At 35.1% G+C, this 72,089-nt stretch overlaps 2 protein-coding genes, 2 long non-coding RNA genes and 1 pseudogene across 5 annotated transcripts; 3 read left to right on the forward strand and 2 right to left on the reverse strand.

Moving 5' to 3' along the window:
- Nucleotides 1-6,330: 6,330 nt before the first annotated feature.
- LOC114184603 (uncharacterized) lies at nt 6,331-6,737 on the reverse strand. The gene is made up of 2 exons (XM_028071921.1): nt 6,672-6,737; nt 6,331-6,573 (listed from the first exon to the last, which is right to left on the reverse strand). The coding sequence occupies exons 1-2, from the start codon at nt 6,735-6,737 to the stop codon at nt 6,331-6,333; spliced, it is 309 nt and encodes a 102-aa protein (XP_027927722.1).
- An 18,574-nt stretch (nt 6,738-25,311) lies between these two features.
- Nucleotides 25,312-28,853, reverse strand: LOC114185885 (11-oxo-beta-amyrin 30-oxidase-like). Its single transcript, XM_028073826.2, has 5 exons — nt 28,468-28,853; nt 27,529-27,746; nt 27,117-27,358; nt 26,343-26,730; nt 25,312-26,025 (listed from the first exon to the last, which is right to left on the reverse strand). Exons 1-5 carry the CDS (start codon nt 28,760-28,762, stop codon nt 25,600-25,602), a joined length of 1,569 nt encoding a protein of 522 aa, XP_027929627.1. The 5' UTR covers nt 28,763-28,853; the 3' UTR covers nt 25,312-25,599.
- Nucleotides 28,854-28,992: 139 nt separating this feature from the next.
- Nucleotides 28,993-31,130, forward strand: LOC146886406 (uncharacterized). The gene is made up of 3 exons (XR_014995374.1): nt 28,993-29,387; nt 29,489-29,577; nt 30,861-31,130. It is a non-coding gene; the product is annotated as an uncharacterized LOC146886406 (long non-coding RNA).
- A 1,551-nt stretch (nt 31,131-32,681) lies between these two features.
- On the forward strand, nt 32,682-34,728 carry LOC114185507 (uncharacterized). Of its 2 annotated transcripts, none has more exons than XR_003604822.2 (2): nt 32,682-33,581; nt 34,386-34,728. It is a non-coding gene; the product is annotated as an uncharacterized LOC114185507 (long non-coding RNA). The 2 variants fall into 2 exon arrangements; XR_003604823.2 differs by having other exon boundaries at nt 32,682-33,468.
- A 12,680-nt stretch (nt 34,729-47,408) lies between these two features.
- Nucleotides 47,409-53,938, forward strand: LOC146886407 (uncharacterized; annotated as a pseudogene).
- Nucleotides 53,939-72,089: the final 18,151 nt, after the last annotated feature.

The following is a 72,089-nucleotide window of genomic DNA, read 5'->3' on the forward strand; positions in this document are numbered from 1 at the left end:
AAATGCCAGATTCAGACACTATTCATGCATTATTCACTACACTAGATGACATTATTCATGCGCGCCGCGACTAGGGATGTCAAAAAAATTCGTACTCGCGGATAAAACCTACAACGGGTAGGAAATGGATATTAAAAATGGATACCCGCTACCCGCGGGTATGGGTATTTTTGATACCCGCATGTTAACGGGCGGGTACGGGTATCATAGTATCCGTACCCGTGGATACCCATACCCGCTAAACTTTACCTTATATATATATATATATATATATATATATATATATATATATATATATATATATATATATATTAGTAAACAACATTATGAGTCTTCATCCAATAATGGTGGTCAGATTCTTACCTCACAAATGAGTAAATTACTTTCATATACTGTGGAGGTATTGATGTGTCTCTAAGACTAGTTATGGACCAACATGAAAGGTAATGAAATTAACACTTTTACTTAGATATTTTAATTAAGTGATTGTTAGAAATTTTTACTGAACTCCTTATGTTTTAAGGCTCTTCTAGATTAAAATTGGACAACATGAAACTTTATACAATGTTGCAAGAGGTGGACATTGATGAAGTTAGTAATTTTTTTAATATTTTATTAAAAACTAAACTACAATATAAATTGATAGTGATTTTTTATTTGTTTGTTTTTCAAGAATCAATCGGAGAAAGGAGACTTGTTGATCTAAGCACTAATTATGGTTAAATATTTATTTTTTTTAAATATTTATGTAAATACCCGCGGATACCCGTGGATACCCGCGAATATGAAAAAAATAGACGGGTACCCGCATAACGGATTCCCAACGGATATGGGTATGGGTACGAGGCAAATATTTATCCAGCGGGTAGGGTACGGGGGAGCTACTACCCGTACCCTACCCGCCCGGTTGACATCCCTAGCCGCGACACTATTCACTACACTACACAGGAACACACAGGAATGGAAACAGGCACTGAACTTAACAAAACATTAACATCACAATGAACATATACCAACTCAACCACACTTGAACTACACACACACCAAAACACGAAACACAAACACACTGAAAATTTTACTTTGAACGAAACGACTTGTCCCCGGCAACGGCGCCAAATTTGATAGAGGTCGTACCCCACCAAATTAAAACATATTAAATGCAGTATGTGAAAGTGAACCAAGTCGTCTCCCAACGACCAATATTTTCATTCAAAGCTTTAATTTCTAGATGAACACAACAATAACACAAGGGGGTTTGGCAGACAAATTCAGAATGCTAATCAACAGATTAAATTGAATGCAAAGAGTGATTAAAACCGTATTGACATCCTTGATTCAAACACAATTTCACTTATCATAGGCCACCAAATTAACACCTTTGCCTTCTCTCAATCCACTAGATAATAATCCACTAAGCGAAAATTACAATCTAGCTTCATTATGCAATTAAACAATGCACATATCCTTAAATTCGTGACAGTCAAGTTACATAAATTAAGCATGAACATTACTTAACCCAAACACATGCAATCACTCTGTAAATTACACACAAACAGATTCATCACAATGCATTCCGAATTAGAACAAAGAGACATGGCAGATTTCACAAGCAAGCACAACCTCAAAGCTTCATTGCATTTTTCATCAAGGAGTCAATACACGAATTTAGCTACACATGGAAATGAGCAATTAGACACCAAAATTCTGGAATCACAAAAACAGAACCAAAATCCCTAACTTTTGAATTCTGAAAATGTAAATTAAGAGCAAAATGAGAGATTTCAAAGCTCCAATGGAATGTAAAACGGTGCTATGATATATAAATATGAAAACCCCATGAATGAGTATTGTTCCAAGTCAATGAAATCACAAAATGAGCTGCCCGAGCAAGAAAACGAATTCAAAACGTAAAACCCTTAATGGGTGCTGTCAAATATGCATAAAAACGGTAAAAATGAGCCAAAAACGTGAAAAACCGCAAGGGGCACCACCATGGAAGCTTGGAGAACGAAAATGGAGGTTGGAGAAAGGTAGAAGATGATGTTGTGCGGCTGGTGCATGAAGTGAGACCTAATTCTCGTGGTCATTTCACTCTTCCACTCATATTTACAAAGCTACCACTCTGCCACTCAGAATTACAAAAATGCCACTCCTGGGCCTCTAATGTTGGCCCATCCACTCAGATGACGTGGAAATGATGTGGAAATGATGTGGCAATGATGTGGCGACTCTCTTCAATTGAATATTGATGTTCCAAGCTCCAAAATTGCTTCACCCAAATACCTAAAAATAATTAAAAACAAAAATTAGGCCAAATAATGTGAAATTAGTCCAAATTCGGAATAGTGCCCAATAAAGCCCAACATATGAAAAATTAAGCAATAAACAACTGTGAAATGGGTACACAAGGGCTAGTGGAATGAAGGAAAATAATGACTGATCACTACCAAGGAGGATTCACTCCTTAAGGTCGTCATGACATACTTGCTGTTACAATTGAACGACATGAGCACCTTGGACGTGTGCGTGGTGCTGGATTAGGAGTCGGCATACGCCAATTTTTGGTTCCTCCTCTTGTCAGTCTTCATGCAGTCATGGTGCTGATTATGAAGAAAGAATGAAAGAAATGATCACTACGAGGGTGAGAGAAGAACTTATGCGTCAATTTCAGCATTATGGCATTCGTTCGCTAGTGGATCCTCCGCCAGAACTAGACCCATTTGTGCCTCCCACGGGTAAATTTGTTTTCTATAAGTTATGAATCGAATAAATGATATTTAATAAAATAATTGAATAACATTAATAAATCGTTGACTCTAACAAGTCGAAGCGGAAAGGGAGTTGTTCAACTCCACTCGGGGATGACATGGATGACACTCATCCATGTCAGCTATATATTTGGGATAGTACAGAGAAGACACTAGTGGATTGTGGAAAAGTATTTGAGGCACCCATAGTTGTTCATGGCATGGAGTTATCAGAGGATGAGGTTAATGTCACGGTAGAGGAGGTTCTCATGTCGTTTGCTTTTGTTCCTATGCCAACAGATGAGGTATATACTATGGCATAGGCATTCCAATGTTTCCTCGCCTGGCCTAGAGATTTGGTTGTTTTTGACCCCTTGGTACAGACTCTTAAACCTACCAATATACTAAATTTTTAAGTTTACATGTTTATTATATTCAAACTTAAATTATATTCCATTTTAACAAAAATTGCATCAATATAGAAAAAACCTCAACAAAAGATTATTCTCTCTTTGGACGATCCTCTTGGTGCATTGCTCCATGTAACATCTCGACAGGATATTACAGATTTAAATAATAAAATAAGAACAATACTAAATACTCATCATTTAATATAACATCATTTCCCAAGAACGCGGGAAATTTAAAACTTTATTAAATCTATGAATAGTCCAAAATTCCATAATTTATAAAACTCAAAATAATATAAAACATCCATAGTGTTTACAATTATTTCAAATCATAAAATATAAAACTCCCAAGCTATCACTGCTTCGTGGCTAAGCCTTACCAGATCCACCATCAACAACATCATCTGCTCACGTGTACCGTGCACACGATCATCGCCAAACACAAGCATATAGGGTGAGCTTAATAGATAAAACATATAAATAGGCATACACATATATAACACTTATATATTTATATCATACAATCACACCAAAGGAATTTCATCCTCTAATTTCATACCACATGGCCACAACCATGTTAATTTGTGTTTTACGTCTTCTAGTGATTACCTCAAGATGCCTTGTTGTCATACCTTATTGGCCAGAACCGATAGAGCACGTGCGGAAAACCATGCTACAGATCACACATCGTAACGCCAGGTGAAGTTCCCAAATATGAACATGGTTTGCTAAGTCCCAAGACTACCAAACTCGTCAGCAAACTACTGAAGAGGGCAATCTATATGGACCCATCCATACTGGCCACAACCAGCACACTCACACCAACAACACTCGCAACCTTGATCTCAACTCAAGGGTTCCTCGTGTTCATCCGTCATCCCGAGCTTAACACGAGGGATGCCATTCTGAGCTCAACTCGAGGAATGCCACGTGCATAACCACTATCCCAAGCTCAACTCAAGGGATACGTTCCAAGCTTAACTCAAGAACACTAGCAAACTCATCTTCGAAGCATCACTAAAACCTTGTATATCACGCAATCATACAACAAAACACATCACTCTATTACCACTAAATTGCCTGGCACTGCTCACGAGGCACCAGGCGTTGCCGCTTCTAGATCGCCTTGCGGGGGACGCGTACCGCCAGGTGCCAATGCTCTCCTTGTCATACCCCCTAGGTCCTATAACTTAGCTTGTTAATATCAACTATAATGTTTATCCATAAATCCCCAATTTAATAACAATGTATATCATGTTACAACCATCAAAATTTCGAAGTCAAACTTCCCCACTTCAATCCTATTGTTATTTTTAGAGTCCTTAAATTTAGGTTAATGTTACCAAACCTAAGTCTATCCAATGCACTGTTACATGCACAGGTTCTTGAGCACCTGTTACTTGTCTCACCAATCCATTACAACTCCCTTTCTATTTCTATCAACAACTACACTTCCATCAATGCCATTCTACCTACATTTAAGCCTTGATGATTCCAATGCATCACTCTAGACCATATAAGCTTTTAACACCAGTTTTCTAGTTTAGACCACTCCCAATCATACCCAACCTCACGATTATATCACACATGACCCTACATGATTTCCCCAACAACCAAAATGCACCAAAACACCTAATCGTACAATTATGGTACGGCGCCTGGCGGCAAACTGGGAGCCGCCAGGCAGTTCTTGCAGTCTCAGGCACCTAATACTTCGTCTTGCGCCTACGAACTCCACCACCCTCACTATTCTGGTTTTGTTATTGCAACTACAACCCATTGGCTGCGCTTCTGTGCTTAATTCACGGTCCATTCCCAGAAACCCCTCCCCCCGCAACTTATATATTTTCATTAGCATTTGCCACTTACCGTGTGCTAATTAGATCTCCCCCAAAAATCAACCCTAAAATCAAGTTTTGCACTGTTCCATTACATTTAATTATCAATGTTATGTATTTCGACAAAATTTGACATCCAATAATCCTTAAGCAATTAAAAGTAACTTTCCCTTCGATCAAAATCATCCTAGAACTCAGAAAAAAATTATTAAAATCGAACCAACATGGTTCGCGTCGCCTAGCGGGTCAATCACTACAGCCAGGCCCTTCATACAAACCCAGAAAACTAGGTGAAACCATATGTGTCGCCTGGCGGCTGGAAATGTGCTGCCAGGCAGTTCCTTCCCTAGGAACCCAGAAGCACCAAAACATGATGAGCCGCCTGACGGCTATGCATAGCCCGCCAAGCGGTTTCTGGAAATTTTCCAAAAACACAACAGTTCAAGCAGAAACAGAGGACATTCATATATTTAACAATATATAGCATGCGATTCAAACTTAACATATATTAGAACATGTAAAACTCCCCTAACCTAGAATTCCTTTGCTTAACTATTGAAAATATGATTTTCCCTTGATCACCAATGTCCTCCCTTTGGTTTTCTCTACCAACTCAGCTCCTATGCGTTAGTCCACCACACAATTACACTCTAAATTCTCTCCCCCCCAACGTGCAGTACAGTGGTATCCTTCACCCCTCTCTTTTCCCTCTTAATTGACTAATTAACAAGCCTTAATTTTGCTTAATGACTCAAAAACGAAAATGATCATTAACGAGGCTTAATTGTCATTCATTAGTTGTCTTATGATGGTTTTCTAACCCTCATTGGCTGCCCACACAGCTAGGGTTTTCTCTACCCTTTCATATCCAAGCCAAAACGAAATTTAGCAAAAATAAAGTTTAATTTAGGTTCTCCAAGGTTTGAACCCACAAGCATTTCAATGCCAAATCAATGCACAACCATCCAACCAATTCATGTTTAATGATGACTAATATAATTCAATGATTATATTATCCCACCACATAAAAATAATAACAAATAAATAACACACAATTGGCATACATAGAACTTGAACCCAAGTCCTCTCACACAAAAAAGTACTCTCAACCACTTGAGCTAGTACTTTTCCACGTCATACAAGTTAGAATTTAATGCCATAAAGGCTCCCACTACCCGCATTTATTAATTACTTAATTAAATTCCACGGGTCTTACATTCTCCCCACCTTGAAAGTTTTTGTCCTCAAAAAAGAGAACTCACCAGGGAATAAGTGAGGACAAGATTTCCTCATGAGATCCTCTATCTCCCATGTCATCTCTTGGGTTGCCTCGTCCTAGAGATCCTTCACAGTTTGGATCTTCTTCCTTCTGAGTTGTTTGACTTGAGAATCCAAGATTATCACTGGTCCAACTCCGACCGTCAGGTCCTCGCGCACTTGGACATCATCTTGCTCTAGTACATGTGTAGGATCTGCAATGTACTTCCTTAGCTGTGGATAATGGAAGACATTGTGTAGATTCGCGAAGTGAGGTGGCAAGGCAATCTCGTATACGGCAGGTCCAATTCTATGCGTGATCTGGTACAAAACAATGAATCGAGGAGTCAACTTCCTCAATTTGGGTGCTCTCCTAATACCTGTTGTAGGCGTAACTTGAGAAACACGTGGTCACCTACCTCAAACTCAAGCAGCCATCTTCTTTTATCTGCATAGGACTTTTGCCGACTCTGAGTTGCACGCATTCTATCCTGATTATCTTAACCTTTTCAATCGTCAACTATAAAAATTTTGGCCCAAGAATCACAAACTCTCCATCCTGCTGCCAACACAATGGTGTCCGACATCTCTTGCCATATGCCTCGTATGATGCCATCCTGATGCTGGAATTGTAACTATTATTATACGTTAACTCAACCAATGGCAACATATCACTCCACATCCCCAGGTGATCTAGTACACAAGTTCTTAGTAGATCTTCCAGTGACTGAATACTCCTCTCAGACTGACCATCTGTCTAAGGGTGATAAGTTGAGCTCATACTCATTTGAGTGCCCAAAGCTTTCTGCAATGACTGCCAAAACCTCGATGTGAACCTCAGGTCTTTGTCTGATACAATACTCGCAGGCACCCCATACAGTTTTGCCAGTTTGTCCAAAGACATCTTCTAATTAATTGTAGAAAGTGCGCACACTTCGTCAGCCTGTCTACAATAACCCAGATCGAGTCGTGCCCCCTCACAGACCGAGGTAAGTGCGTGACAAAGTCCATGGAAATGCTGTCCCATTTCCATTGAGGAATGTCAATAGGATCCAACGTGCCACCCGGCCTCTGGTGTTCAATCTTCACCTTCTGACAAACTAGGCATGATGCCACATAATCTGCTACATCAGTCTTCATGCCCGTCCACCAGAAGGTTGCTTTCAGATCCTTATACATCTTAGTCATACCTGGTTGTATCTAAGACGACTCTTATGCCCTTCCTCCAAGAGCATCTTCCTCAATACCAGACTCTTGGGTACACAGACCCTCTCTCTGAAACACAGGATATCGTCTTTCCCCATCTTGAAATCTTTTCTCTTCTTTGTGCCTAACTCATCAATGATCTACTACAGTTCCTGATCATTACCTTGTTCTACCCGAACCTCGTCTAGGAACTCATTGGTGATTTGTAGAATGTTACACCGTATATAATCATCTCTCGTAGTTTCTCAGTAAGCTCTAGCTCTTTTATCATCATGGTAGACACATGCACTTTTTTTCTGCTCAAAGCGTCTGCAACGAAATTGGTTTACCAGGATGGTACAAAAGCTCAAAGTCGTAGTCCTTCAAATACTCCATCCACCTGCGCTGCCGCATGTTCTGTTGATGAAGGATTGACTCCAACCAAGGATGGAGGCACATGCTTAAGAAGACTAAGCATGTTTAGAAAGGAAGTTCACTAATCCTTCATCCCTTTCCTTTGTGTTTGTTATTTTTGATTCACTAAGTTGACTTAGTTGAATCAACTTTAGTTGACTTGTTGACCTTTGACTAGGTTTGACTTGTTGACTATAGTTGACTTGACTTAAGCCAACATGCTAATCTATGTTTATTTGCTTTGTAGGTTAATTAGGAGTAAGAAAGCAATGCTAGGTGGCACATGGTGATTGGAGAGCATAAATGATGTGGAGGAGAGAGTAAAACAAAGACATAAAGCATAAAGTGAAAGGCATAAAGCAAGTGTACCTATGTACCTTTGGTCTCCTTTGTTTTTAGCACACTTTGACCACTTTTGGAGACATATGAGACACCTTTTTTGTCTCCTTTTGTGCTAGAACGAAATTAGCCTTGCACACACCATAGGTAGCTCTTTTGTCTCTCATTTTTGTAACCTTATTTGACCTAGTTTCTAGAAGCTAGGGTTAGGTTTTTGTAGAGACATCCTTAGGTATCTTTTATTTACTTAGAGGCCTATAAACTCTTCTATATAAGGGGTGCTCCTAGACATGTAAAAGGGTTGAACATTTTGAAGTAAAAACACTCTTGTTTCTCAACCATTTATGAGAGTGAATACTTTTAAGCCTTATCTTGCATAGCAAGTGGCGGCACACATCCACTCATCTTCAAGGTTGCCATGGCTTCTAGCCTAGCCTTGTAGTGGCATGCTTCTCACATTTTTACCATTTCTTTCCTTTCCATTTTATGTTTTCTTCTTTCTTTAATTGTTCTTGGTTTTCTATGGTTTATGTGCTTTCCATTTCCTTTTTGTTTTGAATTAATCCATCATCTTCTTCTCTTGAGCTTTGTGAAAGGAACCTTCACATCTAGATAGCTTGCTATCTTAATGTCCAGTGGGGATTTCACTTAGCTTTCTTAATCAACTCACACCATATTCAACAATCTTAAAAAGAAACAAGATAATCATTCATCATCTGTTCCCTCCGATCAAACAAGTATTTCAAGCTCTTGTGATCACTGAACATTTGAAACTGCGAACCATACAAGTAATGCCTCTAAGTCTTGAGGGAAAATACTACTACAGCTAGCTCCAAATCATGCGTAGGGTAGTTCTTCTCATGAACTTTTAACTGCTTAGATGCATAGGCTACTAGTCTTTTGTCCTGCATCAAAACACAACCCAGCCCTTGATATGATGCATCACAGTATACCTCAAATGTCTTAGTCGTGTTTGGAATACCCAACATCGGTGTCATCGTCAACCTCTCCTTCATATCCTCGAAGCAAGCTTCACATTCTTCAGTCCAAGAGAAAGGTTGATCCTTTCTAGTGAGTTGTGTTAGTGGACTCACCATCTTGGAGAACCCCTCGATCAAACGCCTGTAGTATCCTGCTAAACCCAGGAAACTCCACACCTCGGTAACCGTTTGTGGCCTCTCCCACCTCACCATTGTCTCAATCGTAGTCGGGTCCACTACTATCCCTTGGGCTGAAATTACATGGTCCAAGAACTGTACCTCATCCAGCCAAAACTCACACTTTGACAGTTTCCCGTACAACTGATGTTCTTTGAGAATTCCCAACACCACTTTTAGATGCTCTGCGTGTTCCTCCCGACTCTCATAATATATCAGTATGTCGTTAATAAATACAACGACAAACTAGTCCAAATACGACTAGAAAATCTTGTTCATATAGTCCATGAATATGGCAGGAGCATTTGTCACCGCAAACAGCATCACCACATACTCATAATGCCCGTAGCGACACTTGAAAGTTGTCTTCTGCACATCCTCTGGTTTGACTAAAATTTGGTGATATCTAGACCTCAAGTCGATTTTTGAGAACATTGCGGCTCCCCTCAACTAATCCAACAAGTCATCAATCCTCGACATTGGGTACTTATTCTTTATGGTCAGCTTATTCAACTGACGGTAGTCAACACACAACCTTGAACTGTTGTCCTTCTTCTTTACCAAGAGTACCGGTTCTGCCCAAGGTGATGCACTAGGTCGGATAAACTTCTTCTCAAGCAGGTCTTCTATCTGTTTCTTCAACTCAGTCAACTTTGTTGGCGCCATCCGATACGGTGCCATGTGTTGCAACCAAAATCGTGATGGGACGACGAACCAAAAATAAAATTTGTAAAATACAGAGTTTGGAGTCACCACCATAATTATTATAGGAAACTATGGAAAACCATAAAATATAAGACAAGGTTTGCAAAAAACAAGATTTGGGGTCTAGAAGCCGGTTACGCGTGGGGAAGGTATTAGCACCCTACAGCGTCCATCCTAAGACGGTACCTTTAATTAAACGTGCAAAAAGAATGTGGTTTTTAAAATATTTAATTTTCCCCAAAAGTAACAACAAAAGGATGTACACAATAAAAGTGGATGTGGATGTCACTGTGACGTGAGCAACCAGATAGATATTAAAAAGTAAACAGAGAAAGCTATTTTTTATTCTTAGATTGATATATATTTTTTAGAAAAAAAAATAACGAAAGTCTAAAATGGGTGTCATGCAACGCGAGCGTTCGAGCAGACACTAAATGAATAGGAATTTTTTCTTATGATTTAAACAAAATAATGAAAATTAAAAAAAATCAAAAGAAAAAGAAACTAATAATGACGTACCTTCTGCCTTTTTTTTCTTTCCTCCTTTTATAATTTTGTGTTTTTCTTCAAGAGAGATAAAAATGAGACGCGTTTGTGTGGGTGGTAATGAGGGAGAAAGAGAGAGTATAGAGAATCTTCTTCTCTTCTTTTTTTTTTACCTCCTTCAATATGTTTTTTCTTTTGAAAGAGAGATGAAAGAGGAGGTTTGTATGTGGGAGTGGTGATGGGAAAGAATTAGAAAAGTGTAGAGAATATCTTTTTTCAGTCCTTTTTCATATGACAGACTACGTATTTACATTAACATATTGCAATCTCAATGTAATCCTAGCCTTAATCGTAATGAACAATATAAGGAAAGAATTAGTCATGATAGCAGCACATTATAGGGATCAAATCATAGCAAATCAGAGCACAAAATCAATCAAGATTATTAATATTGATTCTAATTATATGAAGAGATATTGTTTTTAATTATTAGAATCATATTTATAATTTCTCTATCAGAACAAAGGTGGTAGAAGATATGTTGAGTTGTTGGGCTCATGAAGAGAAGTGTGATAACAAAATAGGCTCTTCCTTTTTTTTTCTTTTTTCATCTCTCTTTTCTTCTTTTTTTTTTCCCTAAAATTAAAGTTTCAAAAATCTTTGAAGAAAATTTTGTTTCACATTTTATTATTTTTATTTTGTTTTATTTTTTTTTAAATAAATTTATTTACCTAGACGAAATTAGGTGTTGACAGCTGCCCCTCTTTACTTAGATTTTAATAGATAGCAGTGGCGGACCTTTATTGGAGCAGGGGTGGGCCATGGCCCCCCCTTAATTTTTTAATTTTGTTTATATTATACATATATATATATATATATATAAATTATTTTTAAATTTTCAAATTATATGTAATATATAGTGAAATAAAAGTTTAATTTAGTATTTTTTATTTATTTTAATATAACATTTAATATTAATAAATAATAAAATATAAAATCAAATATAATAAAAAATAAAAATATTTATTAACATATTTTTTATTTTTTCATTGTATTTTTAAGTTTTTCACAACTTATTATGATCTCACACTCTCACATCTTTTCTTTTTATTTTGAAAAAAAAAAACAGTTAAATACAAATTTGTTATTTTTACTCTCATTTCTCATTTATTTATTTTTTTCATTTATGAAAAAAAAAAAGTAATTTTTTGATATCATCACTTGATAATGAAATATTTGTTTAATAGTTAACATTATTTTTTACCATATGAGTCTTATATTTTTTTTTTTATGATTATGAGACAAAAAAATGATTGTTCTATGTGTTTTTTTATAACTATCTTTTATTTGAAACTTGTTTGTCATTGATTTTTTCATTTAGTGACTCTTAATTTTTCATTTTTTAATTAAATTATGATAAATTATTTTTTAATCTTAAACTTAAAAAAGAAATAGATATATTGATGAAGAATAAAAGAATGAATTTATTTGTTAAAAGTGGTAAAAAGAAAGTTATCCGTGACGATGAAAATAATTCAAATTCAATATTTTATCTTAACGTATCTTGAATCATGATACAAATGATTATATTGTTCAATTAGAGGAACATGTTTTATATTAATTATTTGGAAGGTGTTTATATTTACATTGAAAAATAAATAGTTGACAATTTTAGTTTTAATTCAATTATTGATGAGTTCAAAACTCTGAAAGAACAAGGACAATCCTTTACATATGTGTGATTTCTTTTGTATGTACAATTATAGTAAATTATATATTCATTTTTATTTTTATTGTATTAGTTACACTAATTAAATATATAAATTTTGAATTTTGAATATATTATTTTGGCTCCCCCAAAATTATTGGTCAAGATCCGCCACTACTAGATAATATGGAAATTTGACTATTTCATATTATCGTAATAAAAGATAAGTAAAGATAAAAACACTAATTTTGTTTGGGTTATAAAAGAAGACAAATTTAAAGACAAACTTGACCATACCAAGTAGAGGGTCTCGATTTGACACACTAATTCGTTTAGTTTTTTTATTTTATTTTTTGAAAAAACAAAATTAGACCAATCTCGAGGAGAGGGTCTAGATCTAAAGGATTCGACGACCATTACCATGTAAAGGGCCCCCATCCTAAAAACATATTCTTGTTGTACTTTGACGTTTTGAAAAAGAGATTAGACCAATCCAGAGGAGATGGTTTATATCCAAAGGATTCGACGACCATTACCATGTAGAGGGTCTCGATTCGAAAAAAAATCTTTTTTTAACTTTGACTTTTTGAAAAAGAGATTAGAGCAATCCCGATGAGAGAGTCTATATCTAAAGATTCTGTGACCATTACCACGTAGAGGGTCCCAATCTGACAAAGAAATCAATGACCATTGTCGTGCAGAGGGTCTAGATTTAAAGAGATCGATGACCATTGCCTCGAAGATGGCCTCGATGTGACATAAGAAATCAATGACCATTGCCTTGCGGAGGGTCTTGATGTAAAGAGATCGATGACCATTGCCTCGCGGAGGGCCTCGATGTGACATAAGAAATCAATGAGCATTGCCTCGCAGAGGGTCTTGATGTAAACATAAGAAAATCAATTACCATGGCTTCATAAAGGGTCTTGATGTAAACATAAGAAAATCAATGACCATTGTCTTACAAAGGGTCATGATGTAAACATAAGGGAATCAATGACCTTTGTCTCGCAGAGGGTCCTGATGTATAAAAGGAGAACCTGAATTTTTTCTTGAAGTATGGACAAACACCGCATGAATGCTTAACATTTGTGCGACCTACAAAAAAAATGTCATTGCTGACTTTTTTTCAAATTTCTTTATTTTTTTAGGAAATGATTTTCAATGATTTTGTGGAGTATGATGGATGATTTGATGATGCATGTGTGTACATTGTATGGTATGATGAAACAGATTAAGAAGACTCTTTTTGTATCTTTCATTTTTCCTTTTTTCATAAATCTAAGAAATGTTGGAGGAGTTATGCATATGCACACATTATGAATCATTGATGATGTATGACATGCTATGATTTTCTTTTTAAACGTAGATGATGATGCATGCATGAATGCGTGGATGCTTGGGTGGGACTCATGAGACTCTTATTTACTTTTTTTTCATTTTTCCTTTTTTCATAAATCTAAGAAATGTTGGAGGAGTTATGCATATGCACACGTTATAAATCATTGATGATATATGACGTGCTATGATTTTCTTTTTAAACCTAGACGATGATGCATGCATGGATGCGTGGATGCATGGGTGAAATTTGCTTTATTCAAAAAGATGAATTACTCATGTATGCATGACTTAGTATGATGTACGAATTTTTCTTTTGCATTTTTTTTGAAAACAAATTCGAATTGATTCTCATTTCATTGTTATTTCTAATTCATGGAATCATTCTACTTTGATTTTTTTTACTTTTCCAACTCATTTCTTTGATCTAATCAGCTACTAACAAATCATTTTTTTAATCATTTCTTTTGAAACAGTATTTGAATGACATGCATGAAATTGCCAAGGGCTTGAAAAGGTTTGGATGAGGTGATGAAGATTAACTAGGGAGTTGCCCCAATTTGAATTGGTCTCGGGGCACAAAATGTGTTTGGGCTTTCCCCAGTTATTGATGGTATGAAGAGAATGATGGGGACTTCAAAAATTTGCCCCTAGTATGAGAGCCTAGGATGGTCTTATGGTGAAAAAACGTGTTTGACTTTTCCCAATTGAGGAGATTAAAAAAATGGGGTCTTCACAAATTGCTCCTAATGTGAATAGAGTCTTCGATATAAATAAATGCCCAATTCAGAATGAATGATGGGAATATATGAATTACAAACAAAGTGATTGTCTCAATTTGGGTTTGGGATTGGTAAAGATGGACTATTTTAAGGTTGGTCAAGGTTTAGGCTTAGAGCGGAGGATGTTTTATGAGCAAAAATGGAATTTCATGAAGAAGAAATTGAAAAGGGACAACCCAAATTTAACCAAATTATTTGATTGCCCGTGCTGATTTTGGAGCTTTGAAAACATGTAAACCAAACATAAATTGCCCTAGTGTTTAAAGGAAAATCTTTGAACACACTTTTTCAATCCTTTTTTTTATAATTTCTTTAGAACAAACCTGTTAGCAAATAAAAATTTTCCTCTAAATTAAAACCATTGAAAGATCACAACTAATCTTTGATTTGTGTGAACTTTATTAGGCTTGTATCGTAGCCAAGGCTAGGGGTATGGATGTAAATGATAATAAAGGCCCAAAAAGTGATGTGAGGGTTGTTTTAAACAAGGATCTTTGAATAATGTTTTATTCAGAATTGGTTTGACTTCTTTCTGTTCACCTTTTACTTGCCTTTTTCTTCTATTTTCTTGATATAACCATATCTTTTCTTCTTCTTTTTTTATTTTCATATTGGTGAACTACCATTCGGATGAAACAAATATTATGTCAACCTTTAGTGTGAGGGTGACCCTTGTTTAAGGTAATTTAAAAGAAATTTTTTTTTGGAAGGCTCAAAATGGGTAGCAAAGGGTAATTACTTTTGTTTTTTTTTTGGATAAAGAAACATGGCCACATATCATTTCAAATCAGGGTTATTTTCCTCAACAAAAACTTTAATTTAGAGGAAAATAATTTAGTTCATATGACAGGATATCCCTTGTTTTGTTCTCCTTTTTTTCATTTTTCTTTCTTATTTTTGCCTAGATTGTCCTTCAAAATTTTCAGTCTAACTGATTTTTCTTCATTTTTTATTTTGTGTTCAGAGAATTTGTGGTAATCTTTTTTTACTGTGTGTGTCCCCGTTATGATAATCCTCCATGGAAATGAAAACAAGGTTTATGGTGGAAGAGAGATGGAAAGGAAGATGAATTTGAGCAATTTCATGTATGCAAGACTATATGATGCTTCAAAAGACATGATAACAAACAAATTTTATTTCTTTATTCAATCCACTTATTTGACCAAAGAATGTTTTATTATTTAGAAATATTCTAAGAAATTGGTGACAAGCAAAATGGGAAACAATTTGAATCTATTTTAGTGCATTTTTTTTGTTTTGTTTAAATTATGCATATGCATGTTATGCGTTGAAACTATGAACATGGTACCATGGATGACCACAAAATGGAATGCAATGCATGTTTCTGCCTCGTAGGGCACTTATTCACATGATATGCTAACGAAATGTATGTTCATGGCTAATAATTGTGATTGTTATGAATTTATCATTATATACAAGGAAAGGTGGGGGTAAAGGATGCAAACAGTCTGCCTTTAGTGCCTTAATTTAACATAGGTTTGCCGCTTAAAGTTCTGAGGGAAAGTATATATGCTCACAAGGATAGTTCCTTAATACCTAAATATCAAGGTCACTAGAGCTATGACCCACTTCATGGCATTTCCCACGATAGTTGGTAAAGAACAAGAAGTGAGAGTACCAATGAAGCAAACAAACTCTAGTTGAGGTTCTCACAATGACCACTTGGAAAGTACATCCACAATGGCACTGCTACACAATCCCCTCTAATTCTAAGCAACTCAGACTCGGGTATAGGGCCTCACTCATGTAATGAACAAAATGTGTGTGTGTGAAGGGAGAATACAATGTATACCCAAACTCACACCTGAAAATTATTCCAAATACCAAAATAAAGAAGAATATACACATATAATTATTCTAAATATAAAGAAAGATAAAAACACATACCCAAACAGAAAAAAAATGAGAAAGAAAAAAATGAAGAAAAACCACATCAATTTTGCACATCCAAATAAATGGTCTGACTCTCTAGGGTCCCTAGTGGAGTCACCATCTGTAAAATTTGTAAAATACATAGTTTAGAGTCACCACCATAGTTATTATAGGAAACTATGGAAAACCATAAAGTATAAGACAAGGTCTGCAAAAAACTAGATTTTGGGTCCGGAAGCCGGTTACGCGTGGGGAAGGTATTAGCACCCTACAGTGCCCATCCTAAAACATGCAAAAAGGATGTGGTTTTCAAAATATTTAATTTTCCCCAAAAGTAACAACAAAAGGATGTACAAAATAAACTGATGAGTGCGTATTTTTACCCTCATTTAATGTTTAATTCTGGATATTTAATTGAATTTGTGTGCTTAAAGATTGATTTAATTGGGATTTTTCTATAATTGGGTTTATTGAGCATGAGATACAAAAACATGTTCTTCTTAGTTGCATAAATGTTCTTTGGATATTTTGAGGTGTGTTAGTGCAGTTGCAGCTAAGTTGAGCTCATGGAGGTGTGGAAATAAATTTCTTAAAGCTTCATGACACCTTAAAGATAAATCCGAGAATAAGAAATTATCAAAACACAAAAATCCAAGCCAAGCATTGTATGAAGACGGCAAGAAAAGCTTGAAAAAGTGAAGAAGTTTGGCTAAACCAAGAAGATAGCAACAAAAAAATTGGACCTTGCGGTTTTCTTTATCTTTATGATAGAAGATAATTTGGGAAAAATATATCTTTAGATATTTTATTTGATATTTTTAAATAATTATCTTATTTAATTATATCATAAAATATTAAAAGATAATAACTACCAAATCTTTTTAAATATGACAAGATCTTCTTGAATCTTTTTAGATCCACAACAAACAAATATATCTTGAAAATATTAGATTATTTAGAAGATAATTTGAGGAGATTGCAAAGGGTTGATTTGAAAAATTAATACAAATATTATTTGGTGATAATTTATCGTATATCTTTGATTAATTAATTAATTTAATTATATTAGATATTGATATTATCAACCAACTATATTTGTCAAATAGTTTATATCTCTCCAAATATTTTTAAATATTTTGCTTTATCTTTATTTTAAAAGATATTTTAGAGATTTTAGCAACTGAAAAACCCAATCCAAGTCCAATATAAAGAGAATAAGGGGGAAGGAGAAAGGACGAGCTCGGGACTTCGGAATTTAGGAACCCTTAAGGGGGGCCTAATTTCGTTTCCTTTTTCTCTCTATTCTTCTTTCTATTTTTATTTTGTATTCCATGGATTGCTAAACTTCTTAGGTTGATTCCATTGTAATTTCATTATGGATTCTGAGGTTAGAATGAAATAATTTCTCTGTTCTTTTTATTATTGTTGAGGTTTTCATTTATCTATGTCTTTTATCTTTGAATCACGTAAGAAGTAATGATTTTAAATCTATATGCATGTTGATCATATGAGTCCAAGGGTTTTTAAATTGAATTGAGACTTTACTTTGATTTTATTTAGAAACTTTCATGTGATTAAACGAGTTTTTACCAATAATTGAGACTTTACTTTGATTAAAGGTATTTACTCTAACGAAAATTAATTGAGACTTTACTTTGATTAATTAAGCTTTTCATTTGGTGAGGAGAGAAAAGAATAGACATGATTAGGCATAGTAAAATTTGATTGAGATTGTACTTTGGTTGAATTTACCGTGGATAATCTAAAAGTTCTCACTTTTAATTGAGACTATACTTTGGTTAAAAGTGAGAACGCCAACAAATTAATTGAGACTTTACATTGATTAATTTGTAAATCTACAACAATAATTAACTGAACAATAATCTTTAGATAACCAATGATGAATCTATTTTGAAAAAGCAATGAAATCAATCTATTTTCTTTACAATTGTTTTTATCTCTTTTTATCTTTTCTATTTCTTTCTTTTTTTATTTTTATCTCTCATATTTTTATTATTTTATTTGACAAACTATTTTGTATAGATTTTATAAGAACTAACTTGTTAAAAATCAATTATGTGTTCGTTGGGAGATGACTTAGGGTTAACTTTACCCTTTCTATTTCCTTAACTACTATCTTAGCAATACTGAAGTTGCTGTAGTTTAGTAGTATTAATGGTTTGACAACAAAAGGTTTAATTTTCCCCAAAATTAACAACAAAAGGATGTACAAAATAAACAAAAATATTTTTTTAGCTTTTTTGGGCCAAACAAGGATTAATCCTCGCTCCTACATATCTCCATTTATAATGGAGAATTAGGTTTACGTAGTTCTTTTTGAAAAAGCTATTTGGAAAAATATTTGAAAAATGATTATATTTTTTAAATAATTTTGAAAACTTTTTCATTCAAATTCTTAATATTATTTTATTATTGGTGTCATGCGACGCGAGCGGCCGGACCGACAATGAAAATAAATTCTTTTTTTTAATCTTTGATTTTTTTTATCTTTTTAATCTTTTATAATTTTTAATATTTTTTAAAATTATTTAAAAGTCGATGTGGATGTCACTACGACGTGAGCAACCAGATAAATATTAAAAAGTAAACAGAGAAAGCTATTTTTTATTCTTAGATTGGTATATATGTTTTAGAAAAAAAAGAACGAAAGTCTAAAATGGATGTCATGCAACGCGAGTGGTCGAGCAGACACCAAAGGAATAGGAATTTTTTTTATGATTTAAACAAAATAATGAAAATTAAAAAAGAAATCAAAAGAAAAAGAAACTAACAATGACGTACCTTCTGCCTTTTTTTTTTGCCTCCTTTTATAATATTTTTGTGTTTTTTTTTTCAAGAGAGATAAAAATGAGATGGGTCTATGTGGGTGGTAATGAGAGAGAAAGAGAGAGTATAAAGAATCTTTTTCTCTTTTTTTTTACCTCCTTCAATATGTTTTTTTTCTTTTGAAAGCAAGATGAAAGAGGAGGTGTGTATATGGGAGTGGTGATGGGAAAGAATTAGAAAAGTGTAGAGATATTCTTTTTTTTTTGTCCATTTTCATATGACAGACTACGTATTTATATTCACATATTGCAATCTCAATGTAATCCTAGCCTTAATCGTAATGAACAATATAAGGAAAGAATTGGTCTTGCTAGCAGCACATTATGGGTATCAAATCATAGCAAATCAGAGCAGAAAATCAATCAAGATCATTAATATTGATTTTTATTATATGAAGAGATATTGTTTTTAATTATTAGAATCATATCACTAATTTCTCATCAAAACAAAGGTGGTAGAAGATATGTTGAGTTGTTGGGCTCATGAAGAGAGGTGTGATAACAAAATAGGCTCCTATTTTTTCCTTTTTTTTTTCTTTTTTTCATCTCTCTTTTTTTCTTTTTTTTCCTAAAATTAAAGTTTCAAAAATCTTTGAAGAAAATTTTGTTTCACATTTTTTTTATTTTATTTTATTTTTTTTGAAAATAAATTTATTCACTCGGACGAAATTGGGTGTTGACACCATGGATACTGCGCCAACTCCAGGGATAAGATCAATAGTGAAATCCATATCCCTATTGGGTGGTAGTTCTGGTATTTTGTTTCGAAATACATCTGCATACTCATCCACCACTAGTATGCTTCTAATTTGGTCAGCTGAACTCTTCTTCTCCCCTTGAGCCACAATCATGAAACAAGTAGCTCCAGCTTCTGCCTGATTCATCGCCCTCTGCGTTGAGATCAACTCCAATCCTACTGTCTCTGAGAATACCACACTACGACGTCCGCAATCAATAACAATATGGCTGACCGACAACCAGTCCATCCCCAAAATTACATCCAGACCCTCCATTGGCAAACAAATGAGATTCACCTTGAACCTACGGCCTCCCACCTCCAAAGGGCACCCCACGCACACAAAAGTGGTGGATACCACGCCAGACGCTGGGTCGCAACTATCAGCTCGCACCCCAACTCTCACATCACAAGTCCGAGCCTCCTCACACATTCATTAGACACAAATGAGTGGGTGGCTCCTGAATCAAACAACACCACAACCTCGTGACCAAACAACAAACATGAAAGCTGCACCAGGTTACCTAATTGGGTTGCCTCAGTGATTGTCAAGGCAAATACACGCCCTGGTGCTCTGGGCCGATCTCCAACTGGCTTCTTGGCTGGTGCACCTCCAGCTAGTTTCTTGTTAGAGTAGTGACGTGCATAGTTTCCAATCTGATCACATACAAAGCACTGGCACTTACTAGTGCTAAAGCCTCCTCCATAACTACCAAAGGGTTTTAGGCAGTCCCTCATAATATGTTCTCCACCATAGTTAAAACACTATAGTTTCCTGGCAGAAGACTGTGGTATGTTATATGGTTTCTTTTGCGATCTGGAATCTGAAGTAGTCTTCTGTTGTCGGGCCACTCTATTGGGCCCCATCTCTAGCTGCTCCACTCCCTTAGCCTGCTCCACCAAGGGTGCGAGGAATCTGCGGAGCTCATGTTTCAGTCTGCCTTCATACTTCCTGCACCTCCACTCCTCGGTGACAGCGGACGAATAAAACCTCGCCAGATACTCAAACCTGTCTGTGTATGCCTGCACAGTCAAGTTCCCCTGCTGGAACATGAGGAATTCAACTTTTCTCTCATGTTTGGCAGAGTCGGGGAAGTATTTCTCTAGAAATCTGGTCCTGAAGGAAGTCCTAGTCACTTCTTCACAGGTCTGCATTGTGTCTACCATACGATGAATGACATGAGGGATATCATCAGCTTCAGTAGTGTTCCTCCTCCTTCAGTTAGCCATAGCCTGAGCACGCCACATTTTCAGCTGTTCACACCAAGCAGCTCTAGTTAATACTTATAAAATTAGAGAATTTCACAACAAAGCAAGTAATAGACTCGCAAGTGAAACACGATAAGCTCACTCCCCAAAACCTCAAAAATCATTTTTGAAAACAAAAGCTCTGAGACAAAATGTAACATCCCGACAAGATATTACATATTTAAATAATAAAATAAGAACAATACTAAATACTCGTCATTTAATATAACACCATTTCCCAAGAACGCAGGAAATTTAAAACTTTATTAAATTTATGAATAGTCCAAAATTCCATAATTTATAAAACTCCAAATAATATAAAACATCCATAGTGTTTACAATTATTTCAAATCATAAAATATAAAACTCCCAAGCTATCCCCACTCCGTGGCTAAGCCTCACCACATCCACCTGCAACAACATCATCTGCTCACGTGTATTGCACACACGATCATCGTCCAACACAAGCAGATAGGGTGAGATTAATAGATAAAACATATAAATAGGCATACACATATAAAACACTTATATATTTATATCATACAATCACACCAAAGGAATCCTATCCTTTGATTTCATACCACATGGCCACAACCATGCTAATTTGTGTTCTAGTCTTCTATTGATTACCTCAAGATGCCTTGCTGCCATACCAATCGACCACAACAGATAGAGCACGTGTAGGAAACCATGCTACGGATCACACATCGTAACGACAAGTGGAGTTCCCACATACGAACATGGTTCGCAATGTCCCAAGACTACCAAACTCGTCAGCTAACTACTAAGGAGGGCAATATATCTAGACCCATCTATACTGGCCACAACTAGCACACTCACACCGGCAACACTCGCCAACCCGAGCTTAACTCAAGGGTTCCTCGTGTTCATCCGCCATCCCAAGCTCAACTCGAGGGATGCCATTCCGAGCTCAACTCGAGGAATGCCACGTGCTTAACCCCTATCCCGAGCTCATCTAAAAGGATACGTTCTGAGCTCAACTCAAGGAACACCAGCAAACTCATCTTCGAAGCATCACTAAAACCTTGTAGATCACGCAAGCATACAGCAAAACACATCACTTTGCTGCCACCAGATCACCTGCCGCTTCTAGATCGCCTGGCAGGGGACGCGTACCGCTAGGTGCCAAGCGCCTCTACACCATTGCTTCTACATCTATCGCGTGGCGGGATGCTCGCTGTCGCCAGGTGCCATGCGTGACTGCTACCCTCTGTATCATCACTATTGCCTGGCGGTTTCTGATTTTACCGTCAGGCGCCATATCAGTAATTTCGCAATACAGGTTTTCTGCTCAAGTCCAGGCATAATTGCTATCATAATGCTCACCTTGTCATACCCCCTGGGTCCTATAACTTAGTTGGTTAATATGAACTATGATGTTTATCCATAAATCCCCAATTTAATAAAAGTGTATATCATGTTACAACCATCACAATTTCCAAGTCAAACTTCCCTACTTCAATCTTATTTGTTATTTTTAGAGTCCTTAAATTTAGGTTAATGCTAAACCTGCCATCATTGATATGGAGTCCTCATCACAATCAACTACACTCACTGCTAATATCATATTCCTTATTACACGATCCCATTTGTTCCAAATGCCTTGTTCTATTCTATGGTTACCAAACCTAAGTCTATCCAATTCACTCTTACATGCATAGGTTCTTGAGCACCTGCTACTTGTCTCACAAATCCATTACAACTCCCTTTCTGTTTCTATCAACAATTACACTTCCATCAAGGCCATTCTACCTTCATTTAAGCCCTGATCATTCCAATGCATCACTCTAGACCATATAAGCTTTTAACACTAGTTTTCTAGTTTAGACCACTCCCAATCAGATACCTAACCTCACGATTTTATCACACATGACCCTACATGATTTCCCTAACCACCAAAACACACCAAAACACCTAATCCTGCAACTCTGGTACGGCGCCTGGCGGCAAACTAGGAGCCGTCAGGCGGTTCTTGCGGTCTCAAGCACCTAGTACTTCAGTCTGCGCCTACGAACTCCACCACCCCCCACTATTCTGGTTCTGTTATTGCAATTACGACCCATTGGCTACACTCCTGTGCTTAATTCACGGTCCATTCCTAGACCCCCCCAACTTATATATTTTCATTAGCATTTGCCAATTACCGCGTGCTAATTGGATCACCCCCAACAATCAACCCTAAAATCAGGTTTCACACTATTCCATTACATTTAATTATCAATGTTATGTATTTCGAAAAAATTTGACATCCAATAATCCTTAAGCAATTAAAAGTAACTTTCCCTCCGATCAAAATCATCCCAGAAGTCAGAAAAAATATTAAAATCGAACAAACATGGTTCGCATCGCCTAGCGGGGCAATCACTACTGCCAGGCCCTTCATACAAACCCAGAAAACTGGGTGAAACCATATGTGTCGCTTGGCGGCTGAGAATGTGCCGCCAGGCGGTTCCTTGCCTAGGAACCCAAAAGCACCAAAACATGATGAGCCGCCTGGCGGCTATGCATAGCCCGCCAAGCGGTTTTTGGAAATTTTCCAGAAACACAATAGTTCAAGCAAAAACAGAGGACATTCATATATTTCACAATATATAGTATGCGATTCAGACTTAACATAAATTAGAATGTGTAAAACTCCCCTAACGTGGAATTCCTTTGCTTAACAATTGAAAATATGATTGTTCCCTTGATCACTAATGGCCTCCCTTTGGTTTTCTCTCCCAACTCAGCTCCTATGCGTCAGTCCACCACACAATTACACTCTGAATTCTCTCCCCGCAACGTGCAGTAGAGTGGTATCGTTCACCCCTCTCTTTTCCCTCTTAATTGACTAATTAAAAAGCCTTAATTTTGCTTAATGAATCAAAACCGAAAATGATCATTAACAAGGCTTAATTGTCATTCATTAGTTGTCTTATGATGGTTTTCCAACCCTCCTTAGCTGCCCACTCAGCTAGGGTTTTCTCTACCCTTTCACATCCAATCCAAAACTAAATTTAGCAAAAATAAAGTTTAATTTGGGTTCTCCAAGGTTTGAACCCATAACCATGCCAATGTCAAATCAATGCACAACCATCCAACCAATTCATGTTTCATGCTAACTAATATAATTCAATGATTATATTATCCCACCACATGATCAACATATATTTAAAAATAATAATAAATAAATAACACACAATTGACATACATAGGACTGAAACCCAAGTCCTCTCACACAATAAAGTACTCTCAACCACTTGATACCATAAAGGCTCCTAGTACCCGCATTTATTAAATAAATAAATAAATAAATAATTGATAAATGCGGGTAGTGGGAGCCTTTATGGCATTAAATGTTGATTCATATGATGTGAAAAAATACTAGTTCAAGTGGTTAAGTGTACTTGATTGTGTGAGAGGACTTGGGTTTAAGTCCTATGTGTGCCATTTTTGTGTTATTGATTTATTATTATTTTTATAATATGCTTGAATCCTGTGAATGATAATATAATCATATAATTGTATTAATCATCACAAAACATGAATTGGTTGAGTGGTTGTGCATTGGGATGACTTTGGCTTGGTTAAGGGTTCAAACCTTGGTGAACCCATTAAACTCTAGTTCAAGTGGTTAAGAGTTTGGGTCTATATGGGTCATGAATGGAGGGTGGTGGTGATGGGTGCATGCTTGAGAAAGAATTAGATGAAAGAAAAAATAAAATGCCTTAGAAAGAAGAAGACGAAAAAGATAAGAAAAAATATTTTTTAAATTAAATAATGTCACATGTTTAGGGATGTTAACGAGGCGGGTAGGGTATGGGTAGTAGTCCCAATAAGTATTTACCTCATGTTTTTGACATCCCTACACGTGTCAATGAGGACTAATTTTACAAAACTGGATCAAAGTCTGGAGAGGGATTAAAATCAAAATTATTTATAATTTAGGAACCTAAAACATAATTAACCCTTTATTTTATATATTGATATATCTATAATTATATAGACCTTCTATTTTTTTTAGTTTTACTCTTTTAATTACTACTTTTAAAATTTTAAAATTGAATTAATTTAGAGATTTAAAATATGTATACACGTTCGCGAGACTCTACTAAAAAATAAAGTGTCTGTGTATTATATTATTTTATCATTTAATACATTTTCTTAAGGTGACCCCCAAAAATGACTATATTTATAGAGAAAAAGGTACAGAGTAATGTCATCCATGTAAAACCATCCAATTCATTTCAGTATTGTAATACAACATCCTTCTGTAAAATCTTCCGCTTCATCTCTGTGTTCTAATATCTTGAATCTAGTGAGGAAAAACCTTTTCTAGAAGGTTAATCTTAAAACATAGTACTATTATAATTTATGTGAAAAGATGCCAAGTGTCTTAATGACATACCATGAGGAAAGTAATTTAAGCTTAAGTTTAAAGAGGTATAGCCTCTGTAAATACAAGATTACTACATAAAATTGAATGGTTTTTTGACTCAAAAGGATGGCACTAGAGCTTTTGTAAGATGATATGAGCCCCATGTTTTGGATGAAGAGTAAACAGAGTGACTGGAGCATGTGCATAGGCTGGAGAAATCTCAAACGAGAAACGTTGCAAAAGTAAGGACAAAACCAGCTTTGCTTCTAACAGGGCAAAATTTTGGCCAATGCACACTCTAGGACCCCATCCAAATGGGAAAAATGAAACTTGGCCTTTCGTTGCCTTTGCCACTCCTTCAGCAAATCTTTCTGGTTTGAACTCAGTAGCATCATCACCCCAAATATCACGATCCTGGTGAATCAACAATATTGGTATGGAAACATGCACTCCTGCAGGTAGAGAGAGGTCTCCAAGTTTCACGTCATTCTTGATACCTCGACTGAAATAAACTACAGGTGGATATAACCTCAGAACCTCGTACAAAATCATGGTCACCTAAGGCAAAGAAAGATATATTCATCAAGAGTCCACATCAAAATCAAAAGCAGATGTGATATTTTAAGTGGACTTTAAGTTTAAATCAACCCTATATAATACGGTTTGCACACACTTATGTATTCAACAGACAAAAAATCTTGTTAGAAATAGACTTCAGATGAATCTAATACCTGTGAACTTTAAATTTAATTCAAGTCTACATGATATTAGATATTTACACCCGTATATATACCGTAAATTCGTATTATATGAAATCTCCAACAATATTAATATAGCCATCATGATTAGAGTGAAGAGAAGCAAGTGATACTTACAACTTTGAGGTGACTTAACCCATTATAGTCTGGCTTTTGGTTACCAAAAGCATGCAACACTTCCTGTCTGGCACGTGCCTGCCACTCAGGATGCCTACTCAACAACACCATTGTCCAAACCAGCAAAACAGCTGAAGTTTCCTGCCCTGCTATGTAGAATGCATTACACTCCTCCATTACTTCTTGACTAGTCATTGCAAGGGTTTTACTGTTTCTATTTTCTACCATTTCCGCATGGTTTGATTCCAAAAGGATCCCCAATAAATCATAGTTTGTAACATCACCAAGTTTCATTGCTTTCTCTCGATTGTTAATGATACCTCTAAGTAATCCTCGTATATGGGCATCAATTGCTTTCATCCTCCTATTTCTAGCTGTTGGCAACAACCTGTAAATAGATCATAATATAGCAAATGTAATATGTGTGTTTTATTTTCAAAACTAACACACTTTGTACCTCCATACTTAGTCATTATTTAAGCAAGATCTCTTAGAATTTTAATGTAACCAGCAGACTAAAGTATTCAAAGTAGTGAGGTTTTGACAGGGAAGCAAAATAATCTCATCAAACTAAATATTTATACGTAATTCAACAAATAACAAATTTCGTTACGGTAAATTTTGAATAACTTTGATAAGAAGTAGACTTAAATTTAACTGAATCATATAAAATCAAGAGTTCACTTTACTAATCATTCATTCAATTTTAGCAATGTTTAAGAGCACAAGAATATAGTTGCTTAAATTTGATTCTCTTTATACTAGAGGTCTTACCACGACCCTGGAATGTAAACTTTCCGTGATCTCATAACAAGTCCTGCTTGCTCTTTCAGAAGTTCAAATATTTCTCTGCCTTCTTCATAACTGCTTCCAAATGCTGTTCTAGAAATAATATCACAGGTCAAATTTTGAAGGAAAGGCCATACATCAATTTCACATTTCTCCTCTGAAGACAGCATCACTTCCCATTTGGAAATCATGTCATCGCAACATTCAAAAAATGTTGGCAACATAACCTGCATATTTTCAGTATAAAACTTTTATGTGCAGTAAAATATTCTAACAAAAAGTTTCTGTCTAAAAAAACATACTATTAACGTATGAACAGAACACCATTTTAAGCATTTTTGTTTATCATTGGTTGAAATTTATTAAACATCATAAGACTATGTAGTATATGTATAACCTTCAGTTTCTCTAAATGGAAAGCAGGGTTGATAATCTTTCGATGCATCTTCCATTTCTCTCCTTCTAAATTTGCAAGTCCAGTACCCAACAATTTGAAAAGGGGGCTCAACTTAGGCTTCTCAAAATCTTGGAACTTGTTGAAGACGTCTTTGATTTTCTCAGGATCCATGATGATAACTTTTGGAGTGGGACCTTCCCATATAAATGAATTTTTTCCTGCACATGATTTTTAATTTTTAAAAATATATATAAGAAATAAAACAAAAATTCTCAATGGTTATAAGCATGTGATAGTCACACCAAGTTACCTTTCCTTTATTACAAAATCATTTACTTTTTTACTTTTAGACTTATGCAGAAATAATTAAATTAAATTTTATTTTACTGTTTTTTTAATTTTGTATTTCTTTTTCAAAAATTATATAAGATAATTTTTATTATTTAAAAAACAAAAAAGAGTAAAGGTACCATGGTTACCAAAAGAGTGCTATCAACACTCTTTCATGCGCACTCCTCACGATATAATTTTATTATTAGTTGAAATTTGTCAAAAGTACATCCAAGGATTTTTTACAGTGAAAAAAAAAAAAACTTGTGCTATGCTGGTAAGATAATGAATATTGTAGGGGAAAGTTACAGAAATAACTTATAGAAGGAAAAACCAAAAAATAAACGCATATGCGCATGTTTCACCGCAAGAAAACTCTGGAATCTCCTTGAAAGCAAAAGATACAAGCAACAACTTTTGACCTTGATCTGGTCTGCCATTCAGAAGGCCTGAAAGCATTTTTACCGAAGAGTACTATGCGCATCATTTTGCTTCAAAAGTGCATTCGAGGTTTTCTTACAGTGAAACAAACATGTGCTATTGTAGGGGAAAGTTACAGAAAACCCAGTAAGAGTAATTAAGAAGTGGGAAAAAGAAGCTTGCACGTACCAAATTTGTGGACAATGTGATGGTTAAAGGTTGTAATATGCGGTGCCACATCCTTATCATTGGAGAGAAAACTGATGGACTTTTGGGATTTTGCAGCTTGCACGAGCACTGTGAACATTTCCCTTGTGTCTCCAATCAAAAGCCTGTAGGGGTTTCCCTGAAGGCCCTGTGCTCTCAGAACCTTCTCCATTCTCTTTGGCCTCAGCCACACCCAGTTCACTACCTTCCACAACCATAGCACCACCACAGGCACCAATATCAGGAACCATGTTGCAGTTGTGGAACATAACACCATGTTTCAAAGTGGAAAGAGGGTAGCAGCAGAGATAACGTTATGGGACTAACTTTACTACTTCAGTGATTCTCCAGTTGTACACTTCAGTGCTTTTATAACTTCAAAAAGTCCTCGTTGCTTCCGGGGAAAATAATTTATAGACACGCCACACACATGTCACTCAAACATTTACATCAATATCTGTGTATGTTTCTATTTTTTTTAGTTAATTATAACAGACTACTTTGGAATGAGTGTTGAATTTATTTTAGTTACTTATAATAGAGGTTTTTGGATGATAACGGGTGTCTATTTGTAATTTAAATTGTAATAAAAAAATTCAGATGACATCTGTTCTGTTATTTATTGGTATCTTTTTAAAAAATATGTGAGTTTTAAAAAACTCATAACTAATGTGGACAATGTAATTTCAGCTTATATATAAGTGTTTGGACTCAGTCCTTTTGTAGGTTCAAGATCAGCCAATTAGGAGACCTCTAATACCCTGTTCAGTCTCATTCACTCTAACTTTATTTTTTTTCAGAAATCAGAAAATCTTCCACACTCTCTACTAAAACTTGAGAGCTCTACTAGGACATAGTAAACCTTCTATCTTCAGGCTAGCTAAAGTTCGTTCTGCCTTCAAGTAAGTCGAAACTTGAAACCCTTTTTATCTTTTCTTCCTTTTTATTGGTTGGGTACGATGGTCTGGTTCGGGTTCATCCTCTTACACTCGTTTTATCCCAGTATTCTTATTTTTTAGCTCACTGTTAGACTGTTTAGCTGTGGTGCCCCTTGGCTACGTACATGCTCTACGTTTGCTAGCATCTAAGCAGGTAAGGGAAGTTAGGACTTTGAGTTTGAATTTATTTTTGGCTTCTTTTTAAGTCTGCTTGGCGTTTGTATGGTCTGCGTGTTGTTGTGAATGCTTAGGAACCATTAAAATGTTGTTTGATCTCACTAGATTGGTTGCTGCATGCGTGAATAGTGGCGAGAGCTGATATTCTCGCCCAAGTGAGCTCGTCTCGCCCAGGCGAGAATAACAGAAGCTCACCCTGGTTCTGCTCGAGCATCTTGCTCAGGCAGAGAGTTCTTGTTTTGAGAGATGCGTCAGCTCGCTCAGGTAGAGAGTTCTTATTTTGAGAGATGCGTCAGCTCGCTCAAGCGAGAACGGCTCGTCCAAGCGAGCCCTCGAGGAAACCAGTGGTGTTCTCTACTTGAGTCCTCATTCAGGTGAGGTATTTTTAGTTTGGGCGAAGAGTGATCTCGTTCAGGCGAGAGCTCGTAGAGTGCCATTTTTAACGTGCTCGCTTAGGTGACAAAGCCTAGCTTAAGCGAGGCAATCTTTGTCGCTTGGGCGACAACTTCTAGCCTAAGCGAGAGCAGTGTAGTTTGTGTGTTATTTTCCTGATTTTAGTTGTGGTGGGTTGTTTATCTTGGAAAACATGAAGTATGTGAATATGTAGGTATTACTTAATTAGTATGAACTGAAATTTGTATGCTTGGATTGATTTATGGCATGAAATTGTTGATTGGTGGTGTGGTAGCATGAGAATTGGATGCTTGAGAATAAAAGTGGTGATTATGGTATGAGGAACACGAATTTGGTGTGTGATAGGCGTAATTTCATGAGTTTCGTGGGAAGATCTCATGGTGGTGTGCAATGTATCTAATTAAGATAAGGATTCAAGTAAGGATTGCATCCCGAAACTCTAAAGGATCAGTTAGTTTCACGTAGAGCAAAATGATCCAAGTGGTAAGAGTAGCGGAGACCCTAGTCTTTGGCAAGATAATGGCCTTAGATGCTTGAAGGCTAACCTTGTGTGTGGTAGGGTGAAACCCATTAGCAATGGCTCTGTAGAGTAGTAGAGGCCACCATAAGTGCAAGCGTCCAGTGAATCCGATCTTATTATATGTATCCGGATAATTGAGTCATAGTGTCATGCTTGTTTGCTATAACATGATTTTATGTCTACTTGGTTGCATGCTTGAGAACTGTTTTTATATTCGCTTGTTATAACATGTCAAAAAATTATTTTACACTAGCTTACCCTTTCATCTTTGTCTGTTACTTGTTTTGCTTTCTCTTTTGCGATGATCACATTATTGGTGGGAGCAGATGGGGGAAATTTCGATGGTAGATCTCAAGGTGGTGATGCAGCTGCGTAGATGGCACTGTGTGAGTTGTGGCTCTTATGAGCAGTCTTAAGGCCCTTAGGCCTATGCAATTCCTTGCTTTAGGAGCATTTCTTTTGCAAAACTGCTGAACCTCTTTAGATTATGTTTTGTTCATGGTATCTTGGGTGTGCTTTAGTATCTTTTAAGTACTTTCATGGATGACTACAGTGGTGAATCCTTAGATACTGTTCAACTCGTGTGCTCTTTTAATACTATAATTATACGATGTTTTTATTTAGTAGATTTACTTTATTTAAATGGGATGTCACAAACAATATAAATATTTAAAAATAATATTTTATAAAATTTTAAATTAAAATTTTATAAATTTTATAAATTAAATTTTAATATTAATTAAATTTAATATAATAAAATATAAATTAAATTTTAATTTTAATTAAATTCAACTTAGTAAAATATAAATTAAATTTTAATTTTAATTTTTTGTGAGTAATAGATACTTTGTGGTTATAGATAATATGATATTACATTCGATCTATTTATAAATAGATATTAAAATGTTCACTGCTAACGAATAATAAATAAGTGCAGGTACCAATTATCTATCACAAATTTTATTCACAAATATCTACATAATGAATATTTTGCCTTCCCTAGAAATACTAACTGAGTCCTAATTTCCTTTAATTATTATATTTTTTAATTACTATATATATATATATATATATATATATATATATATATATATATTCAATAGTTTTAAAATTTATCTTGTATTATATATAATCAGGATAGTTACATGTGTGATCCAGGTCTAATTAAAAAAATTATACATTAAATATAAATAACATTATTCACCAAATAATTAGTTATGTATTTATTATTGTAATTTATTATCACGCATTTTTTAACTTAAATGTTGTAGTATCTTTTCCATTTTTTCCATGCACATCTCCTTTTCGGCCGGACAATACGTGAACTTGGAGCATTTCAAATTAAAGACCGAAGGATGAATAGAAAAACCTCTAGAGTTTCTGGATGTGTGTTTTCGATCATGTATTTTAAAATAGTTATTTCCTCTATTTTAAGTGTATAGTTTTTTTTTTTCTCAAAAACAACTATCATTGTCTTTTTAAAATCATTGCCTTTTTAACTAATTAAAAACATGAACCTAGATTTTGTTAAACGTAATTGCATAAAATTATTGAACTCCTTTAATATTAAAACTAAAAAGTCACAGATATAATGAAAAATAAGTTTTTTACCAACTATAAAATTGAAAAAAAAAATATATCTTCAGCATTTTTACTTCTCGTGTGATTATTTTCTTTCTTCGTTTTTGCTTCAGTTGTATTTTGTTTATAATTGTTTATTCAAAGATTTGTTAAATTTAATAGTTTTCGTCCAGTTATAGCTAATGAATAGTTCACATCCAAAATTAGTCAAATAAGTATTTAATACAGTCTCACATTTAAAAGAGGACATATTGATTCAAATTTGAAAATTAAAGTTGAATCTTTAGGAAGATAAATAGTGGTGACTTGGAAGGAAGGTGCCTTCATATTGTCATCTATTGATGATGCGAGCCGTTTCCCCAAAAACGACACTATTATGTTCGGAAAACGACCGCGTGGGAACCCACGTTGTTGCTTTTCCGAATGCTTATTTATTCTAAGCGTACAAGTAAAGTCATGGATTGCATCTTCCGTTGCAAGATTACCAATCTATATAAAACAAGTGTGAAATTGTTTTTATATATTGCATCAGAATCGATTTGTTGCAATCCGTGCCGCAAGATTCGAACAGAAGAAAAAGTGTGCGAGAGAAAAAATTATAAAAGAAAAAAGTACATAGTAATATTATATTTGCGTGCTTGCTTTAAGTTTAATTCTAAACTATTGCTGATATGGTTTTCGTCCTTTCTTTCATGCATTCCTCCTCTTTTCGCCGTTAGGGTTATGTTAGACGGTGTTTCTTTGTTTTGTTTTACCGGCTGTCTTCATCTATAAAAGGCAGGCCATTGTTTGTACTCTTCATCTTTTTGATGAATGAGATATTCGGTAGAGAACACTCTCGCCGTTCATCAGCTCACCATAAACCTTAGGTTAGGTCGTTACCTACTTGGGTTCCCCCAAACCAGTGAGAAACCAGAGCTAACCGATCATCGTCTTCATTCCGCTGCGTTTCCCTCGCTCTCTGCGAGATTCAATCAGTAGAACACCGATTGGGAGAGGTTTTCCGGCGATTACCGCGACGGAGGAGCCTCATCAATAGGTAATTATTTCATCGCTCTTTCTCTTACTCATTTTTTACACCGCTTACATGTCACCAATAATTAATGTTTTTGTATTTTTTTTTCAACGACACACGTGTGGCATTAATTGGTGGGAAATTTGGAGACAAAGGGACTAGTAGTTCAGTAGTTCACTTTGTCACTCCACTTTCTCACAAACCACCAAAACTTCAAACTTTCGCTCCTACTTCTACTTCGAACACCAAAGTGGTTCATCTTGGGGTTTCGTGAAGGGTTTGCCTGGGATAACTTTCATCTTTGTTGGACAGAAACCCATTTCAGGTTTCCTTCGAAGGTTCGTGAAAAGAAGGGTTTTTGTGCCTTGTTTGTTTGCTATTTATTGGATTCATTGGGTCATGTTCGAGTGAGATGCATCCTTTGTGCATTGTGCTCTTTGTGCCATCGAAGGTATGACATTTTGGTTTTCATCATTGTGCCATAGAAGGTATGGTTGTTGTAGTTTGTTCAGACATGTTGTAGTTGTTCATTGTTTTTGTTCGATTGTTCCTATTTTTGTTGGGGTTGATTGTTATGGGTGTATCTGCAATGGAAATAAGTTTGTGTTACTATATTTATGTTTTTTTGTTGTCTTTGGTTGACATTGAATGTAGGGTTTTTTTGTTGTAAGAAAATTGTTATTTTAGGAAAGTTTATCAAATGTGGTTTTGGTGTGTTATATGATGCTGTGATGATTGACAATTTTTGCTTTAGGGTACAAACTTGTTGGTACGATAACCGTTTTTGTTATGTAGTGGTGAGAGTATGGAAAAATCATTTTGATGTGTGAAGAATGAGGTCTTTTTTTTTGTCAACGTACATGTAGAACATGTTATCTGATGTTGACAATGTGGCATAGGTAAATTAAATTGTCGTGGTGTTGCAGAAAGTATTGTAAATGGATTTAAGAAATAGTTGTGCGAACCAATTTCAAGGAAATTGCTATATGGACTTAATTGGATTAAATTTTGGTGTATTGAAATTGGTTTAAGTTTTTTTTATTTGTATGATTGGTTTTTAATTTTGTTTAGAATAAGTCATTGAATTCCCCCTTATTATGACATGGCTCCTCGTATCTTTGACACAGTTCCAATTGAACTAATTTGAAAGAAAAAATATGCATGCCTTCTTAAAATAATATGGATGTAGTACCGACTTATTTGTAGAGTTGTGACCACTGACAAGCCACCGACACTAACATTTGTCCTCCAACAGATGATTTAGTCAAATCCACCGGCAAGTCAATCATTCAGTCTCATCCTTCTGTTGATCCAAAAATTCAAAAGATACTAAAGAAACTGATAAGGCCAACATTGAAGCCCTTTGCATCTCAAACTAAACACGACCAAACTTCGACCAATGTTGTTGGATCCATTGGTGACCATAATATATGAATCTTAATGTCGAAACAGTTAACTAATTTGTAGTTTCGAAACTATTATTATGTTATTTCTTTTCTTATTTGGTTATCATAGTTGTTATGTTATTTATGATGCACTTAGTTTGTAACAATGTCTATTTCAACATTCCCATGTACTTAACATGGCTTCTTGTGTAACTGATGTGAAACACACATTTTTCAATGTATGGTTAACTTTCGCTGCCTTAAAATGAATGAACTATGTCAAAATGCAAAAGTTGGAATCAAAACCCAATTAAGTTGGAACCTACGACACTTTAAGTGGGTAGTACACATTGTTTCTTTTTTTTGCAATAACATTAATTAACATTATGCAGGTACAAACCATAATTGGGGATCTTAGTCAAATTTATTAGGGAGTACATATATGTTTTCTGAACCTGCAAAATTTTTCCAAAGCATAATTGGTTGCACGTACAAAAATATTGAGGCCCTTAACAAATTTTAGTGGGGAGTTCAAATATATTTTTTGTACCCACAAACTTTTACAAAAGTAACATTAGTTACAGGTACAAACCATAATTGGGACCTTAGCCAATTTTAGTTAGGAGTACAAATATATTTTTTGAACCTGCAAAATTTTACCAAAGCATAATTGGTTGTACATACCCAAAAAAAATTGGGGTGCTTAGCCAATTTTAGTGGGGAGTACAGATATATTTTTTGTACCCACAAACTTTTACAAAAGCAACATTAGTTGTAGGTACAAATAATACTTGGGATCTTAGCCAATTTTAGTTAGGAGTACACATATATTTTTTTAACCTGCAAAATTTTACCAAAGCATAATTAGTTGCACGTAAAAAAAAAAAATGGGGCCCTTAGCCAATTTTAGTGGGGAGTACAAATATATTTTCTGTACCCACAAACTTTTACAAAAACAACATTAGTTGCAGGTGCAAACCATAATTGGGACCTTAGCCAATTTTAGTTGGGAGTACAAATATATTTTTGAACCTGCAAAATTTTACCAAAGTATAATTGGTCGCATGTACCAAAAAAAATTGGGGCCCTTAGCCAATTTTAGTTAGGAGTACACATATATTTTATGGACCTCCATAAATTTTACAAAAGCAACCTTACTTGCATCTACAAACCATAATTGGGGACCTTATCCAATTTTATTGGGAGTACACACATATTTTTTGGACCTCCAAAATTTTACAAAAGCAACCTTACTTGCAGGCACAAACCATAATTGGGGACCATAGCCACTTTAACTAGGGAGTAGATATATCTTTTTTGAACCTGCAAATTTTAACAAAGGCAAAATTGCCTTCAGCTACAAACCATAAGTGGGGATCAAAGCCACTTTTAGTGGGGAGTAGAGATATATTTTTTGAACTTGAAAATTAACGAATCAATTAACTTTTGAGCGTCAATACAATAACTAACATTCAATTTTAGTCCACATCAACTATTTATTTCACAACAAAGTCAGTAACTTTGTCTTAAAACCAGTGAATATCTTACACACTTTTATGACCAATTACAAAGAGCTGCAAATTTATATGGGGAGTTTAAATCGTTTCTAACAACTTTAGTGTGTGGGTAACGAAATGAACCATTCTTTATTGACATATTAATTGATATTATTTCTTATTCTTTTGACACAAAACCAGTAATCATAATCACAACAACTTTTTGTTGTATATATTAGTCTCCATAAATAACATATTGTTTCTTGCTGTTAACCATAAATGGGGACCCAAGCCCAAACAAGTGGGGACCAGCCACACACCTTTTGAACAACTATTTCCTATTGCACTAACTTTCATTTAATCAAAATACAATTGTATATAACGAAATTATTAACATCTAGAAATTTCCACTTAAAATATCCATGCTGCATTCACCAAAAATAACTGCCAAATATTACAATGTACCAAAATAAGTTTAATACAAAATGTTACACTAATACGACAATGTCTTTGTACTTAACATGAATTTCAATGCCAGGTTAGCAATTTCGGAAACCTTTTCTTTGCAAAGGCTGAATATGGAGTTTTTATAGCACGACTCTTGAACTGCCTCTGAGGTTGTGCCTTCATACGGTCGGTCATACATATTGCTCTTGGACACCGTCTTCATCACCAGTCGACATACCATCAACTCCTGCACCACATGGAGAGTCATTAAATTTGACACCGTCATCATCATCATCATCCTCATCATCCTCATTGTCATCATGATGTGCCTCCAACGACCAATTCTTCTAAACAATGCAGTGAACCTTCAAGATCACATAGCAAACGTTCATGATCTTCTACCACACGCTAAAGGTGTTCCTTCTCTTTAATACGTTCTTTCTTGTAACCAGTCCTGAACTTTTCAAACCCTTCTTTAACAACACAATGACCAAGTTCTTCGTTTGACACACAAACATAAAAAACACCCTGTCAAGTACATGGGGACAACTTATTAAGTATAAACCTAATCCAAAAATGAACCAAATCAAATAATATTCCATGGTAAACACTAACCACATCTTTATCAAAAACACTCCTAATAACATTGTCACCAACTTTAACATTCATCCAATGCAATAAGCACGAAAACTTTGTTATCCCAATATTGAACTTTGAGTTGCAAATAAGTAAATGATCAAAACACCATAACTGAAAAATCAAAATAATACTCACACATCAATATATAAAATGTAGTAATATACTTGAAGACAAAACAAACAATAAACACTTACCTGAACTAGATATACACAACCAACAACATGGAAGTGACTTGTACTTTTTTCGTTGTTCAGTGCCATTGAAGTGCTCCCCAAACTACAAGCCAGATATTCATACACTATTGTCCCCCAATTATATTCATCAATATTTTCAACGTTATCCACAATCTTAAAAAGGATGGGGGAAACAATTCCATATCTATTTGGCACCAAAAACTCACATATTCCTAACAAAATGTAAAGGCTGTAAAATACTTTAACACCACCCATATCTTCGTCAAATTTCAATAGAAACTCATATATGGACTTCACATTAACTTTTCCACTACAGAAAAACTTCCTAGATTCACTATCGTCAACCTCCTTTGTCAAATCAATTTTTTCTCCACATATCCTCAACCCTAACTTTAAACACATATCTAATAAATTAAATTGAACTACTTTGTTGCCAACAGCAAATACACCCCTCCTTTCAATCCATTTATTAAATAATAGAGATAACATATTATGACTTATCTTTACCAATTCGTTTAACTTTGTGAACCACCAAAAAGGAGTGCCTTTAAGATATCGTTTTTGTTCGACACTTAATTGTTCATTTAGAGCACCTAAATACTTAGCTTTGCACAAATGATGGAAACACATCTATTTAACAAATCATAATCTTAGCTCCTAAAAAATTTAAAATACAATGTAAAAGTGTATCAAAAATACTTTATTTTCCATATTAATTTCAACAATTTCGTGTTGTTTTGGCCCCATTTTGATTTCGTCAACACCGATAATAGAAACTCAAAGCATCACCCCTAGCAACGATGTAAGACCCATAGAATTTAATTAATTAAATAAATAATTAATTAATAAATGCTGGTAGAGAGAGAGCATTTATGACATTAAATTTTGATTAGTATAACGTGGTAAAGTACTAGCTTAAGTGGTTAAGAGTACTTTATTGTGTGAGAGGACTCGGGTTTAAGTCCTATGTATGCCATTTATGTGTTATTTAATTATTATTGTTTTAATAATATGTTTGAGCATGTTGAAATGATATAATACGTGAATTATATTAATTAGCAAGAAACATGAATTGGCATGATGGTTTAGCATTGATGTGGCATGGGTGTGGGTTCAAGCCTTGGAGAACCCAAATTAAACTTTATTTTTGGCTATTTTAGTTTTGGCTTGAATATGAAAAGGTAGAGGAAAATCCTAGGAGCCAAGGAGGGCTGGAAAACCATTACGAGACAACCAATTAAATGACATAGACCATTAAACCACATTAAGACCACTTTTAAAAGGCTAATTAGAGGTAAGAAAAAGGGTTTTGGTGGGCTGTTATTGTGGCATGCTAAATAGGGTAATTTCATGTGTTGTTTATTTTAAGTCTGATTGACATGCTAAGTATGGTATGATTATGTATGAATTGGATATTCCATTTTTAAAGTTTGTGGTTCTGGGAAATTTCCAGAATTAGTCTGGTTTGTGGTGAACAATCGCCAGACTATCTTTTCCTTGCTAGGCCATTTAGGGTTCCTGCAGAGGAACCACCTGCTAAAAATAGTCTGTTTGACCAACTATGACTAAGCCTTGCCCAAAGTTGACTGGTTGACCAGTTTGACTCTGTGACTGTCCACTAAGAAGCGGACATGTGGCAGTGCGTTTTCTCCTCCCAAAACTAGGGTTTCTTCCTCCTTCCTCCTTTCTCCACCGTGGTTTCTGTCGCTGGTACTTCATCTTCGCGGTGTGCGTCAAGAATTTGGTTCGAACAGGTGCGGCGGCTACAGCTTCGCAGACACACGTCAATGGCGACAAGTGCATGGTGGTAATGGACTACTTGCGTACTGCCATGGATGTGTCCTCGTGGTTATATGTTCTGCGACATCTCGCGGGGAGAAGGTTGCGTGTTCAGAGCTGTGATTCAGAGAGGATAGAGGTGTTGTTGCAACTACTACAACGACGAAAGCGTGACGATGGTGCTTCTAGTTCTCGCAACTAATGGAGGTGTAGATTCTGTTGCAGATCTGTGTTGGTGAAACTGAACGGAATAGATGGTGGTTTCCATGGTTGATGTCGCGAGGAAGAGGGTGAGGCGCGAGCACAGGTGCTAGTGCGCATTGGTCGGGTGTTGTCAGTGGTTCTAGCCGCGATTCTGGCGAGTTGCGGGCTCGACATAGGCAGGCTCGCGAGCGCGGGTGGTGCTGCCATGGTGGTGGCAACGGGATGAATGAAGAAGGAAGCGCGACGAGGGTGCAGGTGCAGGCGCGATTGCGGTGGCATTGTGATGAAGAAAACGCAGTGGTGGTGGTGGCTACGGGAGACGTGGGGAAGACGATGAGCGACGCAAAAAGGGTTGTTCCGGCGAGTGCAAGTGCAGGTGTGGTCGTTTCGAGTGGCAGCGGCTCGAGCACGGTGGTTCGTGTGGGAAGATGGTTGCTGGCGGGAGTTCGTGTGCTGGTGAGGTCGTACAAGGAGATGGTGGCTGGTGCGGGGAAGGTAGGTGGACGGAGGTGCGGTGACGGTCGACGTAGGAGCAGTGATTGTGGTGGCTGCGACATGGAGATGGTGGGAGAGAAGGAGATTAGGGTTAAGGTTTTGGTTGTGTGAATGAGAGAGAGAGAGTGATGAGGTGGCATGTTTTGATTGGTGATTTGAGTTAGTGGAGGATTGATGATGTGGTAAACTGTGAGTGGTTATATTAGTAAGTGGGGGATTGAGGACGTGGTAAGCTTTAATTGGTTAATTTAGTAAGTGAAGGATTGCCACGTGGCGCAATCTGGTGGACGGGAGTTTAAGTGATATTAGGGGTGTAAATTAGCAAAAAGAAGGGGTGCAGAAAAGAAATAGAAAGTCCAATTGCAGAAGGGGGTGCAATTAGCTCCAGAAATGTCTTTTTTCAGAAATAAATAATCCAATTGGAAAAAGGGGGTGTAAACATGAGAATAGTGGGTGCATTTAGTACCAGAACTATTCCTCTCCAAATTTCTTATTTTGGGACTTATTTTATGACTTAAAATATTCAGTAATAACAATCTTAAGGACTTAAATTAAATTCTAGTTGTATTATTTAACTTAAGATTATCCAAACAAATGTGATGCAATTAATATCATTTCTTATGCACAAAAATAATGTTAAATTCTCAAAATTTAAATATTTAATGTGAACAAAGGTTCGACCCATTACACCTTTCAGGCGGTCTAGAAGCGCGCAGCGCCTAGTGGTACGTGTCCCCCGCCAAGCGATTTTACTGCAACAATATTGGTATTCTTGATTCTGTGGTCGTGATCTACAAGGCTTATGGTGATACTTCAAATGTGGGATTGCTGGTGTTCCTTAAGTTGTGGCTCGGAACGTATCCCTTGAGTTGAGCTCGGGATAGGGGTTAAGCACGTAGCATTCATCGAGTTGAGCTCGGGATGGCAGATGAACACGAGGAACCCTTGAGTTGAGCTCGGGTTGGCGAGTGTTGCCGGTGTGAGTGTGCTAGTTGGGGCAAGTACGGATGGGTCCAGATAGATTGCCCTCCTCAGTAAATAGCTGACTAGTTTGGTAGTCTTGGGACATTACGAACTATGTTCGTATTTGGGAACTCCACCTGGCGTTACGATGTATGATCCGTGGTAATGGTTTCCCGCACGTGCTCTATCGGTTGTGGCCGATAGGTATGGCAACAAGTCACCTTGAGGTAATCACTAAAAGAGGTAGAACACAAATAATCTGGTTGTGGCCAGGGGATATGGAATCGAATGAGGGATTTTAATTGGCATGATTGCATGAAATATACAAGTGACTTATATATGTATATGAATATATTTGTATGCTTGTTCGGTTAAGCTCACCCTCTCTTCTTGTGTTTGGCGATGATCGTGTACGCGGTACACGTGAGCAGATGATGTTGATGCAGATGGCGCTGGTGAGGCTTAGCCGCAGAGCGGGGATATCATGGGATTTTCATGTTTATGTTTTTATGTCTTTGGATTTGTAATAAATTGTAAAGGCTCATGGCCTATTTTGATAAGACTTTCAGTTTTGTAATTATGGATTTCCGATCCTTTATTAATCTAATAAAGTTTTAAATTTCTCGCGTTTTGGGAAATGAGGTATTATTGAATGAAATTGTTTATTATTTTTATTTTAATATTAAAATTCGTAATATCCTGACGGGATGATACATTTGGTATCAGAGCCAAGGTTTTCAAAATGATTTTTTGGGTCTTTGGGGAGTGAGCTCATCATGTCACATTGCTTGACTAATTGTTTGTGTTTTGTACTAATGTTGAACGTGAAATCCTAATTTGAGTTGTGTGATGTGAACAATTGAAATATGTGGCACGCGCAAGCTTTGGCCAATAGGAGGAGAAGGAACACTGCTGGAGCTGATGACATAGCTCAGCTGAAATATGTCACATTTCCTTTTTTGCTGTATGCATGCCATTACATGAAGGGTATTGTAGTCAAACACTCAAAGTGGAAAAACTCATCCCCTCATATTTCTCAGAAACACAAAAATCAATCATTGTCCCATCCTCTACATTCACTATGGCATCTCCATCCAAATTATTTGCAACAAACATTCTCAATCAACATATCCATCCTCATTAATAGTTGAACCCATGAAACAAACACAACCTTTTTTAATGGATTACGATACCCATTTTATCATGAGGATAAACATACATTTCAATTTGTAGCATACACCTATTCAACATCAATAATATAATATTTTTACTTTAAATATATAAAATAATTTAGAAAAAAGTACCTGTAAAAATAAAAGTATTAACTTTTAATAGGAGTTGTAAGGCTTAGAAAAATTGAGAGTGTGTATCTTCCTTTTTCCTTGATCATACAAAAATGATGTATAATACACTTTTTAACTTGTTTACACCTAACTATGTTACGCCGATACTTCAATTTGTGTTATGTATATGTGTTTGACATGTTTTCGTATCCAATACTTTAGGATAATTTACCAATACTTATCAATGAAGTATTAATATATAAATCAATAGTGTTTTTATGATGACAATAATTTCTAAATTTTTATTTTGAAAATATTTAATACATTTGATTTTAGTTTGGATTCACATAAGAATAATCATATATTCTCATGTTTGTAAAAGAATTTTTATATTTTTCAATATGCCTATATCACATATCGTGTCTTATTATTTCCAAAATTAGTGTATTGACGTATCAGATACATGTCATATCGATACACATATCGTATTTGTGCATCATAGACACCTACTTAATATTTAATTAAAATTAAATATTTTTATTTTTTTCATTTAATTTTTCTTTAATTATTTTATCTTTTAAAATAAAAATATCATTTTATTGGTATTTAAAAGGTATAGAAAAAAATAAAAATGTATATGTATCATTATTCTATCATTTAATACATTCCTTATGGTGACACAAAAATTTTCTAAATGGAGAGAAAGGTACATTTCAATATTGTAATATCATGGTAAAACCATCCAATTCATTTCGGTATTGTAGTACAGTATAAAATCTTTCACTTCATCTCTATATTGTAATATGTTGTATCTGATTGAGGAAAAACCTTTTCTAGAAGGTTAATCTTAAAGCATAGCACTATTATAATTTGTGCCAAAAGATGCTAAGTGTCTTAATGACATACCATGAGAACGTATTAAGCCACTACAAGAACGTGGGCACATTAACTTCCATAAAAAAGTGAAGGTCAAATATTCGACACTATAAAGGTCGGTCTGACCAACTCTGATCCAATATTTGGTGATAATTTATCATATATTTTTAAATAATTAATTTATTTAATTATATCATAAATTTTCAACCAATTATATTTGTCAAATAGTGTATATCTCTCCAAATATTTTTAAATATTCATGATTACTATAAAGATAAATAATATTTATCTTTATTTTTATTTTAAAAGATATTTGAGAGATTTTAGAAATAGAAAAGCCCAGTCCAAGTCCTATATAAAGAGATCAATGGGAGGCAGAAAGGGAAAGCTCGACACTTTGGAGTTTAGAAACCCTTAGGGGGAGCCTAATTTTGTTCTCTATCTCTCTACTTTCTTCTTCAATTTGTGTTTTACTTTTACATTCCATGGAGGGCTAAGCTTCAAGGGTTAGTTCCATTGTAATTTCTTAATTGGATTCTGAGGTTAAATGAATAAATTTGTTTGTTTTTTTAATTCTTGTGATTTATTTTCATCTTTGTCTTTTGGTTCTTAATCTAGTAAAAGTAATGATTTTTACATTGTAGCACATTTGCACAATGTTAAATCTACATAACATAACAATCATAGGAGTCCAAAGGTTTTTAAATTTTATATGAGAAGTTACTTTGGTTAAATTTAGAAACTTTCAAATGATTAAATGAGTTTTTGCTAATAATTGAGAAGTTACTTTGGTTAAAGGTGAAAACTTTGATTAAAATTAATCAAGAAGTTACTTTAGTTAATTAGCTTTTTACTAGATACAAGAGGTAAAAGGATAAACATGAGTAGGCATAATAATATTTAATTAAGAAGTTACTTTGGTTAAATTGACTATGATTAATCTATAAAGTTCTTGTTTTTGATTGAGAAGTTACTTTGGTTGAAAGTGAAGACGCCAACAAATTAATTGAAAAGTTACATTGATTAATTTGAAATCTTAGACAAGAAATCAATAACAATAATATGTAGAAAACCAATAATGAATCCTATTTTGAAAAAGTAGTGGAATTAACCTATTTTCTTTACTATCATTTTTATCTCTTCTTATCTTTTCAATTCTATTTCTTTCTTTCATTTATATTAATCCTCTTATATTGTTATTATTTGAATAACTCTTTTGTATAGTTTCTATGAGAATGAATTTGTTAGAAAGCAATAATGTGTTCGTTGGGAGACGACTTTGGGTTACTTTACCCTTTCTATTTTGCTGACTATTTTCTAATCAATAATGAAGTTGTTCTAGATAAGTAGTATGAATTTGATCGCGTCAACGACAACATTATCACTTACCAATCTCTGCACCACTAACAAAAAACTTCGAAAACTGATGAAGGATTATCTTGTTCCTTTTTAAGATTATTGAATATGGTGTGAGTTGATTAAGAAAGCTTAAGTGAAATCCCTACTGGACAATAAGATAGCAAGCTATCTAGATGTGAAAGTTCCTTTCACAAAGCTCAAGAGAAGAAGATGATGGATTTAAAGGTATAGAATAAAAAAAAACAATTCAGTTAGAAAATTAAAAATAATTAATGAAATTAATTGATCAATAAAAACATTTAGAAATAAATCATATAATTATTTATTTATAAATCAATTATAATTTGTACACGTATGATCAAAAGTCATTACTAAATTGAATTTTTTATTTATTTAGATTTGAATTTTTATCATTAAAGAAAGTTTATTTATAAACCTCTTTATAAGAATATTATTTAAATTAACATTATTTTATATATGTATCTATATTATTTTAAAAATAACCATATTATTTTTGTGAAATATAGATTGTAAAACTATGCTAATATGAATATTATTTAATAATATAAAGATGAAATTTAGATTTAGTAGTTAACTGTATTAATTTAAAACCATGATTATAATATGAACTACGGTGTATCTTTTAGATTGTAAGTATATATTATATCAGAAGATATTTAGGTATTGTGCAAAAGGTGCTAAGCAGATAGATACTTCATTTTATATTATTGTTATTATATTTAAATGAAAAAATTATTTGAATGATCATTATTATTGGTTTAATTATGCATAATGATAAATGTAATATTTATATATAGGATACGATTACATTCACTACAAAAACATATTTTTACGGGTTATTTTTGAACGATTAAGATACACTAATAAAAATGCTTAGCATTTGTAATAATTCTTTTTACCGTCACAAACGTTAATATGTTTTACACGTTACACATTCTTTAAACGTTTGTATTTGTATTTTAATTGTTTTTTAATTAGTTTTACTCTTAAAAAATGTATTATATTGTTGCACAATTCAAAATACTTTGAACTTTTATCATTTCTTTGTGAACGTTACGAGTTGCTTCTACTCCTTCATGAAGACTTCCTTGTTCTCTATCTCATCCAAATCAAACTTTGGTAGTTATGTTCACACAAAAACTACATATACTCAAGAACTACCTGTTCCTCCTTTTGTGGGTCTTATACCTCCACAACCATATATTCCTCCACCTATACCTCCTACTCGACAACCACATATTTTTTCTATGTCGACACATCCACATGTTCCTCCTCTTATGGCTCATACTCTATGTCCACATATTCTTCCTCTTGTGACTCCTACCCCACATCCACATGTTCCACCTCTAGTGGATACTACTCAACAATCGCCTAGAAGACGTGAGTTGAGTAAAGCATGGATTGTACATATTATAGGTAATTTTAAGTTTTATTCTACTTACAAATAAGAATTTATATTTTTTATTAAATTTCTTGCTAATATGTCACTATTTGATAGACAAACAAGAAAATGCAAAAAATAAAATAAAATAAAATTAGTTGACGAAGCCATGTGTATTTGATGAAGGATTATCTTGTTTTCTTTAAGATTGTTGAATATGGTGTGAGTTGATTAAGAAAGCTAAGTGAAATCTCCACTGGACATTAAGATAGCAAGCTATCTAGATGTGAAGGTTCCTTTCACAAAGCTCAAGAGAAGAAGATGATGGATTAATTCAAACAAAAAGGAAAAGGAAAGCACATATAAATCATAGAAAACCAAGAACAATTAAAGGAAGAAGAAAACATAAAATGGAAAGGAAAGAAATGGTAAAAATGTGAGAAGCACGCCACTACAAGGCTAGGCTAGAAGCCATGACAACCTTGAAGATGAGTGGATGTGTGCCGTCACTTGCTATGCAAGATAAGGCTTAAAAGTATTCACTCCCTAGGGAGGAAACTCTCACAAATGGTTGAGACACAAGAGTGTTTTTACTTCAAAATCTTCAACCCTTTTACATGTCTAGGAGCACCCCTTATATAGAAGAGTTTAAGGACCTTTAAGCAAATAAAAGATACCTAAGGATGTCTCTACAAAAACCTAACCCTAGCTTCTAGAAACTAGGTCAAATAAGGTTACAAAAAATGAGAGACAAAAGAGCTAACTATGGTGTGTGCAAGGCTAATTTCGTTCTAGCACAAAAGGAGACAAAGAATGTGTCTCATATGTCTCCAAAAAGTGGCCAAAGTGTGCTAAAAACAAAGGAGACCAAAGGTACATAGGTACACTTGCTTCATGCCTTTTACTTTATGCTTTATGCCTTTGCTTTACTCTCTCCTCCACATCATTTATGCTCCCCAATCACCATGCGCCACCTAGCATTGCTTTCTTACTCCTAATTAACCTACAAAGCAAATAAACATAGATTAGCATGTTGGCTTAAGTCAAGTCAACTATAGTCAACAAGTCAAACCTAGTCAAAGGTCAACAAGTCAACTAAAGTTTATTCAACTAAGTCAACTTAGGGAATCAAAAATAACAAACACAAATGAAAGGGATGAAGGATTACTGAACTTCCTTTCTAAACATGCTTAGTCTTCTTAAGCATGTGCCTCCATCCTTGGTTGGGGTCAATCCTTTATCAGTATTTGTGATGGGTCATGGTTAAACGTATAATTGTGTCATTTGATAGACAGTTACGAGCCCATGGAGAAGCAACTTCACTTCTTTCTTCAACATGTGGTCGTATTGCTACAAATTCAAACAATGTTCCTATTAACTTTGATAGTTGGCCAAAAGTTCCAAAGTCATACAAGGATGATTGTTTTAACATTTGAAAGGTACATGTTGAATATAATGTGGTTAACTTTGGTATTCTTGAATTGTTTTTTAGATCTAATGCATTTCTATCGATTGATTTTAGTTCTTCTATGCTTTTTACCAATTAGAATATTTCTTCAAATAATTTGCACCGATTAGAATTAGATTGGAAATTGTTATTTTTTCATTTCAGGTGTTATTGCTTATTATGCATGTAGATTCATCATTTCTTCTTTTTTTTTTACAATATTATATACAAACTTTTATTTTTCTTTTTTATAATTTATTTCATTTCCAGGCATCAGAAAGGTCTGTTGAACGTTATTATTCCCTTTGCATGTCAAATGAGTATAGAAATGAAAATATGAATTTGTGGAACCGTGTTTATGATAGTTCATTATCAAGAGAACAATTAATTGCCAATGTCCTTGATGGTATTCAAAAAGATCACTAGTCTTCATATATTGATTGTCATCTAAGTGTAGAGTATAAGGTAATTTTCACAAATGATTGTTATGAATAACTATTTTTTTTTTGTCTTTTCGTTTAATTAATAACTTACTTGTCTCAAAAATTATGTAAGAGAAATCTTGAAGTTAGAAAAGTGCAAAAAATTCATCATACCGGTGGTGCAAAGCTTTTATTTACAAAACAACATGAGATGGTAATTCATCACAAGTGTTTTATTATTCTTATATGCTCCAATGTATTAGAAAGTAAACCTTGGATGTGTTGTGGGTAGAGGAGGAGAGTTGTATATTGAAACTCGTAAGAAAAGAAATGGGCCTTATGTCAATGTGTCGCAACCAAAATCGTGACGTGATGACGAACCAAAAATAAAATATAAAAAAAAAAGAGGTTTGGAGTCGCCACTATAGTTATCATAGGAAACTACGGAAAACCATAACAAAAAAGAGCAAGGTCTACGAAAACAGAGTTTGGGTACGGGAGTTGGTTATGTGTAGGGAAGGTGTTAGCACCCTACAATGCCCATCCTAAAACGGTACCTTTAATTAAAATACAAATGGACGTGGTCTCCTTGAAATGTTTATTTTCCAAAATAAAAAATAATAATAATAAATAAAGATGACAAAGAAAATTCAAAAGAAACAAAAAAAGATTTTTGTTTTTTGGGCCCGACAAGAAATACTCCTTGCTCCTACATATCTCCATTCATAATGGAGAATCAGGGTCACGTAGTGCTTTTTAAAAAAAACTTTTAGGAAAAAAATTTGAAAACAACTTGATTGTTTTTTTTAGTGAAAACGTTGATATTTTAAATTTTCAGAAATATGTTAAATAAAACAAAAACATTAAATACGAGACCGATGCAAATGATCATTTAAAAAACATATTTTATTATTATTATTTTTTATTTAAAATTGAAAAAAAAGCTGATGCGGACGATCATTATAGTATTTCTTTTTAAAAACAAATTTTAATTATTTACTTAGAAATGAAAGTCATTATAGATATTGATTATAATATGGACCATTTTAAAAGCTATTAATATGATAAGAAAAAACATGGAAAAGCTAACATTCAGCACCAAAACTCACATCAAAGTATGATTCCTTTTTCAAATATATGAACGATATGCAAATATATACTTAAAAAATGGGACCCACCTATTTATCATTATTTTGATTGAATTCGAAAGTACAACTAAGCCTGCGCCACTTTTTTGAAATTGCCATTACGCTTTGAATCTAATCAAGCTTTTAGATTTAAAGGGTTTTAAATAATAAAACAAATGATTAAATGGTTATAGGCTTGGAAAAATCATGTATGCACTAACAACTATTGTAAAAAACATCGAAGACCAAAATTAAATCATTGTCAACGCAAATAAAGATTAATACAATCTTACCAATACTCTTCCTCAGAAGAATCGCACCAAACGAAATTTGCCACAAAAACAAACGTCTCGATGAAGCTGGCAGCAAGGTGGGGTGGTTGAATGAATAATTTCGGAAGTGAGGGAGTGGGTTTTTGGTGCTTAAGATTATGGAAAATAACTCAAGAGAAAGATGAACCGTGGGTTTTAGGTTTTTTAAGAGAGGTATCTCTAGGTTAAAAAAAATCCTTTCTCCTTTTTTCCTGATGGGTTTATATACATAACAATTTAAATCTAAAGTAATCTCATAAAAAGGTCTGTCTTAATTACAACGAATTTTAAAAGGCAAGAATTGATCTTAATATTATCACATTATGAGAATCAAATCACAGAAAAAAATCAGAGCACAAAATCAAATGTGACCAGGACAAATTAATTATGATTAGAAAAAATATATTTTTGAGAAACATATTACTATTTTCCTCATCTAGAAAAGGATGTGTCATAAAACTAGAGCACAAAATCAGAGTAAATGATTCTAAATATTAGAACATATTCTGTTTCTAATTATTAGACTAACTTCTTGATTTGGAACAGAAACAACAAAGCATAGAGTGAGGGTGAGAAAATTAAATTTTGGACTGCTGTTAGTTGCAAGAAAAACGATGTGGGTGTATAAAGTATTTTGGGCTAAAATAGAAACAAAGCCTCAAAAGAAAATACATAAAAGATTAAAATAGTCTCTTTTTTTTTTCTTTTTATTTATTTATTATTATTATTATTATTATTATTATTATCCTATTATTATTTAGACAAAGAAAAAAACCAAAGAAAAAAAACTTATTTACTTTTATTTTTTATTTTTTTATGTTTTGAAAAAAAAATTATTATTATTTATTCTATTATTTATTTAGCTAGACAAAATTGAGTGTTGACACAATGAAAAGGCAAGGTTTATTGCGGCAAGTTTAGTTAAAATATTTATAAATTCATATAATTTTGCAATATATTTTCATTTTAATTTTTATATATTGTTACAATATTGTCATTCATCTGTAATATATGATTGGGAATTATTGATGACTAAGATATAAACTTTGGGTAATTTTGTCATTTCAAAACAAGCATTCTAGAGTAGTTTTGTATGTGACTTCTCTGATAGCTTTAGCAACTCCCTTATGTTTTCCGAAAGAGATTGTTTCCTTTTCAATTATGCTCCTTTGATACATAACCCAAAATGTATCCTTTTTCCTTTACACTATGGTGACCTAAGAAAGACCTCAAGAAAATAACAAATATATCCTTTAGATATTAGTAATAACAATATAGTAAAATTCTGATACTAACTTTTTATGACCGTAAAATTAACCAGTTATTATTATTTTCATTTAGAAGAATAAAAAGTGAAACAAGTTGCAAGAGTACTGTTAAGGTTATGTGAAGCTGTATTGGATTAAGACACATGCAATCGGTTACAAACAAAACAAATATGAAGACATATATGGACACTCTCTAGTACTATATTTCCTTTTCCGATCCTCCCTGAGAGATTGTATTATCTCCTTATACCTTTCCTTTCATTGCGTTTTCCTTACCAAACAAAACAAATCATGCCCCAAATCATTTTGTCCCTCTTTTCCCCTTCCATGTATGCTCCCAAGAGGAAATTTGAGTGCAAAAATCATTGGTTTAAAAGGAGATATGGCTAAAAAACAATACTAATGTAATCATATTTGAGGGTTTAAACTTTGAAAAAAAAATCAAATATGTACACTGTCAAAGAACAGAAGATCATTCAGGTTACAAGAACTTAAATATTTGTACAGACCATAAGGAAAATGTCAAATTTTGGTATTTTGAAAAATAAAATGGTAGGCGAGATTGCACAGGTGTAATTATCACTGTATTATTGTTAAGTGAACAAACGTTATAGGGTTATTTTGAATATGTGTATTGATGTGTAATTGGTTTCTGAATATTTTGTTGTTGGGTGGGTGACAGTACAAAAGGCCGGAGCTAGCTAAAATATTTGCTGCTATATATCATACTCTGCTATATATCACCTGTGTAACACCCCATTTAAATAATAACCGTGATTAAAGGAAGTGTTACACAGAAGAATACAAAAGCGCAGTCCTGGAGTTCAAACACCACTTCTTACAAGACCCCAAGGCACACCATGATGCCAAAAAGGAACAAGATATAAAGTTTAATAGAATCAGATAGGAATTTAAAAGACAGACTAATACATGAGCCATAACCCTAAAGAAAATTTGATAAGAACATGAAGTCCAGCCCAAGTAGACTATGCAACGGAATCATCTCTCCCCTATTGACCACGAGTACCTCTCGCATCTGCTCCCATCAATAAATTGATGATCATCGCAAAGGTAGAAGAACAACATACAAAGAAAACAAACAAGCAAAGGGTAAGCTAGAGCCAAAAAGATTTTTATCATGCAATCAGATATACTTTCACCATCCAATATACATACATCATCCAAGCATGTTATGACCTTCCAGTCAATACTCTAAGACTCGACTCGACTCATCCGGATTACATATAATCTGGTCGGATTCAGCGGATGCTTGCACTTGTGGTGGATACCTTTACTCACCCCCGAGCTGCTCACCCTCGAGCTATGTGTTACAAGTGTTACAATGAATCAATTCCCTCTCACACAAGGTTAGCCCTTAATGAGTTTCAGGCTTCCTGCTACTCTCACCACAGGAGTCAGTCCGCTCTAAGTGAGACTAACTGACTCCTTAGAGTGTCAGGATGCAACCTTACCTTGAATCCTTACCAGACCATATAGATGGGGCACCACCATGGACACCCACTAACAAGGGCCATAGAATTACGTCCCGACCACTAAAGCGCGACCCTGAAAGCCTCACCTAGAGGCTCCAAGGAATTACGCACTGACACGGACCAATCATTCTCAATCAACCAAGAAGGGTTTAACATGGATACACACACACACACACACACACACACACATATATATATATATATATATATATATATATATATATATATATATATATATATATATATATATATATATATATATATATATATATCACATACCAGTTCCTCATAATCCACCTCTTTCATATTCCCAGTAAAATCCATACCAATCCATTATTCTCAAACCGTGAATATGGAACTCCATCTCATATTAATACCATGCCACATTGATACCAACCATCTCAATTAGATCACAACCAAGATCATATCCAACCCATTATTTTCAATCCAAAGATCACACAGTTCTTGCATACTTAACTCATTCATGCTTTAAACAGGGTAATGAAATTATGCAGTAGATCACCAATCAATATATAAAACACAGCAAACATCACACCAATACATGCATCAGCCTCGCTCAGGCCAGGAACCCTCGCTCAAGTGAAAAGGCTCTTTTGCTCAAGTGGCAGGCCCTCGCTTGGGCAAGAACACCAACAATGAGGGTTGTTGAAACGCGAATTCTCACTTAGGCGAGCCCCTCCTCGCCTGAGCGAGGCCACCCCTCGCCCAAAGACAAAGTCTCTCGCCTGGACTAAAAACTGCAGCGACGAGCCAAAGTCCTCACGCGTTCTCGCTTAGGCGAGATGCCTAAGCGAGAACGCGTGAGGCATCTCGCTCTTTCCTGAGCGAGATGCCTCGCTCAAACGAGAGCTCTCCGCTTGAGCGAGAGCTCGAGTGTGGATCTAGGCTGTCTTTGCAAGTCTCGCCTGGGCGAGACAGGCTCGCTTGGGCGAGAACACGCGTTTCTCGCCACTATTTCCCTGCATCAGTCACACCCACAATTCCATACAACATACCAAGACGTTTTATACTCCCACAGTAACATACCAGCCATAAAATCGCAGCACAACAATAGAACCAACAGAAAATCGAACTACAAGAATAGGGCCTAGCTTCCCTTACCTGGAAAGGGGTTAGTAGAGGACCTCGACACCACAAGAGTGAGCACAGCAGCTCCAGAAAAATTTAGGGGCTGGAAAAATAGCGGAACAAATCATAAGATAAGCTCCCTACGGAACCCTAGCTGGAAAACACGAAAAGTATGCTAAGGAAAAGGTGGTCAGAGATGGAGAGTACTTACGTTGAGCAGTAATGATCTTGAGCAATCTCCACAGAGGCTAGGAATTAAACCCTAGCAGAGCACAGTTCTTTTATTCTGGAATCGAAGAGAACAACATAACGACTATTTTTCTGAAATGAGGGGAATGAAAGAATTAGGGCAGACTTAGGGTTTGTTTCCCTTTGGGCCAGCCCTTAGGCCCAACTCACATGGGGCAACCCTTTTAATTTACGGCAGAAAAAAATATTGGGTCTTACAACCTGTCAACCCCTTGATTCTCATATTTTTTTTATAGGAACAATATTCAACTTTTGCAACTTTTAATTTCACTGCCACATGCACATTTACATGAACTTGGTTTTAATATTCATCTTTTAGTTTTAGTTTCAATATTCATTATGTACTTTTATATTTACAAGAGAAAATGACACAAGAAATGAGTCAAAGTGTTAATTCTGTTGAAATCTCAGCTGATGATTGTGTTAGTAAAGTGTTGGGAAAGGATCATCCTGGATGTGTACGTTGCTTAGGATTAGGAGGTCTTCACAGTGTTGCATTTCGATCCACAACAAAATTTAGTAATGCAGGGTTCTGATTTAGTTGAAAGTTCTCAATTGGAAGAGGAAGGTATTAGTCTGAGGGAAAAGTTAGCAACTCTTGAAGAAAATGTGAAGACATTAAAAAGTGTCATGCTTGCATACATCTAAAGGAAGGAATGGCATATTCCTCATGAGTTAGGTGTCATGTTTGGTAATGTGAGTAATGTAATTGTAAGTGGTTTATATTTGGTGTGTATAATTTAATATCTTGTGTATTATTTTTAAATATGCTAACATGATATGATTTTAATTTTTAATTTCACAGGATGAAGAGAGTGGCCAAGAAATGCCAACATTGCGAGGAGGATCATCACTTGATAGTAATTTTCATGGAGTTTGACGTATATGTTAGGATATTCCAAGACTTAGATTAATTTGACATACATCCTCTTATATATGTTAGGATCTTCTCAATCCTTCATTCTGCACTCTATACTTTGTAATCTACATTGCAACATACTATTTCCTTGCTTATTGGTTAAAAGTATATGAGATTTTGTAGTGTTGTTTGGTGTAGTTACTGGTAGAGTTAATGAAAAATCTTGATCACATTTTTATGGAGAAAAGAGAACATAATCCTTTTGATTAGGCTGATTAATATTTGTAAAGAGCATTTTGTCTAAGCTTCTTCCATTAATCCTATCCATGTGAAAATACTTTCACATATATTTAGTAATTTAACAAATAAGTAAATAAAGAATAATAGGACTTGAAACTAGAATCTTTTATGTAATAAATAAGTAATAAAAAATAATTTTAACTAAAATAGAGAACGAAAAAAAATACTAAATAATTTAGAATATTAAAAAATTTTAAAAATATTTTAAACATTTTTTTATGTTTTTTAATTGTCAAAATATAATATATTTTGTGGTAGTTTTTAATCGTCAAAATATGATATATTTTATGGCGACTTTTAACCGTTAATATATGTTATATTTTGTGGCGATTTTTAACTATCAAAATATGATATATTTGGTAGCAGTTTTTGGCCATCAAAATATATTACAATATCATAAAATAAAAGTAAATTTTGTAGTACTTTTTAACTGCTAATATTATTTTTTCTTTTTTTACAGCAATACCAACGGTTAAATTTTCTTTTTAACAAACTGTTCTTGACATGTGTAATTATGAAAATTTTTTAAACCATTAGAGATGTCATATGTGACTATTTTTAACCGCTAAAACTTGTAATTTTAACGGTCACAAATGTCCACTTTTTGTGTAGTGATTCGGAAAAATAATTAATTAGTTATAAGTTTATTTTAGTTAATTTAATTAATACAAATACTAATAATAATAAATATGACATTGACACAATTGATTAGTGTAACAACCTAGAAAAATGATATTTTAGAGTTAAAATCCTGTTTAAATTAATGAAACTCAAATATTTAAATAATAAAATACTTAAAGTATAAATAGAAGTTTTATTAACGAGTTTCATTATTTTAAAACCCACCATTTCTCTAAAAACCTATTCTCTAGAGCACTCATCTTTCTCTCTATGATTTTTGACTCCGTGATCATCTTTGTGAAGATCAGAGACCGCCCTTATGATCTTCGCAACGAGATCTTCAAGATCAACCGATCCTTTTCCCTAATTAAGTAAGTTGAATTTCAACACTTTTCTCTAACTAGGTTTCCAATCTCGCATGCACCCTCTTTTCAGATCGCATGAGTCTTTTTAGTTTCCCTCTTGAATTATTGATGATCAGTGATCATAGGAAGGTGACCTGATCGCTTTTCTGATAATTCTACTTGTAGATATAGTCCTCTGGAGCTTAGAATGGGTTTTGGTGTTATAGAGCAGTTTGGGCAGGTTTCATCAGATGAGGAAAGCTAACTTAAAACTCGTATTGAATCGAATTATCCATGATTGGTGGTGTTTTCTTAGAATTGATAATACTTTGATTTGGTATGACTTGGATTGGTTGATTTTTTTATTTTAAAAGTGAGATGAATGTTTGATTGGTGTGTCATTAATGATTTGGGAATTTTGTAAGATTTGAATCATTGATCAAATTGATACCACCTCCATGATTTAAAAGATATTTTTGAATGATAACCAAGAAAGGAATTCCAATTTGAACCATCATACAAGTTTAGAATTATCAAATTGTGAAAAATCTGGTGTGCTGATAATTGGTGTGACGCTTAGCCTCACAGAGCAGCGCTGAGCGCTCATTTTTGCTAGATGAATGGCGCTAAGCGCTGGCCAAGTGACGCTAAGCGTTGGGCACCTCTGTAGGTATGTAACCATTTTATTCCCTGATGCTAAGCGTTGGATTCTGGCGCTCAGCGCCTAATTTTGTGAGTCATTTAGCGCTTAACACTACCTAGTAACGCTAAGTGTCCGCCTTTGCGAGGCAAATGGCACTGAGCGCCAACACTGAGCGTTAATTGTTTTGTTTTCAGTTGAATTGCAGTGTTTAAATATCTTTTCCTAAGTTTTAATGATAATTATGAAATGATCTATGTGGTAGTATCTACTTTTGGATTTAAGGTGTGTGCATGAATGATTTGATGATTTTGAGAAATTCCTAAGGAATGAATCCCATGGGTGATGTGTTCTTTAAGGTGTGCCTTGACAATCAATATTGATCCATTTTGTGAAGCTATCCTGAATTCTACTAGCCATTGATACTCAAATAGAGGAAAATGGTTAGATGGTGAGAATAGCAAGAGGTCTTGTCATAATAGTGGCTTCATCTTTCTTATGACTTAAAGGATTAACCTTGTGTGTGATAGCTAGTGAGAGCAGCTCAAGAGAGCAGGTTATATCACCACAAATGCATGGCTTCACTAGTCTGACTCGAGAGCACATATTTGGATAAAATTGAGTCTAGTGTTTGTGCAACTAAATGCTAGTTTTGTATGTTTATAAATTATTATTTAATGTAATTGGAATCTTTTATTCAATTAACTTACCTTGCTTGTCTCCTTGTCTATTTGTTGTTGTTTCTTCCTTTCTTATGATCACCATTGTGGTGTGAGTAGGGAATGATGTAGGGGTGGATGGGTTTAGACGTGATCAGGGGCCTCCAGCTTGAGGCTTAGTTAGTTGTTAAATTGATGTATATAGTTTTGATAAGAAACCTTTAGTGATTAAACCTCTTCAGCCTTTTTATGTTTGTATAGTAAATCCATTTTGGATGACTGTATAAATATTCTCTAAAAGCTTACGTGAATTTATCATGTTGTGTGCTAACAAATGTGAATTTCTTTATTTAGTAGTTTACTATTAAATGAAGTGTTACAATTAGTGATACATAATAAAATAAAATGATTATATTATTAAAATTTATAATTAAATCTTGTACTTGGATAATATATTAAAATGAAATGTATATTTGTATGTCATTATTAGATTTAATCGTAGAGTGCAATATAATCTTGTAAGCACTTACAAATCATTTGTTTTTATGTTTTTGAAAATTTTGTTATCATTGCAATACAAACTATAAAAATAGACTTTCTTTTTTAATTTGATGTATTAATTTATTATAACTATTTATAGTTATATAAGATAGTGATTTTAGTTTGTTTCAATAACAAAATGTTGTGTATTATTATACCTGATTAATTTACTTAATTACTAATAAATTTAGAGTTCATTTAATATTTTTGTTAGTGATTTTTTTAGTGTATAATTTGGTTATGAATTTTTTTATTAAGGTTAAATGGTCTTTTAGATTCAATCAACTTATAAAATCATATTGATCCCTTTTAATGCTACTTCTATAAAAATTATTCGGTGAAAATATAAAGAAATCCAAATCCAAACTGGGAAGAATATACCGAAACCAACCTTCACATTTAAAGCTTCAATAAAATAAATTCTAGGACAAAAACTTGCATTAATCAAAGGACATTTCAAAGTAATCATCCAAATGAAACTGATGGATCCAGCCCAAGTCCATTACATGGTCCATACTCAACTTAAAGTCCAAGCCCATCAAAAGGCCTAATAACTCGAAGTATGATAAGAAAGATATAAGAGGGCTTAGACAACAAGAGCCCAATAAGCTTCATGGGCTTCACATGCTATTCTCTTGGGCTAAAGAAGATATCAAGATATGATGGGTTTCATGTAAAATCAGTAACACAATCTTTCTTTTGGGCCAAATGTTAGGCCTATTGGCACAAGTAAGCTTGAAGCAAAGAATTGATAAAGCCATGTGCATGAAGATCATAGGTGTTTGATGAAGATTGATGAAGATCCACTTGAAGATTAAGTTTTAGTGTGTTAAAACTGAAAATAATATGTTAAATGTGATGTGTTTGTGCTATATCATTTTGGTAGGCTATATGACATAGGTTTGATGTCCTTTGTGCCTTAGTGTGTCTCTTTTAATCTATTAAAATGGGTTCCAACAGGTTAAAAGGCTTGTTGTATATAGTTTCTGGTATGAATGCATTCAGTCAATTGAATTATTTTTCAATCGACTGATTTCACTTAAGTCAAGTGAAATTAGCTGACTGTACGAAAAATTTAATCGACTATTTTCACTAAAACCAGACTATATAAGCTGTGTTTTCGCGAGCAGAGGTGCGAATATGAGTTTTTAAGCACGAAACTTTGTCATTCTTCTATAGAAAACTCTCTCTCTGTGCAATACACAGTTGCAACTCGTGGTTTGAAGATGTTGGTTGATCTTGGAGGCATTTTGGCTGGTGAGTAGCTTGAAGAACACATGTATGGTTGGCTAGGGACAACCACGATCAGGTTTGGATGTTCTTGTGCCTTTGGTTGGTTTGCCTGATGTGATTTCAAGTCTGTAAGTGTGATTCTTGCAGGGTGTGTGTCTAGATTTTTGTGTGAGTCAAAAATATTGAGAGTTTCTTTGTTCAAAAGTGTAATCTTGGTGTGTAATTTGTAAAACTTTTGAATATAGTGGAAACTAGGCTCATGTTGTCCTGGTAAATTGGATGTAGCTTTGTGATTGAGTGAACCAGTATAAAAACAATTGTGCAATTCTCTCTCCCTCATCTCACTCACTTTGAATCTCTATAAAAACTCAAGAAAACCAAGCAATTCGATCTTTGGTATGATTTAATGCGTTCTTGTGTAATCTGAGGCTGTATACTTGTTAAAAATATTGGTTGGAACAAGTCTTGTATGTAAAAGATTGTTGTTTTAGTTGAATTTGCGAATTTTGCATTCTGCATAAATCTCCAAAATTTTAGCCAACTGATTTGTCTTTTTAATCGATTGTTTCATAGCTCAAGAACAAATTAGTCTGCTATTTTATTTTTGGTATAATTAGTCACAACGTACCCAGTTTCGTCCCAATGTGTCTAAATGGTACCCGCTTTTAACTTTGCATCTACTTAGTACCCAAATTAGGTAATTTGCATCAATGTGGTCCATCCCGTTAAGTTTTCATAAACGCCGTTAACAAATCTGTGATGTGGCATTGCAGAACATATACGTGTCAATGAAAATAATTGTACAGTGGCAATTTGTGGATAACGTGTCATGCCCTATTTGAATTGATTGTCCACATTCAAAAAGCTCTAATTTCCCATTCTCATCTTCATCTTCTTCTTCATTTTTTCCCCGGGAAGCTGATTTGTTGCAGGGGTAAGGTGGCGAGTGAAATGGGAAATGTCGCATGGTTTTAGTCATTCGTGGTCGTCTTGTTCGTCTGGATCACATAATCACAACGTTTCTTCTCCTGGTTCTGTATTTGGGTCAGTGGGTGGAATACCACATCTCCTTCATATTGGCATAACCCATCTCCTTCAGAATACCCAAAACACCATTAAATTAAACCACGCAAAACATTCAACCACTAATCCTAAACCCCACCATCCTAACAACAAATAATGCAATCAACGAAAAAAACAAATGGTTTGTGCACCTGCAATCCCAAATAGCTGCCAATTTGATGTCAATTACACCTTCAATTTTGTCCACAACGCATGAAATGGCCCAAATTTCGTAAACCCCAACTCCAGAAAATTCGTGCCTTTTTTTCTTTTCAATTTCCTCTTACGCTGTACTGTTCCACATCACACACTAGTCTCGTGCCACGTCATAACATTTTTTCTCAGTTAACTGGTCAACTCAGTCAGAAGTTATCTTATTTAACGGAGTTAACGGAAAGGGACCACATTGATTCAAATTAACTAATTTGGGTACTAAGTAGATGCAAAGTTAAAAGTGGGTACCATTTAGACACATTGGGATGAAACTGGGTACGTTGCGACTAATTATACCTTTATTTTTTTAATCGATTAAAAGTGTACTGGTCTGCTGCTTTTACATCCTAACTTTCCAGTCTATTTGATTCGATTGAAAAGAGGTTTAAGCTTTCGAAAGAGCTTTATAAAGTCAATTCAAACCCCCCTTCTTGGCTCAAATCACCATTTCAAAACTAACAATTGATATCTAGAGCAAGTTTCTTGAAAGGTATTCAAGTTTGATAAAAAATATTTTGAAATGGCTGAAAGTAAACTCTCTTTTGCTGAAGGTGCCTCTATTCATAGACCACCTATGTTTTGTGGCCTAAACTATTAGTTTTGGAAAATAAGGAGGAAAATTTTCATTGAATCTATAGGCAAAGGGATTTGGGATGCAATAGTTAATGAACCATATACTCCTAAATGTATTGTTGAAAATAAGAAGGTGGACAAGCCTTGGAGTGAATGGACTGATAAAGAAAGGAGAAAAGCTCAATATGATTGCAATGCCAAGAATATCATCACTTCATCTTTGAGTATGGATGAATTTTTTAAGGTCTCCCAATGTAAGAATGCAAAGGAAATGTGGGATGTCCTAGAGGTTACACATGAGGGGACAAATGAAATGAAGAGAGCAAGGAAGCATGCCTTGATTCAAGAGTATGAGCTTTTCAAGATGTAAAAAGGACAGTCCATAGCTGAAATTCAAAAGAGGTTCACTCACATAGTCAACCATTTCATGGGTCTAAGCAAGGAATTTGACAAAGAGGAGCTAAACATCAAAGTTCTTAAGTGTCTTGATAGAAATTGGCAACCAAAGGTGACTACCATATCTGAATTCAAGGATTTATCCATCATTACCACAGCTGCACTATTTGGCAAACTAAGAGAGCATGAGATTGAAATGCAAAGGCTAAGTGAGCTTGAATCAAGTGAGAAAAAGGTAAAAACCATAGCCTTGAACACTAGCTCCAAGAAGAGTGATGAAACCGAGGAAGAGGTTGCTGAATCAAGTGATAATGAGAACTTGAATCTACTAGTCAAGAGGTTTGGGAAGTATCTCAAGAGGAAAGGCAACAAAGGTAATCAAAGGAGGTACATTTCTAAACAAAATGATACAAGTAGTTCTTCTAATTTCTCATGTTATAATTGTGGAAAGCAAGGACATATCAAGATTGAATGTCCTAATGTTAACAAAGAGAAGGAGAAGGTTGATGATAGGAAAAAGGACAAAAAGGCCAAGGAAAGACGTGCCTACATAGCTTGGGAGGATAATGATGATTCAACAAGCACTTCATCTTAAGAAGAAAGTGAGGAAGCAAATCTATGCCTCATGGTCAGATATGAATCACCCTCATCAAGCCAAGTAAGTTCCTTGTCATCTAAAGATAAAAATGACTATTACCAATTGTTGCATGACTTTGAAGAATTGCATAATGAGGCCAACAAAATTGTTGTCATGAACAATCGGCTAAAAGGATCAAATAGCTGGCTAGAAAATAGAGTTAGCCAACTAAAATCAGAAACAACCGACTTAAAAACTGATTTCGAACATTTGGAAATGATCAAACAACTGGTTATAAAACCTTGTGAAAACTGCACTACTTTGAATAATCAAGTGAACTATCTTTTAAAAACTTGTGCAAAGTTCACAAGAGGAAAAGCAAACATGGAAGCTATTCTTGGCTCTCAAAATTGTGTTTTTGGAAAGGCTGGACTTGGTTATACACCTATTCATGAAAAGAAAGCCAAGAAGTTCTCTAGTTTCTTTTCCAAGAGTGAGCCAAATGCTATGCCATTCATTTCTTGCAACTATTGTATGAAGCAAGGTCATGTTCTTAAGAATTTTTATGCTAGAAAGTATGATGTACCTAAGGGATTCTTTATCAAAGGGTACCATGTAATACTATGTTGTTTTGCAGGTCATAAAATAGGAAAAGAAGGATCTATGGTACCTAGATAGTGGCTACTCGAGGCATATGACAGGAGATAAGACCAAATTTGCAAAGTTGGAGTTGAAGGAGGAAGGGTTTGTAACCTATGGAGACAACAACAAAGGAAAAATCCTTGGAAATGGAGTCATAGGCAATGGATCCTCTTTCAACATCAAGAATGTGCTGCTGGTAGAAGGGCTAAAACATAATTTGATAAGTATAAGTCAATTATGTGACAAAAGCTTTAAAGTCATGTTTGAACCAAATAATTGCTTTATATATGATGCATATGGTAGTATTGTTTTGATAGGAAAAAGAGTCAACAATATATATCTACTTGATCTGTATCATGCATCATTTTGCATCCATTGTTTGCTTACAAAAGAGGATGACACTTGGTTATGGCATATGAGACTTTGTCACTTACATATGCAGCATTTCAACCGGCTGAATAGAAAACAGTTGGTTGAAGGACTACCAAAACTCAAGTTTGAGAAGTATAGAGTGTGTGAAGCATGTCAAAAATGAAAGCAGACCAATGTCTCTTTTAAACCAAAAAATGTTGTTTCAACTGAAAGACCTTCAGAGATGCTTCACATGGATCTATTTGGTTCATCTCGTACCATGAGCCTTGGTGGCAATCTTTATGCATTAGTCATAGTTGATGATTTTTTTAGGTACACATGGACTTTGTTCTTAGCTGCCAAAAATGACACTTTTCATGCTTTTAAAAGACTTGCCAAGATCCTAGAAAATGAAAAGTGTTCCAAGATATTGTCTATTCGAAGTGACCATAGTGGAGAATTTCAAAATGAAATGTTTGAACACTTTTGTGAAAAGCATGGCATTAAGCATAATTTTTCTACACCAAGAACCCCACAACAAAATGGTGTTGTTGAAAGGAAAAACAGGTCACTTGAGGAACTAGCAAGAACTATGTTAAATTATAATTCACTACCTAAGTATTTTTGGGCTGATGCAGTCAACAATGCTTGCTATGTTTTAAATAGAGTGTTGATTAGGCCAATTTTGAAGAAAATACCCTATGAATTTTTCAAAGGGAGAAGGCCTATTTTAAGTCACCTAAAAGTATTTGGATGTAAGTGTTTCATCTTAAACAATGGCAAAGAAAGTGTTGGAAAATTTGATGCAAAAGCGGATGAAGGTGTGTTTCTAGGCTATGCTATACAAAGTCATGCATATAGAGTCTATAATAAGAGATTGATGGCTGTTAAAGAATCTATGCATGTTGTATTTGATGAAACTAACCCAAAATTGCAAGATCATGTGTCTAAGGTTGCAGATGAAGAAGATATAGTGCAGGAAAAGGACAACATAATTAGTGACATAGAACAAGGAGTATCCACTAGACGTAAGCTTGCATTTGTTCAACATAATGCATTTGTTTCTCAAATTGAACCTAAGAATGTGAATGATGTATTATGTGATAGTAATTGGGTTGTTGCTATGCAAGATGAACTTAATTAATTCACAAGGAATGATGTGTGGTCTCTTGTTCCTAAAACTGATGCAATGAATGTGATTGGTACAAAATGGGTGTTTAGGAATAAAATGGATGAAAATGGTAACATTATTAGGAATAAGCCTAGGCTAGTTGCTACAGATTATAATCAAGAGGAAGATATTGATTTTGATGAAACAAATGCACTTATAGCTAGGCTAGAAGTTGTGAGGTTATTGTTAACATATCTTGTATGTGCAACTTCAAACTTTCTCAAATGGATGTGAAAAGTGCATTCTTGAATAGTTTCTTAAATGAAGTAGTGTATGGCTTTGAAGATCACATCTATCCTAATCATGTTTTCAAACTGAAAAAGGCTTTATATGGTTTGAAACAAGCACCACGAGAGTGGTTTGAGAGGTCAAACAACTTTCTTTTATCTAAAGGATATGCTAGAGGTGTTGTTGATAAAACACTTTTCATTAGAAAGCATGCAAGTGATGTAATACTTGTTCAAAGTATATGTAGATGATATAATCTTTGGATCAAATAATAATTCCATATGTGAAGAGTTTGTTGTAGCTATGTAGGTAGAATTTGAGATGCCTATGATGGGTGAGCTAACCTGCTTCCTAGGGCTGCAAGTGTAGCAACTCAAGCATGGAACATTTTTAAGTTAGTCAAAATACTGTTTTGACCTATTGAAAAAGTTCAAAATGGAGGATTGCAGAGAGGCTGCCACTCCAATTGCAACAAACTGCCTTATGGATGCAGATGAAGCTGGAAACCAAGTTGATTCAACCAAATATAGAGGGTTAATTGGTTCGTTGCTATATCTAACCGCTAGTAGGCCGAATATACAATTTGGTGTTTGCTTGTGTGCAAGGTTTCAATCCAATCAAAAGGAATCGCACTTCAAAGCTGCAAAAAGGATTCTCAAGTATATGAAAGGAACAAATAATGTTGGATTATGCTATCCTAATGAATCTAACATTGTTCTTAGTGATTTTTCAAATTCTGACTATGTAAGGTGCAAAGTGGATAGGAAAAGCACAAGTGGTACATGCTATCTACTTGGATCAAGCGTAAGACTGCCACTGCACCAAAAATTAGTTTTCTGGTATAGTTTTAGTCGATTGACTATGTATTCTTATGTGTTAAAATCACTTATGCTGATGTGGATTTGCTTGAATTGATTTTAATTGATTGACCAATCAAAGTCTCCATCACATGATTATTTTTGGACTGTAGTAGCAACATGTAACAACTATTACAATCAGCTAAAATCAACTTTTCGGATTGCATTGACCATAAAGTGATTTAATTACATGATTTCCAATGTGCATGCATTAGATGTGAACTTTTTATGAGTGGATTGTTCATAAAATGCATGGGAAACATATCACTGCATACTCTGATATAGATTCCCTCACATTGAAACCAGAATATCTGCCCGATTTAATTGACTGATTTTGAAAATCAACATGCTGATTCTATAAATACTTGTATAAGCATCATGCATTGGCATTCTCATCTGCTAGTAAGAGCCAAATGTACATTTCACCATGCGTAGAAGACAACGAACAACCCCCCTCAAATGATGAAAGCTCCACCCTACCTACTACATCCTCTCCAAATGCCATGAATCAAGGAAGGCTTGAAGTATGGTTTGAAGGCCATGAAGACAAAATTCAGACCTTTTTGATTGAGATCAATAGGAAGCAAATCATCCTTCCTAAGGTGATTCGCATGTCATGGTTGAGGGCAGAAAACTTTGGTAACCTTGAGTAACATATCAAAGCTAAAAAATTGAAGACATTCCTTGAACTTTCGGGCAACGTGTATCCAGATTTGGTGAAGGTGTTCTATGCCAACCTCAAGTTCAGCAATGGCATTCTCAAAACAAGTGTCAAAGACGTGGAGATGGAAATTATAACGTCCTAGCCGGAAATTACTATTTAAAAATAAATAAGAAATAAGATTTATAAAACATCGCATTTATTCTCACAATTTCCCAAAAACGCGGGAAAATTAAAAGTTCAACATCGCTTCCGTAGTAATTAAAATCGTACTATTCAGTTATTACAAAACCAAACCATAAAAATTACAAAAGAAAATCATAATAAAACTGAGTAAATAATCCCGTCGTGATCCCCACTCCGTCTCTACGTATCTGCCTGCTCACCTGCATTAACATCTGCTCCCATGTAACAAGTTACATGATCATCGTCACACACACACAAATAGGGTGAGCTCATTTAAATAAAACCAAACAAATATAATATTAAATACAACGTCGCGACATTAAAACCCCAGGTTAGTATTCTTCTCCCTTTTTCCTTTACTCTCCACTTCTAGTACTTGCATTTAGACGTCTATCATTTCTATACCCTGTAGGTGAGAACAATGATTGATCTTTGCTGCACGAGTGTCTACTCGCCCCTCTGACTACAGGCCACCACTTGATAGTCCACACGTGGGAATAACCTTGCCACAACATCTCATTGTGACACCAAGTGGAGGTCCCCGAAACAAACATAAAGTTTGTAGTTGTTCCAGACTACCAAAACTCTATCAGAATACTCTGAAGAGGGCAATCATCTGAACCTCGCCGTACGAGTCACAACTCGCACACTCCACTGGACTTCCTAAACCACCAGGCTACAACCTAGAGTAGTCACGTGTTACTCCAATACGGGTTACACTCGTAACTGGACCCCCAGCCAAAGCCTCGCATCATGAACATCACCTAAAGCTGTGTAGAAACCTTTCCTCGCGCACCATCACTGAACCAAAACTGCTTGGCGCACATCTCACGTCGTTAGGCACACACTAGGTTCAGACCACCTGGCGGGCATCACACACCGCCAGGCGCCACGCGCCTGCAGCATCATCACTACACTGTCATCGCCGGGCGGACTCCACCATGTCATCAGGCGCCACTCGCCGCCACCACCTGGCGCTTCCTCCTCGCACCGCCAAGCGCCAGTCTCCTTCCAGCCCCTTTGTTGTCCCATTCTGCCTAGCAGAACCCTCCCTACCGCCAGGCGCCACGCGTTAACAATAGCCACTGCCACTGATTTGTGTTCCGTCCGCTTGGCGGCTCGCTCACGCCGCTAGGCGCCACACCAGTAGCGTAATGCTATTGGTTTTTGGCACTTAAAACAGATCCCAATGGACCTTAAATCATACAACACATGAAATTATATCATAACATGGTTTCCTAGTCATATTCTATCATTAGATGACCTCACACCCTATTATGTATTCCATCGATTCCTTTATTATTATGCACACATCTTTGTCAAGTCAATGAGTCTATACTTTCATGTTACAACCACATTCTTTTCCAATTGCTACTTTAACATGTTGTATCATGCTCAAGGATACAAGTCACATACTTTAGCATGTGAGTACAATGATATCTCATGCCAATTCACATACTAATATTACATAATCTAAAGGAAACAAATATCTCACTGCATCAACCAATCAATATATATTTATATAGCACACATTATTTATAGTTAACCCAATAATTCCATGCCATAGTTCTCTTACACCTCACCCATAGTCCATAACCTTCTCCGCTTTTAACCTTCTTTCATTTAAAGCCTCATGCTCATTACAACACAGAGCTCGCACATGCATAAGCAATTCCTATATGAGCGACAAGCATCCATTTACCAATTCCAGCACACGTTTGTATTCAAATTACGAATTAATTATTTTCCATAACCTTTCTATGCAAACATATAAACAATCTTTCAACATGCTCATACTTGGCAACATATACGTACTTTACATGTAATAACGCCAATTTCATCAAAATTGTACCAATCATGTACTTAGAGCATGCAGAATTATTTTTTATTTCCAACATAGACCCTAACCCCAAATCTCAAATCATAAATCATACATCCCAACACAACCATTATATGCACAATCAATCGTATTCATAAAAATTCACATTCACGTAAATAACCATCATGACCACATCACAGGTGCCCCAAAATGTCAAAAACAGCCAAAGACAGCGTATCAGTGTTCGTGCCGCCTGGCGAATCTTCCTCTGCCGCCAGGCGGTTCATGGAGGAAACCCAGAAACTGGGTTTGTATCGCATGTCGCCTGGCGGGTCGTGTGTGACCGCCAGGTGGTTTCTGGAAAAATTCCAAAAACCTGATTCCAGCTTTGACAAAACATGAATTGCAGTCTCAAACCCCTGATACACCACGATTTCACGCAATTAAAAATAAAACAACCAATAGGAACTCCCCTAACCTGGTTTCCTTTGCCAAAATTGAACATTGCAAGTTTTTTCCTTGATCACCAATGGCCTCCTATATCTTTCTCTTCCCACTCACCCTTTGTTGCACTCAATTCTCCCAATTTCGTCCTCTCTGCTCTCACTTCAAAGACAGCTTCACAAAACCCTTCCTCTTACCCTTAATTAGCTTTTTTTTTATTGTGCTCTTAATATGGTTTGATTGCACCAAAACGAAAATATCATTAATCCACAATTAATCATCACTTCATGGCCTACTACCTTCTGTTTTCAGCCACCCTTGCTGCCACATGCCTTAGGGTTTACATGCCTCTTCACTTCCATGCTAGTGTAGATTTTAACAAAAAGAAAAATTATTTTGTTCAAGCCACGGTTTGAACCCATCACCCCACGATTGAAATTCAAGTGCACAACCAACTTAACCAAGTCACCTTTCATGCCAATATTTATGCATCTATAAATATCTACACATCACGCTCAACCATTTTTTTTAAAATAAAACAAATTAAATAACACACAATAGACACACATAATTGGCATACATAGGACTCGAACCCAAGTCCTCTCACACAATCAAAGTACTCTCAACCACCTGAGCTAGTACTTTTCCACGTCATGAGGGTTTACATTTAATACCATAAAGGCTTCTCCTACCCGCATTTATTAATTAATTAATTATTTAATTAATTAAATTTCACGGGTCTTACAGAAATCACTAGGCAAACATAGAAGGATGTGGCTGGCCTAAGGCAAAGAGGTGTGTAAGTTCGCAAGGGTGAAACTAGTGAAGTGGATGAATTCAACAAAGTGCAATACTTCAACCAATGTGTGCGAAATCAAGGTGAGCAAATTAGAAATTTCCATGTGGGAAGACTTCGTGTGGAGGAAAGGTTGCTAGCTATGGTGGTGACCAAAATCATCATGCCTAGGGGGAGTAATCATGCAACCTTGAATGAAGGTGATCTTGTGGTGATGTACTGCATTCAAAATGGTGTGATGGTGGACTAGACATACACAATTCGTGACCACATGATGAAGGCAAAGAGGCTCACGAATTTCAAGCTTCCATATGTAGTGCTCATCTCCAAGTTCATTGAGCACTTTGGTGTGGATGTGGAAGGAGAGCTTGAGGAGTGTACTGGTCTTCTAAATCATGTTTCAACACTAAATATGCACAAGATGGGATTCACCAAGATAGGCAACACTTGGTTGGTTGAAGGAGATCATGGTGCAAATATTGAAGTTGGAGCCAATGACCATGAAGCGGGAACTAGTGGAGGAAACCAAGGGGAAGATGAACGACAACCCATGGAAATTGAGATTTATAAACCTCCTAAGAATATTGGACCTGCATACTCTCAGTTTGAGAGAATGGTTCTCAACCAGCTTCAAGATCTCAACATGGCACAAAATGCACACCATGCTTATTGCACAACAAGGTTCCAAGACCTGGATGACTAGTTGCATAATGTTCATGACCTTCTCTCCAATGTCTACAATAGGGACAACCCTAGGAATGAGTGAAGGGGATGACTCATAGATCATGCATTGCATTTTCTTGCTACATTTTATGTGTCTATCTGTCTGTTCTAGTTTTTTAATCGGTTATGTTCTAATTTCAATTGACTGATTATATCAGTCTCAACTTCATAATGTAGTTTTCATTTTTGTTTTTGTTCTGGTCTGTTTGTATTGTGTATCAATTGCCCTAATACACCCCTATGTTAATGTTTTAATGAAAATTTTCATCTTTCCAAAATGATCTATGCATTTACATTCATTTGATGAATCCAAAGGGTGAGAAAAATGAGTTAAAATGAGTAAAATGAGGAGCATATGCATATGTGAAATAAATATGTTGGAATCATACAATACTACAAACTTAATCTAAAATCTGAAGTTAAATCATATTATTAGTAATATGGGGAACTTATGCATATGTGATATGTATGTATGCTTGTGTGCTTTTGCTTGGTTTTATATTTGGAATATTGGTATCTTGTATGCAAAAGTTTTTTCAGGTTTCTCTATGGATCTTAGCTCATCAATTTAACTCGAGGATGTTGGCTTCATCAATTCAGCGGGAGATTGTTAGCACAAGAAAGCTTGAAGCAAAGAATTGATAAAGCTATGTGCATGAAGATCATAGGTGTTTGATTGATGAAGATCCACTTGAAGATTAAGTTTTAGTGTGTTAAAACTGAAAATAACATGTTAAATGTAATGTGTTTGTGCTATATCATGTTGATAGGTTATATGGCATAGGTTAGATGTCTTGTGTGCCTTAGTGTATCTCTTTTAATTTGTTAAAATGAGTTTTAATAGGTTAAAAGGCTTGTTGTATATAGTTTCTGGCATAAATGTATTCAGTCAATTGAATTATTTTTCAATCGACTAATTTCACTTAAGTCAAGTAAAATCAGCTGACTGTACAGAAAATTCAATCGACCGTTTTCACTTAAACTAGACTATATAAGCTTTGTTTTTGCGAGCAGAGGTGCGAATCTGAGTTTTTGAGCACGAAACTTTTTCATTCTTCTTTGGAAAAGATGTAGGATTATCTTGTTCCTTTTAGAAGATTAATGAATATGGTGATGATTGATTAAGAAAACCAAGGAAATCCCCACTAGACATTAAGATAGCAAGCTATCTAGATGTGAAGGTTCCTTTCCAAGGTTCTAGAGAGGAGGAGGATGGATTGATAGAGAGTAAGAAACCAAAAGGAAAAACATATAATAGAAACAATATAAACCAAGAAGAGTAAAGAAACATAAAATGAAAAGCAAGGGAAAGGGGAGGAATGGAGGATTCACGCCACTACAAGGCTAGGCTAGAAGAAGCCATGGCAACCTTGAAGATGAGTGGTGTATGCCGCCACTTGCCAAGGTAAGATAAGGCTTGAAAGAACTCCACTCCCTAAGGAGCAATACTCTCACAAAAGGTTGAAACAAAAAGTGTATAAATTCTCCAAAATGTTCAACCCCTCTACAAGTGTTAGAGGTCCCCTTAAATAGACAAGTCTAGGGGCCCCTTAGCAAAACAACAAAGTAGAAGGTTACAAAAGAAACCTAGCATGTTCTAGAAAGTAGGTCAACATAGGGTGCACATGGGAGAAATTTCGTCCAAGCCTCCTAGGTGGCAAGTCTTCATGGCCAAGGCTCCCAAAGGAGGGTTCTAGAACATTCTAGAAGACTTGGTGTCCAAGACATGTGGGCCTCCCCTTTCTAGATGCTTCTAGAAAGTCTTGTTCCTTCTCTCTCTTCCTTAGGATGCCAAGTGTCTCCCATGTAGTCCTCCTCCTTTCTTATTCCTACAAAAAGCAAATTAAGGAATTTATTAGCATGTTGGTTTAAGGTTAAGCTAATCTTGGGTCAACAAGTCCACCCTTAAGTCAAGGTCAACAAGTCAACTCAAAATAGTCAACCACAACCAACTTCAAGAAATTGAAACTAAAGAAATGCAAAATAAAGATAGAGAGGATAATGCCTTCCCTTTTGTCATGCTCCTAGTGATCCTCCTAGGGTTGGCCTCCTTAGAACTTGATGAGGTGGTCACATCTTCATCAGCAAAACTCTCTCTTTGCAATACACAGCTGCAACTCGTGGTTTAAAGATCTTGGTTGATCTTGGAGGCATTTTGGCTTGTGAGTATCTTGAAGAACACATGTATGGTTGGCTAGGGACAGCCACCTTCAGGTTTGGATGTTCTTATGCCTCTAGTTGGTTTGCCTGATGTGATTTCAAGTCTGTAAGTGCGATTCTTGCAGGGTGTGTGTCTAGATTTTTGTGTGAGTCAAAAATCTTGAGAGTTTTTGTGTTCAAAAGTGTAATCTTGGTGTGTGATTTGTAAAACTTTTGAATATAGTGGAAACTAGGCTCATGTTGTCTTGGTAAATTGGATGTAGCTTTGTGATTGAGTGAACCAGTATAAAAACAACTGTGCAATTCTCTCTCCCTCATCTCACTCACTTTGAATCTCTTTAAAAACTCAAGAAAACCAAGCAATTCGATCTTTGGTGTGATTTAATGTGTTCTTGTGTAATCTGAGGCTGTATACTTGTTAAAAATATTGGTTGGAACAAGTCTTGTATGTAAAAGATTGTTGTTTGAGTTGAATTTGCGAATTTTGCATTTTGCATAAATTTCCACTATTTTAGCCGACTAATTTGTCTTTTTAATTGACTCTTTCATAGCTCAAGAACAAATTAGTCTGCTATTTTTTTAATCGATTGAAAGTGTATTATTTTGTTGCTTTTACATCCTAACTTTCCAGTCTATTTGATTCAATTGAAAAGAGGTTTAAGCTTTCGAAAAAGTTTTATAAAGCCAATTCAACCCCCTTCTTGGATCAAATCACCATTTCAAAACTAACAAGGCCTTGCTTTAAAAAATAATTGGCCAAAGTGCATTGATTATAGCTTCCAAATGGGCCAATTCAAGCCCACTTTGTAAGCTTGGCGAAGAAGCTTCTTAGAGCATCTTTTCACATATTTCAAATGGTGGAAAGCGTGGAAGGCGTGATTTGCCATTTAGCACATGATCCATGACTCATGGATGTAGGAGGCATGCGTCTTGCCCAAGCCATGCGTTGCATTTCATTTCCACACACATTTGCATT

This window comes from Vigna unguiculata, chromosome 5, assembly GCF_037176805.1.
Source record: "Vigna unguiculata cultivar grain cowpea cultivar isolate G323 ecotype 2 chromosome 5, ASM3717680v1, whole genome shotgun sequence".
Lineage (NCBI taxonomy): Eukaryota > Viridiplantae > Streptophyta > Magnoliopsida > Fabales > Fabaceae > Vigna > Vigna unguiculata.

Coding starts and splice junctions, on each gene's coding strand:
- LOC114184603 (XM_028071921.1), bottom strand. CDS start 6,737: ATGCGTGCAACTCAGAGTCGGCAAAAGTCCTATGCAGATAAAAGAAGA. Junction 6,574..6,671: donor GATGGCTGCTTGAGTTTGAG/GTAGGTGACCAC, acceptor GTTTTGTACCAG/ATCACGCATAGAATTGGACC.
- LOC114185885 (XM_028073826.2), bottom strand. CDS start 28,762: ATGGTGTTATGTTCCACAACTGCAACATGGTTCCTGATATTGGTGCCT. Junction 27,359..27,528: donor TCCATTTAGAGAAACTGAAG/GTTATACATATA, acceptor GAAAATATGCAG/GTTATGTTGCCAACATTTTT. Junction 26,026..26,342: donor GGTTAAGTCACCTCAAAGTT/GTAAGTATCACT, acceptor TCTTTGCCTTAG/GTGACCATGATTTTGTACGA.